This window comes from Excalfactoria chinensis, chromosome 3, assembly GCF_039878825.1.
Source record: "Excalfactoria chinensis isolate bCotChi1 chromosome 3, bCotChi1.hap2, whole genome shotgun sequence".
Taxonomy (NCBI): Eukaryota; Metazoa; Chordata; class Aves; order Galliformes; family Phasianidae; genus Excalfactoria; species Excalfactoria chinensis.
Window position 1 is genome coordinate 23,912,829 of NC_092827.1, and position 71,641 is coordinate 23,984,469.

The 71,641-nt window shown below is 38.2% G+C and overlaps 3 protein-coding genes across 14 annotated transcripts in view; all 3 read left to right on the forward strand.

Annotated features, from left to right (window-relative positions):
* The first annotated feature begins 14,412 nt into the window (after positions 1-14,412).
* Positions 14,413-22,526, forward strand: LOC140249555 (uncharacterized). The gene is made up of 2 exons (XM_072331406.1): positions 14,413-14,451; positions 22,431-22,526. Exons 1-2 carry the CDS (start codon positions 14,413-14,415, stop codon positions 22,524-22,526), a joined length of 135 nt encoding a protein of 44 aa, XP_072187507.1.
* A 316-nt stretch (positions 22,527-22,842) lies between these two features.
* PTP4A1 (protein tyrosine phosphatase 4A1) lies at positions 22,843-29,013 on the forward strand. Of its 2 annotated transcripts, none has more exons than XM_072331404.1 (5): positions 22,843-22,982; positions 24,457-24,549; positions 24,861-24,991; positions 26,270-26,344; positions 27,371-29,013. In XM_072331404.1, exons 1-5 carry the CDS (start codon positions 22,878-22,880, stop codon positions 27,486-27,488), a joined length of 522 nt encoding a protein of 173 aa, XP_072187505.1. In that variant the 5' UTR covers positions 22,843-22,877; the 3' UTR covers positions 27,489-29,013. The 2 variants fall into 2 exon arrangements, with proteins under 2 accessions (XP_072187505.1, XP_072187506.1); XM_072331405.1 differs by having other exon boundaries at positions 26,270-26,343; positions 27,374-29,013.
* An 8,499-nt stretch (positions 29,014-37,512) lies between these two features.
* The window catches only part of PHF3 (PHD finger protein 3), a 46,528-nt gene continuing 12,399 nt past the window's right edge, over positions 37,513-71,641 (forward strand). Inside the window, exons 1-11 of one of the 11 annotated variants that reach the window (XM_072333508.1) lie at positions 37,514-37,761; positions 45,553-45,821; positions 51,678-51,815; positions 53,301-53,456; positions 54,051-54,212; positions 55,061-56,849; positions 66,098-66,425; positions 67,611-67,788; positions 69,385-69,535; positions 69,659-69,815; positions 70,807-70,923. In XM_072333508.1, the coding sequence (XP_072189609.1) occupies positions 54,071-54,212; positions 55,061-56,849; positions 66,098-66,425; positions 67,611-67,788; positions 69,385-69,535; positions 69,659-69,815; positions 70,807-70,923 (2,862 nt within the window). In that variant the 5' untranslated portion in view covers positions 37,514-37,761; positions 45,553-45,821; positions 51,678-51,815; positions 53,301-53,456; positions 54,051-54,070. Of the gene's footprint in view, positions 37,762-45,552; positions 45,822-51,677; positions 51,816-53,300; positions 53,457-54,050; positions 54,213-55,060; positions 56,850-62,508; positions 65,961-66,097; positions 66,426-67,610; positions 67,789-69,384; positions 69,536-69,658; positions 69,816-70,806; positions 70,924-71,641 lie in introns of those variants that run through there. The other 10 variants (XM_072333507.1, XM_072333506.1, XM_072333510.1 and 7 more) reach the window with 10 other exon arrangements.

Sequence of the window (71,641 nt, forward strand, 5' to 3'; positions counted from 1 at the left end):
TAACTTATATATATATATATATAAAAGACTTGTTTGGAGCATAAATTTATTCAAGGTTTACTAACAGTACAACGGAAACATGACTAGATGAAATTTCTCACTCTCTTTTTCAAATTACGGTGAATGAACACTATCTTATTCTTGAAACAAAATAAAATAAAAAGGAATATATCTTCCTGTTTTCCTGGGATTCATACACGGAAGGCTTGCAAATAACATGAAATAGCTTTTGTACTCAAACAAACATGGACAGAACCTTGTCTGCATTCTGTTTGGGGCAGCTAAATTCAAAAAAGTAGTTAGAGAATTATAAGAGGCAAATTATATGCTCTGGAGCAAAAGACTCAAGGATACAGTTTGACTTAATTTCAGAAGAAATCTAAACCCAAATGATCCCAGAAATGATTTAGGCAGAAAATCCATTAGTTGCTTTAGAAAATGACCAAAGCCACTTCTGAAATTCTGGGAAGTATGAGGTTTCTTTCATTGCCATCCTTTCTAATGAGAAAGTTCAAATTAAAAATATTTTCTTTTATGGGGGGCAGGACATTCATATCTACAATTGTAATGAAATTATTGATATGATATTTCTTCTTTTGTTTCCTATTTACAGTGTCTGGCTTAGTTCCATTAATAATCTCATCATTTGCAGCGTAAAGTCAGCAGAAAATGTACAAAAGGACACAAGGCTGAAACAGTTTTAGCCCATATAAGTTAGAGGACTGTTTACCAGACAGAAGACCAAGGCTCCCATCCTATGCAGCACTTCTCTCTTTAACCAAGCAGATGACTAAGTGCTAGCAACAAGAAGGAGGACGATAATAACTTCTTTCTTATGCTGTTTAGTGCAGCAGAATGAATTTGACAAAGAGCCATGAAAAATATTAAACTTGTTTCTCATGATTATATTTCTAATTTCAGCAAAATCAGAAGACACCATGCATGTTGTTATGAACAGAAAACCTATTTTAAGTAATCCAAATTGGAGGGAGATACCAGGAGTTAATTATCCATATAAACATTAATAAATCCAGAAAAGAGTGATTCCAAAGGTCTCTTTTTTTTCATGTTAGAAGGCATTAACCCTTTGTTCTTAATCATAGCTGAAATCTTCTACTTCAGCATTGAGTATGGTCAAAACCAGTTTGGGGGGTCCTTTATTGTTGTTATTGTTGTTGCTGTTGTTTTATTGAATGTTTAGAGATTAATACATGTGCCTTTTAAATAAGCAGCAGAAGACAAGGATTCAACTTGGCTGGATGTCTGCCAAGGAAGTAATCGGAATCCAAATTCCTGTTTTTATGTCACACTAAATTTATGCCCATATTTCAGATCAAGTATATTCACAGTACACCACAGAGGTTCATCAACCCTGCAGTCTAGAATCTGTCCTTTCTAAATTGACATTAATCTAATTTCCAACCTTTTAGTGTTCAGTCTTACATTATGCTGACATTTGAAATATGTTTGAAATATACATTAACTCTTTATTCTTTTAAATGTGGCAATAAGAAATAAATTACTAGTAGCTCATGTATTATACTGAAATGCTAGAGAGTTCTGTTTAAATCATTATCCCAAATCAAACAGACCTGATTTGAAACTGAGTTTTCTGTTTCTCTAATCACTAGTCAATTCTGGACCATTCTGGACCAATGATAATATTGTTCCACTGTGGATAAAATGGATAAACTTTCAGGAAGTTAGAAACCAAAAGCATAAGAAGGCAGACACTTAACTAATAGGCATGGAACACATTCCAGCAAATGTTTTTTCATATTGCTAGGGTGGAAGTAACTCTAGTCAGTCACTATATACTAGAGAAGCAGCACAGTTCGAGGATTAAGCCAGTCTCCTGGGAGATTCGGATTCAAATCTCAGAAAACAGAACAAAGGATTAAATTTAAAGTCTTGATTTCTTAATAAGTGGCTTGATCCTACAGTGGAAAATCTACACCACCACATAATTGTGCTTGGAAGCCATGTGAAGCCCTTCATTTATTTTGCTTTTCTTAAAAGTACACATTTTTAGGTCAAATGTATATTTTTCTGTTGCAGAGGTGAAATGATGATTGTTTTTGTAACTTATGGTTTCTGTACCTTAAATGCTTTCCCAAGAAGTCTAATAAGGAGCTAATATAGATGTCTGAAAGACTGTAGTACTCCAAACATTGGAGTATATTCATGACAGATTAGAAAAGCATCTGCCAGCAATGACATTCACTGATCCATAACTCCTCGGGACAGGAAAATGGATTGGGTAACTTCCTGAGGTTCTTTGCTAGCCTTTATTTTTTTCTTCTAATTTTCTGCCCTTCAGGAAGGAGCAGTCTGGTTTTTGCACTAGCAAAAGCAGAAAATCCTCCCACAATCTCAAAGATCACAGGTCCCATTTGAATACAAGAAATTAGATTCAACTGCGTAGGTCTGAGATACAGACATATGTTCTTAGGGCTTGCAAGTACACTACTTGTCCTTTTAATCTGATACTCTGAACTATACTATTGGCATTCAACATCAGGATGATGAGCTAAGAGAATGTATCTATATCCTGCTGAATAAAGGTAGAAAATCACATCCTGTGGTATAATAAAAGTATTGTATCAACAGGTTGATTATACTTATCGATAGTCACATTTGATTATACTGCAATCCTACTTGTTTTCACAAGTGGATACATTACTAACAAAGCTCTGGAGCACTGTAGTGATTTCACATTGATGGGCAGCTAAGCTCCACCATGCTGCTTTCTCCTCCCATTCTTCAAGAGACTGGGGGAAGAAAATGAGGGCTCAAGGGCTGAGGTAAAGACAGGGCAATTGCACACCAATTACTGCAACAGGCAAGACAGACTCAGCACGGGGAGATTAATGTAATTTATTGACTATAACCAAGACTACCAGTGAGAAGCTAAAAGCAAACTACAAACACCTCTCCTCTATTCACTCTCTCCCACCTCTTGCCCTAACCAGTGCAAAATGGGAAACAGGCTGTGGTCAGTCCATAATGCTTTATATCTGCCACTCTTACATGATCACTCTGACCTACTCCATATGAGCCCCCCCCCCCATGGCATGCCATCTGCATGGTAACTGTTGAGTCACAGCCTGAACCACTGATTGAGCACCTGGGAAAAGGACCCAATCAGTCCTAGGAGCACAGCTGAAAGCAATTCATCTGTGTGACTGGAATGGGTGGAGCCTGGCTGCAACTCATTTAGGGACAGACTGCCACAGAGGAAGGCTCCTTTTCTGGAGTTCCTTTCTTTGTGAAGTTTTTTCCCTGTGAGCCTAGATCTGCAGAGGTGGGTGAATAGTTCATTTTTCTTCTCTTATAGTACCATTCTATTGTGTTTGTCTCTTTGTTATTGTACCTCTTGTACCACATTTCCATCATGCTGATCTTTCTGACCATTACACTATTCCTCCTCAACTGATATTAGGTGGGCTTCCTACTGGCTGTAGCTCTTTTGGCGCTGCTGCAACACTGGCCTTTGTGGCCACCTGGGCACACTGCTGATCATGTCTGACCAGCTGTTGACCACTCCTCAGGTCTTCCTCTGTAGGACACCTCACTAGCCACTGCACAGAGTTGTTATGATCCCAGTGCAGAACCTAACACTTCAACCTTGTTGAACATCATGCAGTTGGACTCAGCAATACAGCCTATCCAGATCACTCTGCAAAGCCTTCCGATGTTCAAACAGATGAACTGTCTGGCCTAACTTGGTATTGTTGGTAAACTTCCTGGGACTGCACTCAATTCCCTCATCCACATCACTGATAAAAAATATTAAGCAAAAACAGTTTCAGTACTGTGCCCAGGGATACACATCAGTGACTGGGTGCCACCAGCACTGAATTCTATTTAGCCCAGTCAGTTCTTTACTTAGGGAGCTGTCCAGGCCATGAACAGCCATCTTCTGAAGAAAATGAGAAACAGTGTCAAATGCTTTTCTAAAATCCAAGTAAACAAAATCCACAATACATTAACATTATATCTTGTACAATGCAACACTATCCTATGGTAAGGGCAGTAACTTTGAAGAAAGTAACATTTATACCAATTTGGCCATGTAATAACACAGAAGATGATATACTGTAAAGAACCACAAAATAATGGCATTCTAAGAGTTGGAAGGGGCCTCTGTAGATATCTAGTCGAATACCCCTGCTAAAGTACATTCCCTACAGGTTTCATTGCATGTTGCACAGGGAAGTGTACAGGTAGAACTCTTGAATATCTTCAGAGAAGGCTTCACAACCTCTCTAGACAGCCTGTTCCAGTGCTCTGTCACCCTTTAAGTAAAGAAGTTCTTTCTCATGTTTGTATGGAATTTCCTGCACTTCAGTTTGTGCCTGTTATCTTTGTCCTGTCACTGAGAACAAGGAAAAGCCACACAGAGACAGAAATGGGCAGTTCTGATCAAGGGACAGTGGTAGAGACTGCATAGGAGAAATACTGAGCCTAAAGAAGAGGAAAATCAGCTAAGATTAAATATAAAATGGAATTCCTGACCACATGGAAGGGGAAAATGAAGTAATAAAATTTCACCTCTGACTCTGAGGTTGGAAACAGCTACCCTTGAAGAATATTTTAAAGAAGGTTTGTTTGGCCTGGTGCACAAGGTTAAGGATTCAGATCACTGGAATAAAGAAAAAATTATGTATAATCTTGTGGCAAATGAGACTAAGAAAACAATGTTGTTAGTATTGATTGGTTCCTGTGATATCTGCAGAGAAAGAAAGAAAGAAAAAAAAAAAAGTGGAAGGAAGGGATAGGCACATGAAGATCCTTGAAAACAAGGAAAATGTAGTACAAGAAGACAAAACAGCATGCAAAAAGAGATAAGATGTTAGCATAGCCATAATAGTAAATAAGGTATGAGACTTTAGGTTCTGGTAGACAATTATTTGCATGTGCTACTGTGGGAATTAGAAAACTGTAGGTGGGAAGTTTCCCCCTACTGTAGCTCATGGCTATAATGGGTAAAGACAGAAAAGAGAACAGTAATTTGTTTCAAGCAGTATTATCCTTGTGGTACTACACTGCACAGGCCAAAGAGTATTTGTGAGCTGACAGGAGTTATTTGCTTTCATCCACCTGCAGGTTGTATATATAATTCTATTTTTCTTAGCTAATCAGTGACTTTTAGTAATATTTCTCAGTGGTATCAGTTTCATGGTTATGTTCAAGAACTTTTAAACCAACATCTGCTTTATTTCTTTTAAAATCTTTATTTGTTTCAATTGCAGTATGAATAAAAAACATTTGCATCCTCCAAGAGTTGAATGAGAGTTATTAAAGTTTTATTTCTCAACTCTGCATTTTTTGTCTGGTATCTCCTTCCTAGCTGGACTGGCTCATACTGATTTTATTGTTAGTTTCTTAATTTTCCTCACCTTTTCAACAGGATTCCATAAAGTCCAATTAAGGGTGTGAATTCCCTTACACTGGAATCATCCAGAGCTGAGCATCTCGAAGTTACAGTTGCCCTGGAAAATATAACTTACACTGAGATCATTTAGATGCTTCTGGAAAGTAATCTTTTAAGATAAAGGACAACTTCTAAAGTTAGAATATTTACCTTATCCTCAGTTCTAAAACAGAAATGAAGTCCCTTTTATTTTTCCAAAATTAATGGTGTATGTGAGAATGTGCCCAAATAAAGCAGAGTAGAATCTGAGTTAAGGCTTCAGGCTTTTTTTCTGAAATAAGACTAGAAAAAAAGGGGAGTCTGATGTTGTTTCCTACACATGGCTAGAGAAAGTACATCAAAATAGGAAACAGCATAGCTAAATAAACAAACAAATAAATAAAATCACAAGATGAGTAATGGAATAGTCTTTATGGTCAGCTGTATATACAAAGGCTCCTTCAACCAACTTGTGATTCCTGCATTACCTTTCACTGCACTTTAGTTAGTTTAGAACAAGTTTTGCACCTTTAACCCTGTACAAATAATCTGTGGTTCTGAAAGCTTCTGTTCAAGTCTGGACTTACTGAGTCACTAGCAGTTTGAAAGGCTTCAGGAAATGTATGATTCACAGAGCTCAGTCATGAGCCCAGCAATACAGACAGTAGAGGTTTCCAGCCACTGAGCATCATAACACACCCAATTTCAGAGTTTTTTGTGAGAGTCTGTAGCATTAATTCTTAGCAAAAGTGTACGTGGAGTTCTGGTATAGCACTGCACAGACTTTTGAAAATGTCTCCAGACTTTTTCCTATTGCTTGCGAATAGCTAAATAAAATTAAATCTTGAAATGTATCCTGATGCTTAGATATTACAAGTCTGGGAATGTTCTAATGTCTTTTGCAATGGAGTTTAGTAAAAAACTAAACATTCTGGTGGCAAGTAAGATGTAACATTTAGAGTGTGATTTCATCAAAAGTGCACATTGTGTAGTGAAAATTTAAGGGTCAGTTTCTATGCTGTATTGGTTATTGTTTTTGCATTTATTGGTTTTATATCCATCTTGCCTGTATCCTAAGAATTTTCTTCTACTGCTAACTAGGAGGATTTTGCACAGAGTTTCTTTTAGGGGTACTGAAAACTTTCAAAACTGTCTGAGAGGGACTGTTCAGGCTTTACTGATCTCTTAAAGAGCAACTTCATCTTTTTCTATTCTTGTAAATATACATTTTTTTTTATTTTATTTTTTTTCTGAATTACTTGTCATAAACTATTTAGTAAGGTTTAGCACTTAGCTCTCTACCTTTCCGCTCCTTCTCCCCTTGTTTCTGAGGTCCATCTTCAAGGACATGAGTTTCACTACGAATGATTATCAACATCTACAAGCTAGAATATTCTCACATCTATTCAGGCTATCTTAAGCCACATAAAGGACCTCTGGTCTGAAATTCCATAAGCAACATATATCATAGCCCTACAGTGGCTATAAAGATATATCTCAGATTGCTTAGTCTCTTTTGGAATGGTGTATCTCCAGGAACAAAGCCAGAGGATTATTTCTCCTTTATATTTCTTAGCAATCTTACTTCGTACTGCTGAAATTAAAAGATATGCCCCACTTCTAAGTGCTTAGGTTTTGGTGGATGCATTTATGTGATACTTGATGCCTTTTGCACAATACTGGATGGAGAGAAGAAAAATGAAAGTAACAAAAACACTATTGTAATGTTTTCATGACCAACTGGTTGGCCATGAAATCTGCTGCAACCATGGCTCTGTCTCAAAGTATATGTTAGTGTTTCAGGCAGGAATTGTACAATTCTACAGTGAGAACACTTAAATACAGATGGCATGTTTGATGTGGCTGCAGAATTTTGCACGTGGGGACATAGGAGCAAATATGTCCCACTGCTCTTGGTGTGGAGATATTAACTTATTAAAAATAGTTGCCTGCGTGACATCAGAAACTTGTTGAAGTAATAGCTTGTTTCAGAGAATAGGGTTAGGGCTGAGATGCATATGCCTACAGTCTGCTTTGCTGAAAACACATATGAACATGTCAGCTACAACAGATACACTCTCCAGTTTTGACCTTGAAGGCAAGTTCAAAAATACAAGTTTGAAATTTATTTTAAAGGCATGTCTCATTAGGGGTAATAAAGGAGGTCTTTCAGCATAAGTAAACTACTTGCATAGAAAACCATGATGTATTGTTCCTTATATTCTCAACAGGGTAGGGATCCCCACTAATAGTTTGGTATGTATTAATTTGGCCAACAGTGTTAATATAACTGCTGGCCAAAGCAATGTTCTATTCAAGTCCTGGGAAAAGACAATTTAATTACACACACAGCATCTGTGAGGGCTTGTTCAGAGTTCATCTGGCAGACTGAAAGCAAAATAGCATAAGGCCTACAAAACCACTTGAACATCAGTGTTGCAAAAACTTCATGCTTAATGATAGCCTGATACAGTACCCTCTAGCTGCAAGACCAAAGAACATAACATAAGAAGGACTTAGCATATTTCTGTTTTTGTGAATCGGTTTACTCATGCAAAAGGCAAAAGAAACAAGGGATAATAATTCTTGGCAACTGGCCATGTAATATGATAGTTCTCAGGTGCTTTCTTGTTACAAGATAAGATAGAAAATCTGCTTTTTTTATCTTAGGAAGTACAGAAAACTGCTAAGCCTACCCTTGTACTAAGTGATGGCTTCCAACATCATTTTGAAATGAACTTTGTTTTCTCCTATTATTAGTTAGTCTTAATGTGTTTGTGAATTTTGATTCATAGGATCCCATGTATTTTGTTATTCTATCATGTTCTAAATAATTTTAATTGCCATTTAATGGCACAGGCTTGTGTTTGAGCATAGAACTGAACTGCAGCAGATCTTTTATCAGCTGTTGCTTCTGTCTTTCAGTTTTTAATTTAAACATCAGAATTAAAATTACAGGCAAGAATTCATATTAATAGTTTGAAATTCCAGCAGTAAATGAAAAGGCAGACTTAGTGTATAGTGATGATACAGCTCATCAGTTGCTGGAAGCGTATAATGAGTAGTATGAATGGACCTGTAATGTTCTCCTGTCTCAGTCACTGCTGAACAGGCAATGAGTGACTGATAGCTGCAGTAAAGAATATGGAACAAGTTCAAGTCTGGGAACTTTTCTGTGGATGTTTTCATGACATCTTTTAATCCATACAGACTTTAAATACTAGAAGCTAATGGTAAGTTTAAAAAAAGACCAACTGTTCTTCTGCCTGAACAGGCTGAGACATTACTGTTTAATGGTGGCTGCAGCACTAACATAACAAGGCAATAGAACCTGTGGTTAATATTTTAGACCAGAAGCATAAATGACTTTTCATTCTTCCAGAATAATGTTTCAAAAAGGAAGTTACGAGGCTGTGTAATTGCTGTGTACTCTTGTAATTGCCATGAAAATGTCAAAGATACTATTATTAATGTACTAGCATAGCAGCCTTCATGGGTGGCATTGGTGCAAGACAGTAACAGAAAGATCAGACTTAGATTTCTAACAGTAGCTGTATAGGATCTTTACTCCACAATTTCCTATGCTGTCACAGGAAATATGGAGAACACCAAAGGCTCTGTTTGTCATCCTCATGGCTAGGCTCTGATTCAGTCCTAATGTCCTCAGAATATATTCCCAGGCTGTCAGCTTGAACAGCTTGTGGAGATAAACACTGTGATATATCCAAAATGTCAGACCATTGGATTGTTTCTAAAAGAGTGTAGAGAAAAATCTAACATAAATGAAATCAAGGAGCATAGGCTTAGACAGCTTAAATAGGGAGAAATACGCAGGCACACTGTAAAAATGGATAAGAACAGAACACTTATTTTGAGCAGTATCTTTCAAAAGAAAATTGAGACTGTTTTTCCTTCAAATCACTCCTGTAACACTGCTTAAATCACCATCTACCTGGATTATCTGTTGCCTAAGTGCCAATTATAAATGTTAAACCTGTAAAGTGACAGCTTCTCTACAGCACACACATAGCTTTTAAAGATCAGGCTGTGGTTTAGTTTACTTCTTCAGTCACGAATTATCTTTCATTTGCTGAACTCCAATGTTTTAACACATATTGGTCATGAAGTCCACAACAGAGACAATATCTTACTGAATAAACAGAAGCAACATGAGAAATATACTGAATTTTCTGGATAAACAACTGAGAAATGACTGCACAATGTGTCCTTGTACTTAAGAGGTATCAATTTACTTCAGTTCCTCTAATCTTTTCATGGCTGATATTGCTGAGTTCCAGAAAGAAACAGATATTACCTTCTCTGCCAAAACCAGAACCAGTTTTAGAAGTTGAAAGTGGAAAACTTTTACTGCCATTAAAGCACATAGACAAGTTGCAGCCAAAGATCATGATGCCATATTGAAATCTTCAGCATACCACACCTTGTATATGAAAGGCTTAATAGGTGAAAAAGTCTCTTCCAAATCCTGATAATGAATTCAGAATTTAATAAATACATAAGGAAAAATAACCTAAACAATTATGGAATCTAGGAAGTATAAGGTCTTTCATACTTAATAACATCCTAGAGCTGTGGAAATGAAGATTACAGTTTAAAACGACAAAGGCAAGAAACTGAAATTCAGAAGAATTTCATGTACACAAAGAAAAGATCATCAGCCAAAAGTATAAGGCAGCAGTTAGATGTTAAATGTTAATTAACTTCAGAAACATTAAAAGCAGAATTTTCATATAAGACAATATTTAAGAAATCATCCCTATTGTGATATAAATATCGTGAGGGGTTGGAAATAAAATAAATAAATACTAAATAAATACTAAAAAAGAATTCACTACTAAAACCCTTTTCCTATTAGACTTTCTCAAGATGTATAAGACTCTTATTTTGTAGTTTATGACCTCCTTTGTATCTCATTCTGCAAAATTTCACCAGTTATCCCTGTATGGAACTCAGTAACCTCTATTTTTTTTCAGAGCATGTGAATTTGTCTGACCTCTTGTCATTCATTTCACCTTTCTTTTCAAATTAAGAAACTTTCAGGAGCCTGTATTTTCTCCCTGTGAGGTATCTCTGAATGTTTTTTTTTTTTTTTTTTTTTTTTTTTTTAGTCAAACAGGAAGAGTTCTTCATGTCTCAGTAACTTTTTCCAGTCTTCAAATATCTTCTCAACCTGCAGTCTCATCAATACATCAATGTCTCTTCTAAAACAAGTCTCTGGATCAATCACAATTCAAGCACAAGGATTACACGAACTATTGACTTGTGCCTCATGCTGTCCTGCAGCCTCTCCTGCTCCATTGCCCTTTTCACCAGAAAGACAGAAGATCATGGAATCTGAGAGAGACCACAGCACAAAACCTAACCTGAGGAGGGAGGAGAAAAGGGGCTAAGAAAGGGGTAAGTGTAAAGGAAAGTACAAGTCATAGGGCATTTGGCTACTAGCCAAATGTCATGCAAAGGCTTCAGTTTTTTTGTTTGTTTGTTTTAATGAGAAGACAAGGTAATTTGAGAAATTGAGGGCCAAAAGAACTTTATACATTATTTCAATAGTCAGTTTTAGAGCTATATAAAAATATCTCTAACTCTGCTCATAATTTCCTGTTACTTATAAACAGATCACATAAGGATCACTTTTACTGCTACCACACCACTTGACTCATATTGACTTACGTGTCCATTGTGAGTCCCAGACTCTCCTCAAAGTAACAGCAGCATTCTTAAAAACTCAGAAAATTTGCTTATATTCCACATTCTAGATGTATGAGCTTGATTGCAGCTATACCTAAACACACTTTTGAGTGAACACAGTTACTAGACAACCTCTGCATAATTACTTCAACATTATTTCTACTTGCTATTTATCAGTCTTTGCATCAGCTTTTTTTTTTTTTTTTTCCAGTGATAATTGGCTATAGTCCTTTGATAAAATTGTTTGAAAACATGAATATTTAGTGTTCCAGACATGCTGTTTCTTTCATGCCAATCATGTAATCTTATCAAAGCATTAAGCCAGCTTTCTTTGACAATAGCTGTTTTCCCTAGAACTATATTAATTTGCACTAATTATATTCTTATCCTTTAATTCTTCTTCTTTTGTTCTAATCAGTTTAGTCATGGAAAAGTTCTCTATTAGATGACAGTCTAACCAGTTCATGGTCAACCCAATCTACCTTTCTAAACATTGGCATAACATGGACACGAACACAGCCTTCTGATATTTCACCCACAAAAACCTATAGTTACACCAGCAAATCAAAGATCTAACTAGAAAACTCTTCCATGTGTACATCAGCTCCATACAGAAAGTCTAGTATCAGGCGTGGCTTTAGTATCAATATGAAATGCCCCTAATTTCATTCAAAGTTAAATAAGGGTTAGTACACTGAAAAACCAATTTCAGTGAGACTACAGCAAAACTACATGCAATTAATACTGAAACAAAAACTGATTTTGATTTTTCTTTGAAGTATATCACTTTTATAAATCCCACAGAAGCAGGTACTAGCAAAACAAATAAACAGACAAAATTAAAAAAATATTTCATACAATCATAGGTGGGTCTCATCCGGAAGGGATCTTAAAGATCGTTTAGTTTCAATCCCCCTGATGTGGGCAGTGACATCTTCCACTATAAAAAGTTGCTCAAAGCCTCATCCAACCTGCCCTTGAACACTTTCAGAAACAGGGAATCCACAGCTTCTCTGGGAGACCTCTTCCAATGCCTCACCATTCTTATAGGAAAGTATTTTCTTCCAAATGCATAATTTAAGTCTACCTTATTTCAGTTTAAAACTCCTTGCCTTATCAGTACACTCCCTGGTAAATAGCCCTTGCTTTCCAGTAGGCCCCTGTTAGGTACTTAAAGGCCACAATGAGGTATCCCCACAGCCATCTCTTCTTCAGGCTGAAGAAACCCAGCTCTCATATGAGAGGTGCTCCAGCCCTCCAGTCATCCCCATGGTCCCACTCTGGACCTGCTCCAACAACTCCATGTCTTTCTTGCGCTGGGGACCCCAGAGCTGAATGCATATTGTTGGTGAGTTCTCATAAGGGTGGAGGGGCAAGTTCACCTCCCTTACTTTGCTGGCCACTCAGGTCTTTTGATGCAGCCCAAGATATGACTTGCTTTCTGTGCTGTGCAAGCACACACTGCTGTCTCATGACCAGTTTTTCATCCACCAATATCCCCAAGTCCTTCTCTGTCTGGCTGCTCTCCATTCATTCATCCCCAGCGTGCACTGATATAGGATTGCCCTGACCCAGTTGCAGCACCTTGTACTTGGCACTGCTTAACAACAAGAAGGTTGACCGGAGTGTTCAGTTTTTTCCTATTGTAGCCTTTTATCATGAAAGATGTATCCATTTTCATAATGATAACTGTCTCTTTTCTGAATTCTCCCACAGGTTTATCGTTACAAGTATTTCTATTTAAAATCCTTCAGGAGTCTTGTCACTTTCCTTGTTACTTCCTACCTCTTCAAACCACTTCACTTCATCAGTACACTGGTTTGGATCTGTAACTATTCTTGTCCATCTCTCCAGTAAATACCCTCGTATGAAATACTAGGCTACTTTATTGGCTCTCTTACGATACTCCAGGTACCTCTTGACATCTTACATCAAAAAGCATACAGAGTGTGTCTTACAGGGTGATTAGTATGACGTACATGACCACATCTGAGGGGTCTGGATAGGGACTATGGTAATGCAAAGTGATATATTTAAATGACACAGACACTGTTTCCAGAAATAATTATAAGAAGAAGAAAAGGTTTTAGACCAAAAGCTTTCTGAGCTAAATCTTAGGGAATACAGTTTCAAAAACAGTGCCAGTGATCTTCAGTGACCCTTATTTCCCATGTAAATTACTGCCGTAGTGTAGCAAAAGGTTGTTGCGGCAAGAAAGAAATTTGATCCCAAAATGCGATCAGTTAAACGCGCAATGAAACAGTAAACAAAAGCTTACATTGTCGGAGGAAAAAGCAGCACGAATTAAAAGAAGGCAGAGAGCTGCCCAACCTGTCTCACAGCTCTGCCCAAAGCAAATTCCTCAGGCTTCACTGACAAGAGTCTGAGTTTCCTCTTTTTCCCTGAGAACCTTCCTAGCTCTGTATAGCCACCCTCAAACTGCATCCCAAGCAGCCATTAACCTCGGGATCGTCATTTTTACAGTGTTCTGAGCACATTCTCAAGTTTTATCCTGAGAAGTGTAAGCGGCTACGAGTTCACCAGACACACCTCGACTCAGTAAACGCAAAACGCGAGTGCAAATAAACACAGGCTCGGAGGTATTTATAGCGCGGAAAGGCTGATTTTATTTCCTTGGCTCCCAGACAGAAATTAGCTTGTGTCCGTGTCGCCTCAACATGGGTGGTGCGAAAGGTAACGCGGTTCTGAGTAACACCGCTCTCACATGACAGTCATCACAAAAACTGCCTCTGTTTGAAGCCCAGGAGAGCGCTATGAGCTCTACTCTTCGCATTTCCCAGCAAAGCAGCCAGTAACGCCCGGCCTCTGCAGGCGAATCGCGAGCGCCCCGCGCTACCCGCATCCGCCCCGGCGCCAGCACCGCCCGCTTCATTTCAGCAACCGGTTCGCGCCGGCCGCCTCCGCCTCTCGGCGCCCGCCCGCCCTCGCACGGCCCTGCGGAGCCACGCCCCCAGGCGATCCAACTCCCGCCCCACCCCCGCGGAACGCGCCTCTGATTGGTCGAGCCCGCTGCTCGTCAAGGCCCTGCGCCAGCGAGAGGCGGGCTCCGCGGCTCTAGTGCAGGAGGCGGCGCCCAGGCTCCCCCCCCTCGTGTCGCCGCGTCCGCGCCGCGCCAGCCGCAGAGCCGCTCGCTGCCGCCGTCGCAGCTGTATGCTCCAGCCTCGCTCCGCCGCTGAACCCCCTCCGGCAGCTCCGCGGCCTTCAGCACCTCCACCTCCTGGTTCCGCTCCTCCTGCCCCCGGCGGTGGCGCCCGCACCCCGGCTGTATGATCAGGCTACAGTCTTCAATGAGTAACCATATTCCTGTGAGTGTCGCCGCCCGCGCCCTCGCCCCGGCCCCTCGCCCCGCTGCCCTTGTGCGCCGGCTGCGCGCCTCTCCCCAACCCAGCTCCCTCCTCCATGTTGGCTCTTTGTTCTGCTACCCGGGCGGGCAGCAGGGAGCGGCCCAGCCTTCCCTCGTTGCGCCTCGTTCTCCCTTCCGCTCCGTTGCCGTGTCTGTCCGCCGCCGAGCGGCCTGCGCCGGCCGCGAAGCCGCTTCTTGAGCGTTCCCGGCGGTTCCGCCCGCGGCCCGACCTGCCCCGAGCTCGTGGCGAAAGGCAGCGCCCGGTGGTGTCGGTCCCGCGGGGCCTCGAGTTCCCTTTTGGGGGAAGGCCGGGTCGGGCGGCGGCCGCAGGGTACAAGATGGCTCCGCGTCGGGAGCCTGGCGGGAGCGTGATTCGAACCCGTGACCGCCGCGGCGGAGGCGCCGGTCCGGCTGCCCGCGGCGTGGCGAGGCGGTCCGGGAGTACCGCAGCGAACGCTGCCTGGCCACGGCCCTTGGGGCTTGTGAGGCCGGGACAAGCCTCGGCTTGTCCGCGGGAGCCTGGCGGTCAGGTGGCGCGGCGGGACGGCCAGGAGCCAAGCTTGGGCGGGGGGAAGGAGGGAGGGAACGGGCGGGGAAGGCGGGCGGTAGCCATGACGGCTCGTCCCGTCCTGCGCTGCCCCCGGACCGGCGGCCACGTGCGCGGCGGCCATCTGCGGGCTCTTTGTCCGGTCTGCGCCCAGGTACGTGAGGCCCTTCCGCTGTGAGCCTCTCCGGACATGGTCGAAGATGTGTGGCTGGACTCACTGCTGCCTGCCTCTTAGGGGTCGGCGCAGGAGGAGGTATTTATGTGCACGTCGAAGTGGATTTTTCTGTACGGTTGCCAATTTATAGTTAAAAGCTCACAGATGCAATAAAATATTCTGATGGAACCTGTTTTTGAGACCTTTCTTTCCCAATTGTAGTAATCTATGGCGTCTCACCTCTGACCGCAGTGCACACGCAGTGTGCGTTACAGAACAACCATGGTGACGCTTACTCACAGCAGGATGCCGTCCAAAAGGCAGAACGTGATCAGACCAGAGTTTTTATCAGCTAGAGACAGCGTGGTCAAGGTCAGGTGGCTGTCAGGTGCAGGCACAGTGAATTCTCAGAACTGATGAACACACAGCCCTTACAGTGTTCTGTGATTCTGGTGTTTCTTACTGTTGCTGGAGACAGCTTCCAACATGTCTACCTGTGTCTGCGGAGCTGCTGAAGCAGTGACTCAGAAGTATGAACCCTGTCTGCTTGTAACTTCATTAAACTGTCAGATCAGAAAGCCTGGAGATGATACGTAAATGTCAGCTCTTGTTATTCCACTGTTGGAACGGCAAAGGGCTTTGAAAATTTCTTGCAAGATCTGAATTGTTTTGGGGGAGAAATGTGGAAGAGCACAGATATGGGAGGAAATGTGAGAATGAGGAAGAGAACTGAGTGACAGCTGCAGCAGAGGCCAAGCCATATCGCTCTTAGTGAGGCTGAATGTCAGGCAGTAAATAAATAGAACTTATCCTGATCCAGTAACTCTTCTTCTGTGAAAATGTTTTTGTGGTGATGAAGATATGCTGCATAATAATGCTGAGTCTGCCTTAGTGTGTAGGCAGGCAGTAAGAGAGCATTTTTCATTTAAGGTAACTGGAATTCCCAAATAAGGATAATAGTGAGTTCTTAAACAAGGAGATCATCACAGTTTTTTAGGAACAATAAAAGTCAGTCTGTAGGATCAATGAGGAGGCAAAAGTAGATCTATAACTCTTTACAGCTTCTCTCACAGATTAAAAACCTACTGTTTGGCACTGATAGGAAATGGTGAAATACAGCAACTTTTTAAGTGCACATGTTTAAAGCATAATGGAGTAGGTTTTGAGTAGAGTGACAAGAGTTATATAGTTTGTGGTGTAATTGATGGAATTGTTATGTCACTTTGAGACTATTCTTGGCTTCAGAAACTCAGGAGGTGCCTTAGACAAGGGAGTGGAATGTTTTCTGGAATGTCTTATTTTCCCCAATGTCTGTTGCTTTTTCACACATTCATTCGTGGTGCAAGTTAGGACAACTGAAAACAGTTGTGTCCTCTGTTTCATTTGTGGAAGTTGCGTTGGTTTGTTGTACAGGAAGTTTTGAGACAATCTTTTCTTCCCCTTAACTGCATGGTTTAACCACAAGAAACATCCTTCTTTTGCAGAGCATGTTGTAGCACATTTGTGATAAATCTCCAGCATCTTCTGTTTATGATGTGAGAGTGTATTTTCTTAGGTTAAGAGTTGCTTTTTCTGGTCTGAAGTGGATAGTTCTGTTGGTTTGGGTATCATAACAGAGATGTGTTCCCTATAGGTAGGAGGTGAATCTTAACAACAATCTCTAATAGAGGTATGCCTCTATGTTGTGGGGTGGATTTGCTTTGTACTCCTACTCCTTGGTGTCTATCTTGGTTATCACCTAAGCTTTGAGTGGTACATGAGGATCAGGGTACTTGCCCTCCTGTTTTTCAAAGGTTGGCATTTTCAAATTGTAACAATGTATCTTTTAGTTCCCTTCTCTAGCTGTGATTGTGTGGGTTCAATAGTGAAGTATCTGACTTGAGGAATATGATCCTACATAGTTGATTCTGGAGATAAGTGTTCAAGGAGCAGGTGGATTGAGCAACTGTGAACAATCTTAGACCTTTTGAAAGTGAAATACCATGCAACTGTGTACACAAGTACTTCTGTTTTCATGCTTATAAAGATGCTACCAGCCTGTGAATAAGAATATCAGCAGCATGGGATAGTCTTGCATCTCTTTTCTATTTACATGTTGGTACCAGTCTGGTAGAGTTTTCATAAGCAGTCTTTTTGAGACACAAGTGACTGTTTCAAGTGAAGAATGGATGTGTGAATCTGTTTGTCAACAGATATGTATATTTCAGCTTCCTGTCCCAAAGAAGGGCATGAAATAAAGCTTTTTCTTTTTTCTTCCAAGATGTCTTCTTGCTTGAATAAGTTATTCTGATTTCTTCCAGAATATGTGATAGATAAAGCAATCTTAATTAACATGACTGTCCCGTATTGAACAGGATAACTTCTCTTAGTAGGTGTATTGACCTTTATGTTTCCAAGTTTTTGCTGTGTCTGAGAGTCTAAAGGTAGCTTGGCTTTTTGTCACTAATAGAAACTGCTGCCTGTATGTAGGTTGCCCTCGGTGTAATGCCTTCTATTTATTTCTGTGGAAACTGCAGCAGCTACAAGGAGCACAATAAAACTGTTTGGTAGAACACATTCTTGGCTACAAAACACAATTTTTTCAGCAGTCATTGCCATTAGCTGTGCATTTTCACCAGCAATGAACAAGAGCCTGCATGCAGTGCTTGTAAAAGTCTGCACAAGCAGAGGTGACCCATTGTTTCACAGCTGCTGTGGTGGTGCCATTGCTAGGAGCATGTTGCCCTCATAGTTTATCATTTATTAGCCCAAACATCATGAGGTTGGAAGGCACCAAATCTGGACTGTATTGTAGGGTGATCCAGCTGAGTCGGGCAATATGGAGTTTGACATTATCATATTACAGGAGAAAGGTTGTCTTATTCTCTGGCCTGTCTCTAGAAGTTTGAGTTCTCAGTTTAGTCAGTGTGGTGATGTAGTGGTCAGAGTTCATGTTTTGTTCAGCTTCCAGGAAATCCAGCAGGGTCACCACTTTCCTATCGCAAAAGACCACGAATATCTCCCACTGAGGGCTGTTTTGAACTTCTCATGTTGCCACTGTACAGACTGACTCATAATAGTGATGTTGGTCTTTCCGTTAGTAATGATGAGATTGGGGAAACTGTCACCACGTGGCTTGTATCAGTTTAGTAAGTCCTGACAAACTTCCATACAGTGTTCTAGTTTATGGGACCTACCTGGTGTAAACTTTGCACTCTTCCAATGTGTCCACCATTATTTCTAAGGCACTGGAACCTGTATTCAGCTTGGTTCACAGTTCTCTGGTTGTAATCCGCTGTTTAGTAGAAATGAGCTGATTGAGATATTCTTGATTTGATGATATGACAACAGTGCATGATCCCCTGGAATGTGGCTTTCCTTTCACATTTCTGTTCCCACTGCTGAAAAACGCTATCCTCCGCCTCAGTGTGCTCACATCCACTGTTTGGTCTTTATCAGCATTCAACAAGTGTCAATATCAGTGAGTGCCATTTTTCCCCGTGGAGTAAAGGCAGTTGCACGCCTTTGCTTTGTACGCATTTCCATGTCTGATGCTATTCTGTCAAACTGCCTCTTTACTGCCATCTGTCATACAGCAACAAAATCTTAACAGAATATTGGTGTGAAGGTTCAACCTGTCCTCCTGTACCACCAGCATCTGCCTCTGACGTCAAGAACCAAGATAATGAAATAAGAGGTGTTACCTCTGGAGCAGCCTTCATATCTCCAGAATCTTTCAGTGTTCATTTTCCTCAAAGAATACTTACTTGGAAATGGAAAACAGCAACGGAGTACCCAGATTAATTGTATAAACTGCTGTTTAGTATTATTCTGTGTTAAACTTTTGTGTGAATAGCATGGGTTTTGTTTTCATTTGCATGGCTTTATGCTTTCATACACTAACTTTTTTTTTGTTGTTTGTTTGTAGCTTACCTACAAAGTAACTGTCTGAAAATTGTACTTCCAAGCCTCTTGCAAGTTGCTTAAGTCATTTGAGTTCTACCTAAATACGAAGTGGTCTTAATTACTACAGCAGTACTTTTTATAGCTCAATTTTTTGTCTTGGAGATCTCGTTGCTGATGGTGGCTTTAGCCTTGTATTTGAGCTTAATGATCTAATGCAAGAAGCATGCCCATGTACTTTTCTTTAATTTTCGTTTGACTAGAACAGACCTAAACTAGGCTGGCAAAATCTCTCTTAGTGTAGTACAGCCTTTTACTACATAAAGGATTTGGTCTATGTATGGAGTTCTGTAGCTACCAATGAGGAGAGAGAGCATACTCATCAAAGGAAAATGTGAGCTTTGTCTCTTTGTAATGCAGCAGCAGCTGTTGCCAAGGTAAACACTGAGAATGAAATGCATGCTTAGTTAGGTCCTTAGTTCTTTGAGTTGGTAAGGTGCTGGTGTGACTAATTGCTGCTTGCTAAGCCAGTATTAAAGAAATTAATTAATTTGTGGGGGTTAATTGCATGTAGAACTCAAACTTAACATTGTGTAATGTACTTCAACTTTGGATTGTGGCTGCACTTTCAGGATGTGATTAACAATCTGCTTTAAAATGTAGGTGTTACGACATCTGCTCTACTGCCCGCCTTCGGCTTAACCATTGTGATGTGTTTGCCTGGTGTTACATTGCGTATTCCTAGTTGCATACTAAGGGCAGCCAACATACAGGATTGAGTAAAACCAATTACTTCTTAGCTACCCCAGTATGGGGTTGTGATGGCTTCTTTCCTATTATTCATTGTTTAACTCTCAAAATTCTTCATCTTGCATGTTGCGTCTTGAAAAACCTTTTCTGTACCCTAGTGACCCAGTTCTAGTTCATTTCCTCAAGCTCACTTTTGTATTCTTTTTGTTTGTCAGCCTTCTGTCCCTCATCCTCTGTTGGAGAAAATGGCCAGCTTGCCTTAGAAGTCTTAAAAAAAGAGATAATCGTAAGATCTGCCAGCGCATGAGAAAAGCAGCATAAGACCTTGTGCAGCTGTATCTACTTAAAGCTGCCCTGTGCCTTTCTGCTGTTCAGCTTCTTAAACTAATTGAAAGTGATTTTAAATAAACCCTCTTCAGTTCTTTCTCTTGGTTGCTATTTTAGTTGTTGCTAGTATCTGAACCTAGGTCTCCTTTGTGCATCACCTTGCCTTCTCCTGGTATGGGATGGTTGGTATGTCAATGATGATTCCTGAAATTCTTTGCATTCTGCTGGTTACTGTTCTCTGCTGACAGATGGATCTTTCTTGCTCCTTTTTTTTTTTTTTTTTTTTTTCCCATACTTATTTCTGTTTGAGATTTTGCTGCCTCTCAAGTTGCATCACAAATAATTCTGAGAAGTAAATGGCAGGTTTAACCCTTTAGTTCTCACAAGGATGGCGATGGTAGTACCTCTAGAGCAGCAGTGAAGTGTGCAACTGCTGTACTAAATCTGTAATGGTTTGTATCTTCCCTGTTACTCTTACTAGAACTTGCTCTTCTGCAAAGGAAGGAAAGGAGCAGTCTGCAACATTGTTACCATTCTTTAAAATAGAGATGACTGTAATAATTCTTGTACTGCTATGGTGTCCATGGGGGAAAAAAAAAATCAACTGTGATTAGATTATTCAATCTGTTGTGGTTTCTGCTCAATGCTAAGTATTGTTATTAACATAGGGCCACTGTTGTCTTTGTGGCTTAGTGTGTGCAGCAGGGCCTTGATCTGTCTTCAAATCCTAGATGGCAATTAGCAGCTATGACTTTATTGCATGTAGCTTTTCTCTACCTGCCATTTTTGATAGCATTTTAAGACGTTAGCTGCTGTCAGGCTACACTGCACAAATTTCTTTAGGATTTCATACTTTGGATTAACCTTTTTATGTTTGGGCAGCTGTTCAGTTCAGTGTATTTGAACATATTGCTGCAGCATAGTTACTGTTTGATTGCTAGAAACTAGATTTATGAAGGGGAAGAACTGATACTGCTATCTCTCAGGTTGGAAAAACAAAACAAAACACACACCTCATTAGAAATAGTAAGTCTGACAGTAGTTTTCTTTTTTAACATTGCATGCTTAGCTAGCTTATTCCTGAGGTATCTTGGGTGATGTTTTGATGGGACTTAATGCAGGAATTCTTCTGGCGTTTAGACTTGACTGACCAACATAAGTCAGTTTTTCTGCTAAGAAGCAGTAGGATTAATTATGCTTCTCTCTAGTACCTACATATATTTCGGGATCATCTGTTCCAGCTTTTATGTATTTTCTGGGAAACAAAACTTACTTGCTGTTCTAATTCTTGGGGAGGAAGGACTTTCTGGGTGTGTGAACAGCAGTACTAATACTGTTAACTGGGCACAGATCTAGCTCCTGTGGCATAAGGTTTCAGAGTGCATAAAAAAAACCCAACAATGTGTATTTCTGGGTCATATACACAACAACATCTGCAAATGAATACATAACTCAAGGCAGTTTAACAGCTGTGATGAAGAACTTCCTGGCTTTGCATCTTTCAGTAATGTTAGATGCAAATTCAACCACAGGAAAGTAGCTGGGAATTACTGGGAAAAAATAACTTATTTTCAATAAGCTTGCCCTTGCATTTTTTTTTTTAATTTTTTTAGCTGGAATCTAATCTTGATGTATTAATAAAGCAATGATACAGAAAGGCAGTTAAGACTAGATGAAAACTTCTGTGTCTTCAGCCTTAAGTATGTGAAATGTTCTAGAAATCTGTGTGCCTTGGCACTCTCTAAACATGTGTAAAAGCTTTGGTAGGCCACAAAGACTTTTACATTTAATTTCCAGACCTCTCACATGTGAATATTTTTTCCTAGTTATTCTGTACATAAGTTGATGATTTTTGCTTTCTATAGGCTGGTAGTTCTACATGAATCTTTTAAGTTCTCTGATGGTCAGCTTGAATATTCAAGGGATCTCATCCTTTATGTAACCACTTAATGTTGTGTAACTGTAGGTGTTGTAATGTGTCTTAATTCACAATGAGAAACATAGGTTGTGATTTGTAAACCTTAATACATTGTATTTGAAAATATTTAATTCATTACCATTAAGTCTTCCTTATCCGGCACTTTTGTGTTAAACAGTGTAAATATGTTTTTCTTGTTTGAAAGGTGACAGGGTTTTCATGCAAATCTGATTTCTCAATTTTAAAATTAAACCTTCTGAAAACACTGATCATCTCTGCTTTCATTTTCATTTTGTAACGTTGTCTTCAAAATAAGGTTATTTCACTTATGCTCATTGTGTTTTCTTTTTTGTCTTTTTACAGCAGTTCTGTGGTGTTCTTGGTCACACATTTATGGAGTTTCTGAAGGGCAGTGGAGACTACTGCCAGGCACAGCACGACCTGTATGCAGACAAGTGAACTGTAGAAATTCATTACTACTCCACCAAGAAGCCCCCTTAAGAGTGGTTGACCAGGATAAAGAAGTATTGAATTGAATTTGGCAGAGCATTTAACAAAAGAATTCAGACCTGGATGGGGTAAACCTCAGTGCACTGCCTTTCTTTTGCCTCAGTATTACTGGATTGAAGAATTGCTGCTTCTTGTTAGGAGGTTCATTTCATTTCCCATTGCTCCCGACTTCATACTTCCAAGCACTGAGAATTTCACGTGGAGTATAGTGAAGTAGACTTCGGTTTCTCTACATCACTTCTATATTAGTTATTTTTTTTTATCCTTTCATAACCTTGTTGCATGTTTAACTAAATTAATATGGCCCGAATGAACCGCCCAGCTCCTGTGGAAATCACCTACAAGAACATGAGATTTCTAATCACACACAATCCAACCAATGCAACCTTAAACAAATTTATAGAGGTAAGATCAGACTAGAATTCTTGTTGATGTATTCTTATGCCTCAACAGTACGCTCTATTTAACTTAGTTTTTTTTAACAAATGAAAGGTGTACAAAGAAATACTGAGTGAGACAATGCAGTGCTTCACAAATCCACTGATAAATGTACTCAAGACTTTGGCCTTCACTGAGAATGTGAAGCACATAAATAATTGTGTTATCTGGTATATGGTATGTTCAGTATACTGTTTAAGTGTAAAACAGGAAAGGTCTGGCACCACTGAGATGTGGCAACAGGAGATCTTGCATAGATTCATGTAAAGCTGTATAACATCTCCTTGCTCCTATTGTAGTAGTGATTGAAAATGATTCAGTGTACATTGTACACCAAAAAGTTAAGGACAAATAATAGAAATGCAGTATTCTTTCACTGCCTGTTTCCCTTCAATGTTAACAAATGCTGGATTTACTGTAGCTTAAGAGAATTCTATGCGAGTAGGTGTTTACTTGGATTAAATTTGTGGTGGTATACTAACAGTGCAGTGTGACTTGAGTTTCTGAAATTGTTTTGTTTTCTGATGCAGCACTTTCCCAGCTAAATCCATGTGTCTTGAGTACACTGCTGTTACATATTGAAACCTTGTAACTTGAATGTTGGAAGCATAAAATGTACAGTTGAGTGCATGCATATGATAAAAACACCATTTTCCAGGGTTACTTCTGTGTGAGGTTTGAGCTTGTAATGCAGTCCCTCCTTAGTAAGATATAAGTTATTTCCATCGTGTCTCTATTTTATATGCCCATTCAGTATGGGCTAATAATGTATGAGAAGTATGGTGAATTAATCTTTGTTTGCATTTATTCCTTCAAAGCTAGATAGTATGGTTAAGCTACACATCAATCATGCCCTTGGCATTGGTAGTCTAAATGACAGGAGAATATGGGGAGAATGAAAAATCAGTATACTGTTTTTCCATTTATGAGGCTTAATAGCAGAGTGGAAAGAAAGCTTTTCTTTTATCTTCTAGGCATAAAAACTCATGAACTGGAATGATTTACTGCCCTATGCTCACCATTCTTATTAGTAAGATGTTTTAAAAGCTTCTAGTTTTAGTAGAGTGTGAAAGGAGGAAGATGTAAACTTCATTCAGGATGTTTTCAGTGAAGCATCTAGCTTTGCAACCTGGGAATCTGGCTATTATTTTTATAGGAATAATCTTTCAGAAATGGATTATTTCATTAGTGTTTATCTGGATCTGACTTACAAAAAAAATCCCACCATCTTGACCTTCAGTTACTTTTTATGCTCTTTTGCAGATGTATCTGCTATTCGCAAGGTATTTTTGTTATTTCATCTTTATGTTCTTTACAGGCTGGCAAGCATTTATGTTAATTTATTTACTGAAACTTTTGGAATAAGTTAGCTTACTAACCTATTGAGAAAGTAAATAAATGAAGTCAGTTTACCACTAAAGCAGTTCTTTTCACCCCCTAGGAACTTAAGAAATATGGCGTTACCACAGTGGTTAGAGTGTGTGAAGCTACTTATGATACTGCTCCGGTGGAAAAAGAAGGCATTCAGGTTTTGGTAAGTAATGAAGAAGCAGTGGTTTGGGGGTTGTTTTTTTGTTCTTTTTTGAACACAACTTTTTATCTGTTATGTAGTCACCACCTTGATTCAATTCTGTAAGCATATTCCAGCAGCTCATGTAAGCAAAAGCTATACAGATCTCTTAGGGGTAAAAATCTTGGGGTAAACTCTTTCACTGAATGAAAACAGGCTGAAAGGAATATATTCCTTGTAGTGTTTATTTTCTTTTTTTTAGAAAATTATAAATTCTAATGCACATAGTAGTAAAAGTTCTATCTCTTTATATATATTTATGTGCTGTCTTATAGGATTGGCCCTTTGATGACGGTGCACCACCATCCAACCAGATTGTTGATGATTGGCTAAACCTCCTCAAAGTTAAATTTCGTGAAGAACCTGGTTGTTGTATTGCTGTACACTGTGTTGCTGGTCTTGGACGGTGGGTGAAGTTCTAAAGATCTGTTGAATTGCCATTCATGGTCAGGCTTCTTAAGATTCAGTACAGAAGTGTAGTTGGGGCAAATTTAAAAGTAGTCACAGATCTAGAATTGGAAAGAGTTCACACTTAAAAGTAGATTAGATGACTGCAAATTATTGCATGTAAAACATTAGATAACCGTGCTTTTTAGTCAAAAGGTTCCCACAGCTATCGAACTGCTAAGTGAAGTAAACAAATACTGTACAAAGTGTATTGATAATTGTCACATCAACGCTTTCTGTCTTGAAGTCTTCCTTATGGCTTTATTGACTCTCATCTGTAAATTTCATGTTGTATCCTTATTTCAAACGTTTTGCCAGTGACCTAATAATAAGGATATTGTAGCCATTAACCCAACCCAAGCAATATGTTTTAGTACATAAAGGAACAGCTTTCACCCATCAAGCGAAACAAGTGGTAGATCTGCTTCTCTCTTCCCCAGATTTGTTGAGAAAAAGCACCTATCATGTAAGGTTTCTTAAATCATGTTAAAAAATTAACAAATTAAATAATAAATATAATAATTAAATAGAAATAAATAATAAATTAATTTGATTTAATTTAATTTTAATTAATAAATTAAAAAATTCAGCGAGCTTGTTACCAGGCACACATATTTTCTACTACAGTGCAGCATGTTCTCATCTGTGGTGGTGGTTGTTTTTTTTAATGAAAAAGAAAAAGCCGTGTAAATTGTCATTAGAGCTACCATCCAGATTTTATAACTAAAAACAGTGTTCTGTCAGATGAGAGGTGCTGTGGCAAGTAAGGAGGTCTCCCCCTCACAGTGGGATGGCCTGAAGATTGCATCTGTGATTTTTCATTGGATCTGGTTTGACTTCTTTTATTTTGGGTTTCCCATTGCTTTTATGGAGGGGTTGTTTGTGGGAGTAGAAACACATGTGCAACTCTTGCCCAGAATTAATTGCCTTTGAAAGTACTTGCAAATTGTTCCTGCTGTTTTTCCATATACTTGAAGTCAGGTGAACAAAACAGTGGTTAACTAGAGCTGATTCCTCCCTGTTTTTTAACAGAGGCAAATGGCTTGTAAACGTCTGATATATTTGTCCAGTTAATTTAGGAAAGCCTTCCATCCTTATTTAATATTTCATCCCTGGGGAAGCAAAAGGCAGAAGGAGAAAGAAGTGGGGGAATTACACATTTGTGTTGTGCTTTGTTTTTTTTCATTGAGTGTGTACTGACAAATCCTAAACTGAATACATTATTATTTTTTACTAGAGCTCCGGTCTTAGTTGCTCTTGCACTGATAGAATGTGGAATGAAGTATGAAGATGCAGTGCAGTTCATAAGACAGTAAGTATGAAGCTACAATCTGTTTCCAAGATTTAACTTGCCAACATATCTTTGATCTCTACAAGGAATTCTGAATGCTGTTCTTGTTTATTGCTCTTAATAAGACAAAATCTGAACCTTCTAACAAACTTTTTGAACACAGTGTTGTGTGATTTGTCCTGTGAAATGGGTATTTCTTCATGAGAGACAGAACACCTTAGCAACTAAGTTCTGTCTAGTAGCTAGCACTCATTTACATTTGTGAATCATCTCTTCTTTTAATGGATTGAAGTGTCCTAAACAATTCCCCTGCTTGTCTTTTCTGGCAGTCTACCTAAGAAAAATATTTTCTTATATTTTTTTGTAAATCTGTGCAAGTTAGATGAGAAAACAAGTAGTGCAAATGCCCTAACTTTGTAGGTATCATAGGTATCAACTGTATCTTAAAAACACTACATTGCAAACAAAAAATAGTGAAACACTGTGTAATTGCCAGGCCTGTAAGTCCTCAGTTTGAGTTCAGCTTGTGGACCTTAACAGGATGGCATTAACAGAAGGAGAAATATGAGGCCTTGGTTTCTCTTGGTTTGAACATATCCAAGAAAGCTCTACTTCTATATAGATGTTTTATAAAGATAACTTATTCTCTGTATTGTAGTGTTAATTATTTTAAGAGATTAGACAGCTTTAACTTGTGTAAGGAGGAGGCTGTCTAAAATCTCTGTAGCTTCCTTTTGAAGTTTTTGCTAAAGATCTTATGCAAGATCTTTGGTTTGTGTATACTAGGGGCTGAAACGCCATCTAAAATACTATGTACTCCTTTGATCATGTGGTCCAAAGAGGTGTTTTTGAAAGGAAGCTACCACCCTCTTTCCTGGCACTTAGCTTTTAATTAGCCTTATTTTGGTTACAGTCCTGGTTTAATCTTGTGGGGTTTTTTTTTGTGTTTTTTTTTTTCAAGTGACCTAAAAATATTTTTCTCTAATATATGATGTTATTTCACTGGGCAGTAGATTAATATTTTAAGATATTTCTTCTTCCATTTAGGAAACGTCGTGGAGCTTTTAATAGCAAACAACTTCTGTACTTGGAGAAATACCGCCCCAAGATGCGCCTGCGTTTTAAAGACTCCAATGGTCACAGAAATAACTGTTGCATTCAGTAAAACCCAGCAGCCTATGTTACTACTTTGGGAATAAAGGATGGAAACTAGAATTGAGCAGACTGCATGCCAAAGGCATGGATCTGATATTTTTAAGTAGTAAAGGAAGCTTCCATAGGAGTATTTAATAGGCTAAAAAGTTAGTAGTAATGCAACTGTGTGTTTAGATAAATGCCCATCTGTTTGGAGACCCGATAAATGTTTTTGCTGTACCCTATTTCTGAGCTGTCTCCTTGTTTATTGATTACCAGTTGAAATATCCTTTAATCATGCCATTGAGTCTTACCCACCTAGTTTCAACTACTAAAAATTGGGATACTAAAGTAAATCAGTTTGTAGAGAAATTAGGTGCCAAAATACTTAGCATATCAGCTTAAGTGTTTTTCCTTACAGATGGGTGTAGTTCTGATAACATAAGAACTGTCAGCTTATCTGGACCTTACTATTTTTTTCTAGTCGTTTCAATATTGAAGAATATGGCCTCTAAGATAGTCTTGCCTGCTCACTGTATGTTTTGTCTCCCACAATCGCACTAGAATTATCAGGATTTGCACAGTGTTTTCTTTTTTTTTTTTTTTTTTTTTTTAACTATGACTTACAGCAACTTTTTCTTCCAGTGTCTACATTTCTGTTATCTGACCTCTCCATTTTACAACTCATTACTCTCTGGTTACTCATGTAGAAAACCTTTTAAATTGTACAGAAGCACACAAGTCTTTAATGTCTCCAGACAAAAAGCCTTACAGTAAAATTAATGTTGGCACTTGATGTGCAACTTAACAGAGGGCCTAAAAATGTTGGGAGGGGCTATTTAATATTTCTAGTAAAATGTTGCCTTTGTCTTGTGCAGGAAGTATAGAATATGCCCTTTACTTTAGTAAATATTTTTTTAAAACTTAGAAATGCTTTGTTATCGTAGCTAAAAATTCTTAATCAGAAAATTTCTGAAAAATCTTGTAGTTTCTTTTACTGTACCTATTGAGAGTTGTTTACCAACTATTGCTTTGTTGAAAGTGTGATTTTTCTTTCTTTTTCTTTTGTTTGTTTTGTTTTTCCTCCTTGAGTTTCTGCTATGACTTGGGCAGACCTCTGTAATATTTTGTATGCCTTTCAAGCTGCGTAACTTAATATTTGGATACTTGATAATTTGTTTTATTATGTAATTGATAAAATGGTGATGTGTATTAATGTTAGTTCAACCATATATTTATACTGTCTTGGGAATGTGTGGTTATAGTTCTGTGGGAGAAATAATTTTGCCAGTGTTCACCAGCTTGTAAAATCTAGTGCGAGAGCTTAAACATCTAAATAAATACTGAAAAGCACTTACAAAGTTTGCTGAAACACTCTTGATTTTCAGTTCTTGTGTACTTTATCAGCAGTCTTACGGTGCCTAAATTCTAAATCTATCCAGGCATCTTTTTTTTCTTTTTTTTCTTCAAATCTGGGCCGGAGTGTCCCCCCTTTGCTGTAATGTTTGCTGTTTGTTTTACTCATAAATAAATGTGGACAAAAATTAATAGAAGAAGGTATGGTATTTCTTAATGGAGCTTACTTTTGATTTCCTTTCAGTACTAAGATAGTTTTTGAAATTCCTTGCAATAAATCATAGAATCACAAGGTTGGAGAGGACCTACAAGATATCTAGATATCCATCCTCCCATTACCATTGCTACCACAAGCCACTAAACCGTATTTTGTAGCTCCTCATCCAGACAACTCTTGAACACTGCCGGGGGGGCGCAGCTCCACCACCTCACTGTGCAGCCATTCCAGTGCCTGACCACTCTGAGAGAAATAGCTTTTTCTTTTGTTTAATCTAAACCTCCTCTGGCACAACTTGTGGCTATTTCCTCAGGTCCTGTTTGTTGCCTCTGAAAAGAGTCCAAACCCCTCATCATAACCTTCTTTCAGGAAGCTGTAGAATAGTAATATAGAGGAGTAAAATGCTGCTGATATAATTGTTCTTCTGGCTATATAGATTTATATCATCATATATATGATATATATATCATATATGATATATGATATATATATATATGGGGCCAGGTCCATAGTGCTTCATTATTGAGGTAGAAGCTTTAATGAGGCTTCTGAAAAATCATTTCTGGAAAGGTATGGTCTCATTATAAAGGGCACTTTAAAATGTCAGTGTGTCTTGAAAGGGCCTGAAACTCAAAATATTTTACCTTAGTCGTGATTCAACGCAGTAGTGAAATGACTTTTAAGAGGAAATCAAACTTCATTTAAGAACTAGCTTGTGTTTTGAATGTACTGCTTAAAAATTAGCAGTCTTGAAATGTCATATCTGCAATCTTTCTGCTTCCACTTACCTACTTCCCTTCATCTATTCAATTGCTGTAATCAAGTCTTTTAATTTAAGGGCACTTTTATACTGCCATCGTAATTCAGACTTTAATGACAGTCAAATCTGAAGTGTTCAGGTAATTTAATTTAAAGTTAGGGGAAGTGAGGAAGTATGGAGAAGGGCAGGTACTCTGAAACTGGGGGTCAGAATCTTGAAGGGGAGCAAGTTCTTCAGGGTGACAGGGCACCAGTGCATATCTTTGGATTCTGTAGCAATGCTCGTCCTGTTCTTTGTTACTGTGACTTGTCAGACTTCTGGCAAACAAACCAACCAACAAGAAAACAAAAATTCTGCGGCAGAACTGGGAAAAAAGCATTGAACTCATTGAATGAATAAAGGAATGATTTTATTTATGTATTTTAGCATCATGGTAGCATCCACCACTTGAAGTGATTTCCCCAGTTTATTGGGGAAATAATTAATTGGGGTAAATATAACTCTTCTGCATGCAATGCCATACTTCTGTTAAATAACCGGTCCTTAAATTGTTTTAGTATGATTAGTTGCATGCAGGCTAGCTTGCACCTTGTGCAAATGAAAACTGGCAGAGTGCGGTTCTCTGTCCAGGTCGGTTGGCTTATTACTCCTTTCTATACATGAGGGTATATATATGGTCATTGGGAGGATTGAGACCTTCTTTGAAGTGAAGAGCAGTCATTGATATCTCAGTTGTCGGGGAAGAATTGCAAACATCCTACAAAATCTCTGAAACTCAGCAGTTAGTAGGCTCATATAAATGTGTTTGTTCAGTGTAGAATAAGGTCCAAACCAAGGTAAAAATGATCTGTTCATATATTTCAGATTCCTCACATTTCCCTAAATCCTAGTAAAACATTTGATATTTTTTGCAATTCCTGTATCTTAAGTGTAGGAGGGCTGAATTTAGGTTAAGAGCTTGGTCCTATGAACTTCTTAACAGTGGACTTGGCCTCATGCACTTGCGTGAGCAGATGCTAATAAAGAGGAAAAGCTTTGCATAACATTTTTATCAGTTTAAAGCAAAAATTAGATCAACATCTGAACTGTGTATTTAAATATGAATCTGTAGGGAATGAAAAAAATTTCTTTTGTCTAATGAGACCTTTTAATGAAAAAAATAATGATGGCTCTTATCTGAACTGTGAGTATAAGAGATGAAAATAAAGCGAGTTAAGGTTCTGTATAATTTATGAGTCTATAAATAAAAGGGAAGAAACTCAAATGGAATTACTGTATCTCCTCTTAATGCTAAAGCCTCACATTAAAGAGGTTCTACTGATGCATCTAATTTTAGATAATTTAGAATTACTATTCATCTATTGTTCTTTCAAGTGCCTGTACGTTGTTGGCACTTCTTACAGCACATTACTCTTCTTTTACTAGGCTTTCATCTTGTGGAGTGAAGGGGTTGGATAAGCATGGTTTGTAAATGGAAATATTCCTTAGCATGTTACGACAGAAGTTAAATATCTCTGGTGTTTGGAGATGATGAGTAGGATCTTGCAGTTGTTGCAGCAAAAATAAAAAGGGATAGATTGTAATGTTTTGCCAGTACTTGAGAAAGGCAGTTAAGCAAGATACTCTGTAACCAGGCATCAAAATAAAGTAAGAAAGCTTTTCTCTTGAATCTGACTACCTGAAGTGTTTGAGTATTCAATTTCAAATGAAGTCTAGAAATAATTTGATATTATGTAATGTTACATATCTCTGATGGGTCCTAAAGCATTTCTTATGTAGCACCACTGAAAAGCAGGTAATGCTTGTTAACCAACCAGGTCCTCAATTCTCCATTAATTCCAGTCTTTGCATAAGAAGTGAGTTATCAGACCCATCCAAAATGTTGTAGAAGAACCACACAGGAAAATGTGTAATGCACAGATTTTATGTTAAAGCTGAGATCTTAACCCATAAGAGAAACAGCAAAGCATTGCCAATTCATATGAACATTGCTCATTTTTGTAAATGCAAGGGTGGAGGGAAAAAGATGCAGAATTAGGTATTTGTATTTGAAGGGCAAACTAAGGTTTCATAGATGCCCATACCTGCACCATATTTAAGCTTTTGCATGTTTGACTGCAGCATAAATAAGACTTAATTTAATTTTTCTTTTTCCAAGGTGGCTTTTAAGCATATGTGATGTAATATGTGATGTAGTTTAAATAATTGAGGTAGCATTCAAAACTGTTGTTCTTAAAGTTGATGCAATTTTGCTGTATCAGGAAGGAAGTATTTCCTGTAACCGTGGAGGAGGCAGTAAACTGGGAAACCACAATAATCTATTTGGAACAGTGCTCTCTTTTTGTACGTATTTGCGTCATCTGCTGAAGTTATTATCACTAATAAAAAGATAATTACAATTTGACAGTTTAATTCAAATCTTAATAGCACACAGAAGTTTCTTTAATTGCTGGGACTCCTGAACAAAGAGGGATGTTTGCCTGTTGTGAGTAATGGCTTACACTCCGTTAAAGGAATTCTGAACTTATGTCAGGCAACTAATCATGCTAACAGAGATGCCTAAAGCAGACTGCATTACATTAAGGTGAGAGCACATTCTGTGAAGGGAGCATGAGACAGCAAATTCAGTTTGTAGCATTGATATCTACAGGTAGATAACAAAAAAGTCTCACCAAACTTGTCTACATGTAATATACATTTTAAAATAAGGTTAAAAGTCACTTATTTCAATTTGTAATAAACACCAATGATTACAACCTAATTTCATTTTTTCCTGATATGAATTTATGCTACAGCAGAAAGCAGGCCCAGCATTGTTTTCCTTTTGTGATTGCTCTGTATGAATTCTGTTAATTTTGATGTTATTAAAAAGCGTTCTGTTCTAGGTGCATTGATAATTAATCATCTCAATAACAACACAAGTTGTTTATCATGGGAAAACATCTCTGTGAAGGAATAGTGGCTAAATGATGGTCTGACAAGGAGAGATAGGGATGGTGCCAGAAGATCAAGTTGTCTGCTTCCATTTCTCATTCAAATGAGAACTCTTTCAAAGTGCAGCCGAAGAAAACCAGATACCAGTGTTCAGAAACGTGGGAATGCCAAACATAGAAATGTTTATACAGTAAAGTACTTCAGTGGTCAGCACTGCATGTAGCCTGCATCAATGTAACAAAATCTGAGCATGGGGAAAGTTATTTTGTGGTGGGTTGGAATCTTAGTTTCGCCCTAGGAGTAATAGCTGTAGCTGTAGTACATTCTTATTCCTTGTAAACCTGCACATAAATATACTTAGCAAGTTTCACAGATAGCTTTTTCTGAAGTTGAATTGCATTCAGGCTTTGTGGGAGAAACAGCTGAAGACGATATAATCTTCCCAGTGCACAGGACCACAGTTATGATACCGATCTGAATGCAACCGTATCTCCTCAGCATTGTCACATAATGAATTTTTCATTGGCTGGTACTAATGGAGGCTGTTTGTTGCTTAGTCTCCCTTCTTCAATTTCGGAGTAAATCTGTATTCCAAGGTAGGAAATAGAAACCCTCAACTTACCTTTAATGTCTCAGTTTAACTCTGCAACTCAATTCACTCCAATAGAAACAGGTAAAGGAAGCACAGCAGAAATGCAAACTGAAATGATTCCCTTATATTGTGAGTGTAACCATCCCTTTGAGCTTGACGTGCATGATGTTTTATATTAACACACAGCCCCTCTCCCAGGGATGGGCTGCCTTACTCTCCCATCTGCTCTTTAGGATGGAATGTCAGGCTTTTCACCACTCCCTTGATCCTAGTAGAGTTCCTTGAAAAGTACAAAACTTCGTGGGCTCTAGTTTGAGAGGTTGGAGAATGTCAACCTATAAATTCTGAAAGAGCTGACTCATCACATTTCAAGTTCAGAGGCAAGATACCTATTTTCCTACCACAGGAAAGTCAGAGGCAACCACCCAGGAGAACATCCTTCTGCTTCTGTAAGAGCAAGAGCTGGGACTGAACCATGCAGTTGTACCTGTCTCCCTACACAGTTGATGTCTCCCAGAGGAGCATGAGGAGCAGAGGCACATCTCAGCAGGAAACCAGAGTTAGGAGTGGACTTATTGCAAAGCTGAATGTTGCACAGACAGTATTCCCAGGAGCATCATAAAATGTTCATGATAATGTTGCTGTATAGATTCCCACTCAGACAGACAATACACTATTGACTAATTACATTTGGATGAAGCCTAGAATATGAGCAAGAATTCTATTGATGGAAAAAGGCCTGGATCCCATGCACAGTCATTGTCAAATTTGTCCAAGAAAGATTAATTCAGACCACATCACATGTGTTCAATGAGATTTCTTCTACAGCAGATGAGAGAACATTAGCAATATCAAACTAGTTTCGAATCTTTGTTCTTTCATCTGATTTTTATTTTCAGAGTGATAAATCATATGTTCTCCATTCCTAAACTAATTTGTTTATTTATTTATTTATTTTCCCCAGCAAGTTATTTACCTTACAGTCTCTTGGTTCCGCGCTTTAGCACTCAGCAGAACAGCCCTACAGCCCAACAACCCTAGCAAAAAGGCATGCTGACAGCCTCTATTTCTAGCACCATGCTCATGCTCCAACTACTTGACGTGGTATCACGTTTGTTGGCAGGAAACACTTAGAACAACCCTGCTATAGAACAAGGATAGAGTGTGGAGATGACTGCTGAACATGCATGTGGAGGAAATACAATGCCAAGTCTTAGTGGAAAAGTAGAGAGGAAATACCACACACCAGAAAACAGCCTCAAAGAAAACTTGTATGAATTTCTAATGAAGATATATCATGTACACGGTACAACTTACCTGAATAAAGTACAGTAAGTATATATGTGTATACATATGTATATGAGGTTACTTACTGGAATAAAGATTTATGCTCTTTCTAATATTTCCTTATGAATACCTGTGGGATAAATCATAAAATGAATACTTAGTCAAAGCATATTGCTTTTTTACCATTATTTAGTACAAAATGATTGTCTCCACAGTACATAAAAATAAAGTTAAACAGGCACTGGAGTGAAATATTAGGTATTCAGAATATTAGTAGCTCTAGCAGCAGTTTCATAGACAACTGCCCAAGCTAGTGTACGAAGTAAGTCAGAAAAGCCAGTTTTATGTGAGCTACTGTAATTTGTTTCCCTCCAGCAATCTAAAACTTCATTCAAGGATGTATTTTTCCTGTTTTACACAAACCTCTGCATATAATCATAACTCTATCTTGTCTTCCAGTATAAAATATCCATTCCATTTGATAAAATATGTAGCTTGTATTATCTGTGTGTTTCATATTTCTACTAAAAAATATCTTGTCATATAATCAATGGCTTGTATTCAGAACCACACCTTTGTTCACTAAGTTGTTCTATTTTTTAAACCAGCAGCTTATTTTACTTCTTTTCCCACAGAACCGCATGATTTCCTGTTGCTGACATGAAACTGCTGCTTTTTCTAATGATCAGCAACTGCTGATGAGTCTTAAAGGGGGGAAAGAGAACGATGTTGTCTTAAACCTAATGGAAAGAAGTGGATATAGTGGTATATATTGGTATTTGCTCTCCACAACTACATGAAAGGAGGTTATGGCATAGTGGGGGCTGGCCTCTTCTCCCGTGTATTAGCAGGAAGAGGTTACATAGTTTACAGAATTATTGCAGCACTTGGGTTTTAATATCATTTAAATCAAATGCCTTTAGAAAATTCAATAAACCTGCACAACCAAAAAAGAGATGTTCTTGTGAGAGTTTCCCTGAATAGTTATTGGATTACTGCTATAGCATATGACAGTGAAAAATACTATCCTGGGGCATGGGAGAAACTTGATAGTTTGCAACATATCCCATAACTTCATCCTTGCTATAATGTGGGTGTGCAGCAATCCAGCTTCTTTACATATTTTGACAGTATTTAATACTCAAAAGCAAACCATGTTCAGTAAGAAACTTGGCTATGTGTAACATATTTTCAAGAGTAGTATTTGGAGTTAAAACAACATGGAAAGCAGAAGAAGGGTATAAAGAAAACAATTCAGCAACCTTTTGGAATGAACTGTAAAGAAACTTGGAACTACTAGCAAAGAGATTGCCTTCTGCTGCTGATTTATCTTGTGTTTTAGGGCAGTAGCACAGTGTTTTTGGAAAATAAACAGGTTGCTTTCCAATGGAAACAACTTGCAAGATCTGGAATATTACCAAGTATCTAACGTAATGGGATGACATAAAAGCATTGCTGGGAAAGACAGCAGATGGTGTAGTTGTAGTTGTATGTAGCTGATATGCCATTGTATACAAAGTTGTCTGTAATACCTATTCAATTGTCCTTTGTGGACAATTAATGCATTTATGTTACATAAAACCACAATGTAAGTACCACAGATGGAAAGCTCACTATATTTGACAGGCAGTCATGGCTAAAGGAGTATATGAGCTCTTTTACAGTGACAGAGGTCACAGGAGTTGGGCAAGTTTGCAAAGTGTAAGAAAAGAACAGCAATGAACAGTGGTCAGATTGCTAGTAATGCTTTGATGGTGCTTGCATCTAAAGTAATGTGAACAAAAGGAAAATCTGTGCGATGCAGATGTGCTAAAGGGAGTTTCACTTCAGGCAGTAATTTCATATCTTAGAATACTCTTAATAATACATTCAAATATTAGCACCTTGCTGAAAACCTGTGGAGAAGTGAGTGCCATGAACTCAGTAGCTCAGTGCTATGCCATTGTAAGGCAGCAGTATTTTTTGGAGAGAGTAATTCTGAAACTGGAAAAGCACAGATGGATAATTTGAAAAAGCAACATGTGGTGATTTACATAAAGATGATCTGAGAAGGGCAGAGAGAGACGTCTGGGTTAAAAACCATGCTTTGCAACTAGAGGTGTTTGTCTCATTGCAGCTAATCTGTACGGTGACTGAAAACGTGCATCATGTGAAGATGCCTTCGGCAATGGTGGCTAGAGAAAAACGCAGTGTATTTCAGCCTTTATGGAGCCAGAGCAGGCTGTGAACAACATGGATGTCAGAGGCTCAAAGCAGAACTGAGAAAAAGGGCAAACCAATCTATGTTAACTTCCTCACTGATTTGTTATTCCTTCTGTTCTGATACCGCGTCATTTTCACATCATTAGAAGACGAGGAATATGCAGACAATGTAAATACGCTGTCATTCGGAAGATACTTCTGAATATGTTCATTTTATTTTATTCTTTTTTGAGTGAGAGAGCTATTTTATTTAGAGTGTGGTACGTGCAGTAAAACCTTAGTACCTCATTCAGCATTTACTAGTCATCAGGCTGGAAGAAAAAAACGAAGTATGTTGCATTTAAGTCGTTATAATGAAAACTAATAGAAAAAAAGAAAAAGAAAAAGAAAAAAGATTTATTTAGCCAACGTTACATGGCGCCTAAATCTCCCCAGGTTCTTCTGACCAGCATTACCATACAAACCCCTTTGGTGGCGGTGTGTGCGGAGGCTTCCCCTGGCAGGATGTACACGCACAAATCTAACAGCAGGAGAGGCAGAGCGCGCCCCTAACAGTCCCTCCACCAGCCCAGGCCCGACGCGGCCCTTCTCCCCCGCCGGTAGCGCCGTGCCCTGAGGGCCGCCATTATCTCGCTGCAGAGCACACGCACCGTTCCGACCCGGTCGGGCCTGACCCGGCCCGGCGCCTGCGCAGCGCGGCACCGCCTCCCCGTAAACAGCACCGTCACGTGAGCGGCCGGGCCCGGCACGGAGCCGCTCGCCTGACGGCGCGGGGGCGCGCTTACGGGTAAGCGGGCACGCGGCCGGCACCGCCAGCCCAGCCCAGTCAGCCAGCAGCACCAGGCCGAGACGGGACCACCCGCGGCAGGGGGAGCCACGCTCCCGCAGGCCACTGTCTCCCTTCACCGCGGCAGCCGCGTCCTTCCTGCCGGGGCAGCGCCGAGCGGCGGATTAGGGTAAGTGGCCTCCGCTGGGCCGCGGAAGGGTGAGGGGAGCACCGCGCAGCCTCGCCCCGCTGTCCCGGGGCATGGGGGGCGGACGAGGCCTGGTGTGGCAAGGCCGCGGCCTAGCCCGTTGGCGGGGCCCATCGTCACGACTGGGGCCGGGCGGGCCGAGGCCTGCTTCCGTCGTACGGACGGACCGCGAGGCGGGTGCGGAGGCGGCGCCGGCGGTGGCCTTTCTCTACCCCGCGGAGACGGCCTGCGGGCCTGGTGGGAGGTCCCGGCCCCACTCGGCCGGCGATGACCTTGTGGAGGCCGCAGGCCCTTGGCCGGCCGGGGCCGGGTTCCGCGGTACGATACGGCCCGGCCCTGTCTGCCCGCGCATGCGGCGGTCTGCATGCCTGCCCTGGGGCCCGGCCCGTGCCCCCTGTTGCGCCGCTGGCGCTCCTGCCCGCCATGCGCTGCCCCACGTGGGCGAAACCTTCACCCTTCACTGCTCTTGTCTGTCTTCACCTCTGCTGCCTTCTTGCCCCACGCAAACCCGAGAAACAAATGCCACTTTAGAACCAGCTGTGCCTCTGCTATTGGTCTGACCTGCTGCGGGCTCCTCCTCCCATTCCTCATACTTAGCATCATCAACAATTTCCGTGTTTAACTCTTATGTACAGTACTTGCTGTAGGAAGTGTGGCACAAAGTGTGGTTATCCAGGGTGCCCAGGGGAGGCTGTGGCTTGGTGGCATTTCCAGATCCTGCTTTTGAATGGTATGGCCTCCCAGGGGCGGTGTGTTCATGCTTCCTTTGCACTACTGGAGTGTAGTTACCTAATATGTATCATATATTAGGAGAGCTGTCACTCATGTGTTAACACGCATTCCTTCAATATAGTCTGTGTGGTGGAGACATAGCCATGCAGTGAACAACTGTATTCAGAACCCTCTTGGACCCTCTCCTGTGTGACCTTTTGTGGGGAACCTGCCTTAGTGGGACTAGGTCCATTTTAACCCCTATGGTTCTGTGACTGGGAGAGGAGCGCTGCTTATTGTAGGGTGAGTTATTAGAAATCGTGTGCAGAATGGAGCATTAAAATGGTTAAGGGAATGCAGGAGCATGGAATAACAACAATGTGTAAATGCTCTTGGCAGCATTGTCTTTCAGGTGGCTGTTAATCCATTAAGTGGTCTATACATTTACATTTGGGACTAACATCACGAAACTGAGGAAATAATGTGATAATTGTGAAGATGGCTTTTTTTTAACAGTACTAATTCACATTAATTGTGCTTAATAAATTAATCTGTTAAAGTTTGGGAAACTTTGGGAAAGTGAGGGAGATCTCAAAATACTGTGTTTTGTATTTCATGAGATAGTTTTGCTTGAATGGTCTTGATGGCTAGTTTGTAGCTTGCAACAGAACTGTGGTCAGCTCTCTTCTTGCTTCCCTACAAAGATTTTTCATCTAATTTCGGTTCTGCTTTAAAGATTATACTTAGAAATGTAGAGTTCAAAACACTTAGCTATTTTTTATGTATTGTCTATTATTCAACCATTTGAGTTTTGCAAGTATGTTACATTTGTTAACCCTCGTGAATTTTAAGGATTCTACAGTGTAGAATTCATTCTTAAGTTGCCTAAAAGCACTAGAGCTCAAAGAGGTCTGCTGTACTTCTGTAACCTCTCTGGAGTGTTTGAGTTTACTCTTTCATGGAGTAAATGCTACTCGTGTGAAGGGCTGAGCATATGTATGGAATTATGTTAGCTGTTAACTTTACTGAAAGTGTTCAGGTTTTTTAAATGTAAATTTCCCTGGATGATGTAAGTATTATTGAATCCAGGTTATAAAAATGTTAAGAAAGAAATTATTTCTAGGAAATAATAACCTTTAATTGTCTTGCCTGTCACGCCAGATACCTTTTATGACTAAGGGAATACTTTTAAAAGGTGGTATTTGGAAGTAGAAATGACAGAATGTGGTGAAGAGGATATGAGTGTTCATTACATAACAGCAAAATGAGAAATATGGGCAGCTTGTGACATGCATCTGAATGGTATTAGTGTGACCTCATTGGGGGCTGCTATATTGCCGTAGAAAATCTCACAAGGTTTTACCACTGGGCAGGTGGTCAAGGTAATCCCATATATGTTTATAAACTGGGAGAAGCACTCCTTGAGAGTAGCGCAGCGGAGAAGGACTTAGGAGTGTCGTGGTTGTTCACAACTGAACTTGAGCCAGCAGCATGTGCTTGCAGCCCGGAAGGCCAGAGATATCTCGGGCTCCATCAGAAGAGGGCTGGCCAGGAGGGCAAAGACTGTCAGCCTCTACTCTGCCCATGTGAGGCCCCATCTGAAGTATTGGGTCTATGTCCCCAATGCAGGAAAGATGTGGAATTTTTGGGGGAGGGTCTGGAGAAGGGCCAGGAAGATGATCAAAAAGCTGTAGCACCTCTCCTGTGAAGACAGACTAAAGGAACTGGGCTTGTTTGCCTTAGAAAAGAGAAGGCTATGAGAAGACCTCATTGCTATCATCCAGTATTTAAAGGGAGTTCATAAGCAAGAGGGAAGTCAACTTCTTACACAGGTAAATAGTGACAGGATAAGGGGAATAGTCTTAAACTAAAAGAGGGGAGATTTAGATCAGGTGTAGTGGTGAGGTGCCAGAACAGGTTGCTCAGAGACTGTGGACGCCCTGTCCCTGGCGGTGTTTTAAGGATAGGTTGGATGGGGCCCTGGGCAACTCAATCTAGTACTTGATCTAGTAGCTGACAACTTTGCCTGGGGTAGGAGAGTTGGAACTTGATGATCCTTGAGGTCACTACCAACACAAACCATTCTTTGATTCTATGGTAAAGCAATTGTCGAGGAAATTAAGGGTGGAAAAAAAAAACGTGGGAGAATATAGCAGTAGTTATGGAAAAGGAGACCTCTGGAGGTCCCTTCCAACCCCTACAATTCTGTGATTCTTTGAAAAGTAATCTGTCTTTGGCTTTTTTTTTTTTTTTTTTTTAAATTTATTTTTTATTTTATTTTATTTTATTTTATTTTTATTTTCAGGGGAATATTTCTTCTTAGTGAGCTTATGAATTCTACTGGTCTATGGAAACATGTATAATGTGTCTGTGAGCGATATAAAGTATAATCTTTGTTAACTTTGTGAGATTCAACAGTATTCACAGGGGGAGAGTCCAGCAAAGGGAAGAGGTTAGCTTTGTGACATGCATTTGAAGGATTTCCCAGCATTAAGTTGGTTTTGTGACAGAACACAACTTCTAGTGCAGTACTTAGTTCCTCTGTTAACAGCTGGAGTTATCAGCTGTTATCAGTTAACAGCGGTTATCTTGTTGGCAGGAGATCTATTAATTTTATTTTGTGTGATATAATTTGATCTTGTATTAGGAAAATATTTTTTTCTGCATTTTTGTCTTCTAACTTTAAACCGTTGTTTGAAAATTATTTTACTTCCTGGTCACTGAAAGGGAACAGGAGGCACATAGATACTTACGGGATGTTGTTTTTGGCATACAGCTTTATCACTGTACGGCTATACAGCAATCCTGATGTTTCAAATACACCTTTTGACTGCGTGTTGATGTTAGACATATCTTAGATGATGTTCTGCTTGATGAGAGGTTGGCAAATTAGAAAGAGATCAAATCTGGTTATTCTCAAAGGCCAAAGCTTAGCAAGCCATATTCTGAAGTTTGTTTGATTTATCAATTTTCTTGTTTGTTTTGTTTTTGATAAAGAACAATGACATTTTCTGTAGTAAGTCTTGAACTCCGATGTTCATAAATCAAAACTTTGTGTCCTATGAAAAACATTTTGTCATTTCTTTTGAAGTCTGCCCTCTATGATGGGGTTTGAGACAGTATGAACCAGAGGAAAAGTAGATTGCTGTGGGAACTGTAAAGATTCAATTTAGTTGCTGGCTGTGCCACTGACATATTGTCTAATATTGCTTTCCTTCTTTATCCCATGATCTGTTTAGGTTGCGAGCTCTGTTGGGTAGAACATGTTTTACTATGGAGGCATTTGGTGCTGTGTTATCCATCAGCACTGTAAGACTCAATACAGCTTCTAATGCTGAAAACATTGGTGCATGGTAGCTTTGCATTAATTTTCATCTAGGCAATGGTAACCTTTAACATTAAAGTTTTGTATTCATGGTAGTAGAAGAGTAAGACTTGCCTGTGCTCAGCAGGTGATGTTGGTTGATGGGTGAGTTACAAGTATTAGGATATGAGGGGCACTTGAGGTGGTTTGTCACCTCTGTGGAGTAAACAGTGCGCTGTATGCTCTTTTTAGGTACAGTGTTTACAAAAGCACTCAGAAGAGGATTCCCTAAACCACATACACAGCTAATTCCATGTCAGTTGAGGTGCAGTTTCTTTCTAATTTGTTGGAAAGCTGCACTTATCATTTACTGCTATCTGTGAAGATGCAGTGTCAGCTTTTTGTGTGTTTTGATCTGTTTGTCCAAATAGGTCTGTTCCATTTACACGCTTTCCTGACCAGCACTTTTAATACTACTGCTTGAAGTACTTTGAAGTACTTCAAAAAGAAAGGGAAGGAATTATAATGTTACTATGCTGTCTTCAGCAGCTTTAGACTTATGAGTCTAGTAGACCAGTTAAGTAGGTGGGATCTCCAGCATCTAGAATGCAGAGTATCCTGACTAGGCAGAGAGCACTTTTTTCCCTTTCTTTGGTTAGTTTTTCCGAGATATATATATTTTTCCTGTCTGTTCTAAATCTCAGGCAATTATTACTATATTTTTTTAATACAGTATTCTCATATCTTAATTCTCAGGACTTCATAAGCCAGACTTCATTTTAAAGAGACAATTATTAAAGATACAGGAACTTTGTGTGCTTCAATATAAAATGCAATATGTGCAGAAGAGGGAAGAAATTTTAAAAAATGTTTTCAATACTCTTGTCTAGCAAGAAGTGTGTGTATCTTTTATTGCTGGTCTCTGCAGGTTCTGTACCTCGTGATGATTGATCTAGTAATCATAGAAATAGTCAAAACTTGATATGGTGCAGATTATGCAAAGAGTCAAGCATTAGCTTCTTGAACAAAGAAACAAAATTTTGATTCCATGTGCTTTGCTGGGATGCTTCTCTAACTCTTAGCAATTGTAGAACATCAGTTTTTAAATCTTATTGGATTGGGTTGTAATGGGACTTCTGTCTGAAACCACTTTGTTAGTAAACTTATGGTGATGATTTAATGCAACACTTGCATAGAACTTTTACTTGACCATAGAGCCATACTCTAGAAACAGACTTTTTGTTAAAATTTCTCTTAAATTCTCTCTGTAATTAGTTAGGTGTCACTGAAGATTACTGTGGCCGTTATATTGTTGATGTTTGGACAATTATTTTGCAGCACATTTAGCATTCTGAGTGGTTGCAGGGTGGTCTTGCAATACTGTAGGCATTATCCCCCCTGTCTCTTACCAAATAGTTGAAGAGAGGGATTTGTTTGTCAGCAGCCATTTTTCGTAGCAGGAGCTACAGTTCTACCAGAGCTTTTGTTACATAGAACTGCTATTAATGAAGTGGACAGCACTGCCTTGGTAACAGAAGTTTTTGGATGAGTATTACATAGACGTTCTACTCCTGTAGAAGGGAAAACAGGCAAGCATAATTGTATGTGTATTCAAAGCCACTGTCTCCTTTATATTTAATCTTGGGCAGAAAAGATTTCTTACAGTAATTTGTGAGTCTTGTTGGCGCTTGTTGGTGGCTGTTTGCCATCATTTTATCCTGTGTTTCTTACTCACATGCTTGTGTGATGTAAGCGTTGAAAAAAGCCACCTCCAACAAAACATCCACCTGTCATTATAAGAGGGTGTTTTAAAGTTCCTATTGTGGCAGTTATAATTATTTTCCTACTTGGAGCAGCTTCAGCTCTTAAGCTCGCTCTATGTATTATCAAATTGTTGTAGCTACATTGCATAATAGAATAGATTATACAGTACAGCACAGTACCTCCTCAGTTGCAGTTAGCTTTACTTGTTGCCAAACTTGGAAATCATTTTATGAACTGTGTAAGAGCATATGGATTGGTGTAGACACTTGTTGACATGCTGTAAGCATAGATGCACTGCTTGATAAGGTGTGTTTTTTGGTGTAGGGTATTTTCTAATTACAGCGTTCCTGTTGTAAAAATGCTACTTTATTATGTAAATACGCCTGATTTGTCATGCATTTTTCTTTTGGCTGCCTAATTGGCCTGTATGATGTTGTGCATTAGACAGTTTTTGTCATGCTCGGTGTATGAATAGTGAAAAGGCACCATGCTCTGCAATAGCATCATGCTATACCTAACAGTTGTTTTCTACCTTATGGGAGAATGAAGAAAGTCTGGCACGTTTTTAATAATAATAAAAAAAGGCATTTTTCATGCTCACGTGCAGTTTTTGTCAACTTGTGAAATTAAATACGTTTTTTAAATAGTTTTGAAATGTTAGCAAGACCACTTCAAGTACGTCTATGTCTTGGATTACCCCCTTGATCACTGAAATGGAAATAACTCAGTTAATATGTATGTAAAAGAAAGCATACTTAATGCTGTAGAAAGCATAAGTAGATGGTTGTATTTTGTGGCAAGTTCCTGGAACGGGAATTTATAAACTAATTCAAGCACCATGAACTGTAAATCTCACTTCTCTCCTTTTACCTTAATTAATGCATTCATTCAAAAAATCATATCCTGTCTGCTGTGTGGGAGGAGGCAGCTGATAAAGGAAAGTGTGGGAGAGAATGTGCCCTTTTCCTGTTTCCAGAAGCCTGGACAGCTTTGTGTGTGCTGAAATTGGTCTCCCAGGCTTTCCAGATATTGCCAGACACTACTCCTTCCATCTCCCTTACGTCCTGAAATTTCCATATTTACAATAGTGATCTCAAAGTACATGGTTATGCTAAACTTCCAAAGAAGCATTTTGCTGACTTCTTTCTGTCAAGTAGTTGTCCATTTTTATCAGTTGAATCTCTGCTGGAACAGTGACGTTTTTGCTACTTCGCCAAGAACCGATAAAGGAAATTGAGAACTGCTTCTTGTAAATCATAGGTGCAACCTTTGATTGAAGTGACTTAGGTCTTACCTAGACTTCTTCGAAACAAAAGTTTGTAAAACAGTCCTGGCCTTTCCAAGACCTTCAGACAGAATGCTCATGTACTTGATTTGGGTTAAATTTTCATGTAAAACCTCTGTAACATTATTGAATATAATGATAAGTGAAAAAATAGTAGGGTGAAGACTCTGCTGCTTAAAAATAGTTACTTGCTTTGAAGTGCTTGCTAGTTCTTGTGTGAGTGGGAATGTAATCTATCTTTCTCAGTGTCTGGCCCAGGTCTGTGCTGCTTTCTCAGCTTTGCTGGTGTTGGCAGAAGCTGACCACAACTTTGTATTTACAGAAGAACAAAGATGTGCACTCACAGGCTACTAACCAGGTTCCACACCACTCCCTATACCTCAGTTCTTTAAGGTTTAGACAACTTCTAGAAAGATGTTTTGCTTACACTTTAAGCATGCTGTGGAAGTGGCAGCATTCTGATGTTGATAGAGAAGCAATTAGCAACTTAGCATGCAGTTTCTTTTTGAGATAGCTAGAAAGATAAATGATTTTAGGTATGCAGTGAGCCATAATAAGCCATAAGCAGTTTTATTTTTTATTTTTATTTTTTTAATAATTCTAGAATACCTTAAGAGTTCTGAAAACAGCAGAAAGAATTTATTAGTTTCTTAGGTGTTTTACAATTTGTAGCTTATTTTCTTATGGTATTTTTCTTGTCTTTCTATAGGGCTGAAAGACACACAGGACTCTTCATGGATATAGTTGATACATTTAACCATTTAATTCCTACTGAACACTTAGATGATGCCCTATTTCTAGGATCCAACCTGGAGAATGAAGTCTGTGAGGACTTTAGTACAAGTCAGAATGTCTTAGAGGATTCGCTGAAGATCATGCTCAGCGATAAGGATCCTATGCTAGGATCTGCAAGTGCCCAGTTCTGTTTGCCTGTTTTGGATAGCAATGATCCCAATTTCCAGATGCCTTGTTCAACAGGTAAATCTTATAATTTCTTAAGATTACAGTTTAAAATACAGTAATACTTCAGTGTCGATCCTTTTTCCATAATATAGGAATAATAACTTGGGATTTCTGTCTCTTCCCTACCCCTTTAATTGTGCTGTTTACATGCTTGGCATGTACAACATGGGGGGTTCTTTTAATCTGGTCTGGGTCAAAAGTAATTAAGGCTTTGACTTGAGTATGTGTAAATAATTCCCAACTAAAATTGTGATTTGTTTAGCATAACAACTGTACCTGATTAGTGGAGTTATTCGGTGTTTTCAAGAATTTGGCAGTTTGGGATGAGCAATAGGAGTATTTGAGGTGAACTAGGTTGCTTCTCTGATGTCAGGGTTACTGTGTCAGTACTGGAAGTTCTACTTCTGAGTTGATATGGAGTGTTATACTTTGGTTGTCTCGAAGCAAAATGTAGGAACAATAATACTATTCTCTGTTTCTGCTAGGAGACTAAATTATCATCTTCATTAGCTTGAGTGCTGTTATGGCTTAGAGATTACTTTCTCTAAATTAAAGTTGCTACTGATTGAAGCAATAACCCAGTGGTCTACAGAACCAAAAGAAGACTTTTGGTCTTTTACTACCTTAGTTCAATGTGATTTGAGGCCATCTTTAATATTTTTGTTTACTCTTGTAACAGTCCCTATCCTTACACTCTTTTGTCTTTGAACTACCAAAATATGTTGTATCAGTTTTAATGTGCAGCTGAACCAATTCTACTCTCTCATGTTTTTTCCTGGTTTCATGTTGGCATATCTCTGCCATCATTTTGTAAACTTGACTGTCTTTTAAATGTTTTTCATTCAGTCAGAATACAGCTGGATGTTTTGGAAGTTATGGGGAAATATTTGGGGGCTTGTGGTACACTAGTGAAATATTTCTCTTAAAAGTGATCAGCAGTGGAATAATTAATACTGATGTTTAAATAATCACATCTGACTTTTTAAAGTTAATTTTTAAACTTGCAATCCATTTTAATAAGTGAGCTAACTCAATTATGGCTACTATTTCAGTCTGTAGGGAATCAAAAGTGAAAACACCACTGGAAGTAATGGAGTCCTTTTCTCTGGAGGTTAAGAGACGTGGACATGGCATTAAGGGACATTGTTCATTATTATGTTATGCTTATTATTTGTTTATTTTATTGTTTATTGATGGACTTGGTAAATCAGGTTGATGGTTGGACATGGTAATCTTAAAGGTAGTTTCCAATCTAAATGATTCTATGATTTTGTATCTTTAAAGCTGAAGTTGAGTACATTTCTGTGAAAGGAGCTTTTAGAAGGACTGGTGTCAGGCCTGTGTAACAACTTAATAAATTTGTAGCAACCTTTTTTTCTGCTAGTATCAGTTATGGGTCTTTGTTCTGCCCTTTTGCTTGCTGCTGGGTTGGCATCAGTTCTTGATAAGCATTATTTACAGGCCTAATATAAAGTGATTACTTTCCAACATTGCACCAGTCTTGCTCAGCTTTTGTGTTTGTATTGCATACCACTCACCATTCATGCTTAACCAATCTTGTGGCCTTCTATGATGGAGTGATGACATTGGTTGAAGAAGGGAAGGTGACCAGTGTCATTTACTTGGACTTGAGTAAGGCCTTTGACATGGTCCCCCACCACATCCTTGTCTCCAAATTAGAGGGATGTGGATTTGATGGGATAGGAAATTTCTTGAAAGGCCGCAGACAAAGGGTGGTGGTCAATGGCTCTATGTCCAGGTGGAGGCCAGTAACGAGTGGTGTTCCCCAGGGATCTGTCTTTAACGTCTTTATCAATTACATTGATGATGGAATCAAGTGCACCCTCAGCAAGTTTGCTGATGACACTAAGCTGAGTGGTGTGGTTGACACGGAGGAAGGAAGGGATGCCATTCAGAGGGACCTTGATAGACTTGAAAGGTGGGCCCCAGTGAACCTAATGAGGTTCAACACAGCAAAGTGCAAGGTTTTGCACTTGGGCTGGAAGAACCCCAGGCATCTGTACAGACTGGGAGGAGTGATCATTGAGAGCAGCTCAGCAGAGAAGGACCTGGGGGTCCTGGTGGATGAGAAACTTAACATGAGCCAGCAGTGTGCTCTTGTAGCTCAGAAAGCAAATGCTATCCTGGGCTCCAGCAGGAGAGGGGTGGTAAGCAGGGACAGGGAGGTGATTGTCCCTCTCTACTCTGCTCTTGTGAGGCCCCATCTGGAGTACTGTGTCTAGATATGGAGTCCTTAGTACAAGAAAGACAAAGAGCTGTTGGAGGGGGTCCAGAGGTGGGCCACAAAGATGATCAGGAGGCTGGAGCACCTCCCCTGTGAAGACAGGCTGAGGGAGCTGGGCTTGTTCAGCCTGGAGAAGAGAAGGCTGCGGGGTGACCTCATTACAGCCTTTCAGTATCTGAAGGAAACCTGTAATCAGGAGGGGAGTAAACTCTTTGAAAGGGCTGATAATAGCAGGACAATGGGAAATGGTTTCAAGTTGAAAGAGGGAAGATTTAGGTTGGATGTTAGGGGGAAGTGCTTTACTAGGAGAGTGGTGGGGTTCTGGAACAGGCTAGGTAGGAAGGCTGTGGATGCTCTGTCCCTGGAGGTGTTCAAGGCCAGTTTGAATGGGACCCTGGGCAATCTGATCTAGTAAACATGGAAGCTTGGTGGCCCTGCTAGGCGGGGGATTGGAGCTTCATGATCCTTGAGGTCCCTTCCAACCCAGGTCATTCTTTGATTCTGTGAATGAGCTGTCACTGCTCAGCTTTTTTCAAGGTGATGATCTTACAGTATGTAATAGATGCAAATAACATTTTGGCTGTCCCCTAAACAATTTAAGTACTTGTCTATAAAATAGAGCTACTTTGATGTTTAAGTTTAATTTCCAGTTGCTGCTTGTTAGAGGCATTTCCACAGAAAATGCTCAAACTGTTCTGTAGATTGGATTGTAGTTCTTATGGAAGAGTATTAGCATTATATTCAGCAGTACTGGTGTCTGACAGATACCAAGGGGGATGTGAATAGGTATGTGTTGACTGTACTGATAGGAGGATTTTTGTTAGTGGCCTGTCCTGAATCCGGTTTGTGCTGTATCTAATTTTCTTTTTGTTGTTCATTTAGATGACATTATTGATCTTAATCTACTCTGAGCTTGCTCTGTAGTTGCCGCAGAGTAATGGGATGGGGTTGTTTTGTTCAGCATTGATTGAACAGTTGGTGTTTGGAGAAGAAAAGATCATTTCCAGGTCTGCTAATGACATTGAGTAGAGATGGAAGTAATTTTTCATTACTTGTTATAAGATGGAAAGGGCATGGGTCAAATTAGCTTTTTGTTATGCTGAAGTCCTCATAGGATGTGTCTGAAAAGTGAGTGCTAAACAGTGAAGATGTAGTTGGGTTGCTGGTTTGTGGGATTAAACGAAGCAGTTTTCTGCTTCTGTAGCACACTTGTGAAATTTTTTATTTCAGTAATCAATTTACTGATTAATCAATCAGTAATCAATTGGCAAGTCTTAGGCCTCACTGAAGTTCTTGGGAGTAGTAGTAATAATGGAAATTGCTTACTCTGACCAACTGAAATAGGTTTTGCCAGTATGACCTTGTGTCACTAGTAGAAGTTGACAAGCTGCTGTCTTTGCAAGTTAAAAGACAGAATTTGATGAAGTGAGGCTTTCAGGACTGAAATGAAACTCAAAACATGCTATAGGGTACTTCTGGATATGTTTCTGGTTCTGATCTTTTCGTATGATAAGAATGTGTTAGTTCTCCCAAAAATGAAATAATCAGTGTAGGCAGATAATATGGAATATCTCCCAACAATATTTCATTGTTGAGTAATATGTGTGCATGTGTGATGCTTTTTTATTTTTGTATTTTCTTTCTTACCATTTTTCTTTAGTCAGAAGTGGAAAATGTGAAGCTTAGGATATGACATCTCTCTTTAGAGCAACACATTTTTTTTTCAGTCTTGATGACTGTGTAGTGATAGGTTTTGTTCTGCTATTAATTGCTGTAAGATGTATGAAAATTTATCCACTAATTTTATGAGCTTGTGAGCTTAGTGAATCAGACTGTGGAACCCCTTGTAGCAGTGATTGTATGGTTTCATTCATTGCAAATAATGCAGTGATTTGCCACTGAGCTACAAAGATGTTGACTTGCAGTCAACAGCCACAGAATGCAGTCATCTTGCATTGTTGAATTGAGTATGATTGTGCGTGCATACGTATAGATGCATAATGAAACTAAATAAGCAGTGTTCATACCAGATGTATGTTTTTAGCTCCCATAATACAGTTGTTTTTCAGGATGGTCCCTCGCAGGATTGGTTTGATGTATTATGCAATACACGTGTATTAGGGTGAATGGGATTTGAATTGCCTAACATACAGAAATGTTTAGTATGTTTACCACAGAAGTATTTCTAATAAATTATTTGGAGGACTGGCCCCCATACAGTAGTGTGCGGAGGCTGTGGGCAACTATTGCACTTTTTTCCTGTCCCTCTGGATTGCTACTTGGAAAAGGTTTGCTCCAGGTGCAGTCTGTTCTTTTTAGCTTTAGCCTGTGTATTCATGAGTACTGTTGAAAGCAGCATTACCTCTGCTAAAATTGTGATCATGTACTAAATATTTGGAGCCAAAATGATTGTTCCGACTACACATACTTTTTAGTAATAGGCTGGATGTTTTAGATACTGTTTCCCTAAAACGAAGCATCTATTTTTTGCTTCCTTGCATATTAAGTAATTTTAAATGTAACTTCTAAATTGCAACCCAAAATGAGCTACAGTTTCAGTATTTTTACCTTTTTAGCTTCCTTCCTCCAAGCTGCACAGTGTCTTGCAACCAAGGTAGTAACCTTTCTGTATAAAATTCAGTTTGCTGTCTTGGTGTCAGAGTGAGAATTTGGAAGATGTATTTTTTTTTTTTGTTTTGTTTTTTTGTTTGTTTGTTTGTTTTTTTAAAATATATATATATAGGTAATGAACTGTCAGTTTCCCCACTGTTGGTCCTTCTGAAGAGTTACTTATTTCTTTGGAACTGGGAGAGAGGTTGAATCTTCAGCAACAGTACAAGGCAGGAATAGAGGAACACTATTCCATGTGATTAGCTAAGCAAAAGAAAGTCAGACAGTTTATCATCAAAATAAGAACTCTAGTTCTGCGCTTGAAACTTAACCTTGTCAAAAATGTGTCAAATTTGAATGTTTCTGTCTAATTTTGGCTGAGGATAATAATTATAAAGATGCTGCTGATATTTTAAGTATTTTTTTTCTTCTTTCCTTGTCTTCCCCCATCAAGTAAGTCCTGTTTTCCTCAATTGTATGTTGGTGAAGAATTTATCACAGTTTTGTTTTAACACATGAAAAAATTACTTAAATTTGGAAATCATTTTAATATGCTATTCTGTTATTGTTTAACATGCATAAAAAGTAAGATGGCATGGCAGAATAGTTTGGAAATTTAAACACTTTGCAAGTAATAGAGATTAAAAATATTAAGGTAATAGTGGTGCTTCTTCCTTTGTATATATATGGATATTGACTATGACTCTTCTTTTTTTTCCTTCTTTGCAGCTTGTTGTATGCTAGTGCACACCTTTTCTATTCTGTATGTTTTTTTTTTTCTTGTTTTTCTTTCTTCTTACTTGATTTCTTTCATTTATGCCTCTTTCTTATTTTCTATAGGTACTTATTACTGCAATCATTTCTAGGTATTTATTATTAAGATCATCTCTTTCTGTCTGTATATGCTTTGATTGGTTTCCTCTTTCCAAATCTGTATCTCTGCCTTCCCTTTCATAATTCAATTTTCTCGTCTCCCTGTGTCTATTACTATTTTTTGTCACTTTTTCCTTTCCCAGCAGGGTTCTGTGTTGAGTACTCCTCATCCTGCTGCACATGGCTGTAGTTACTGAGTTGTAGCTCAGGTGGTTTGAAATAGACAAGATTCTGTGCTTCAAATTCACTCCATAAAAATTAAAGCTACTGCACAGAGTCTTGTAAGTATGAAAATATTTCCATTCTAATATTTCAAACTGTCGGTAGTAATCTGAATTTATCCATTGTGTTAATGAAAAAGGGTGTTTAATTAGATTAAGTTGTATAAGAACATGTAAAATCTGACGCTTTAATGAGCTGTGAAATCTGTTCTAGAACTGTTTCAGAAGTTGTCTGAATAGTCCTTATTTGTCATGTTATCTTCAATAGTTAGTGTAGTTCTGCGTTAAAGGGTCAGGAGGAGGTGTCGGTGGTCTTTTCCCTGTGCTCATGCCCTGTCCCTGGAGACTTTTGAGGCAAGGCTGGATCAGTGTCTGGGCAACCTGATCTAGCTGTGGGTGCCCCTGTTCATTGCAGGGAAGTTGAACTAGATGACCTTTAAAGGACCTTTCTAAGGCTAATGATTGTGTAGTTTTGTAGGAATATTTTTTTAATAAGACAGCAGACACTAAACTGTGGTACTGTTGAAAGAATGTAATCTTTCAGAACAAAAGAATGGCTGGCCTGAGTTAGGATCCATCTTGTTCAGTTTCCCTAATGCTGGCTGTTGTCCAACACAGATATTAAGGCGAAAATAAAGTCTTAAAGGGCAGGCAGTGTCATATTTTCCCCAGTGTGTAGCTTATAGTAAGTAAGTAATTAAGGAGCATTTGGATGAGTAGAGCAACATTAGCTTTATCAGTCCTGTGCAGCTTGTGTATGATAGCTATGTGTAAGTATTAAGATAGCTGTGTGACTTGAAAAGAGCTGCTGGTAATTTTCAGAAATATGCCTTTCCTCTAATCAGAGGAAATACAATTCAGTAATTAAATAAGGTGGTTAAAATTAAATGAGCGACAGTAATTTGTCATCTGAAGGAACTCCTAGCTTTCAGCTCCTGACAGCTTTCTAATTACAGAGGTCCAAAATGCAGTTCAGCAGGTGCCAAGCTCAGCCTTACTTTAAAAGGCTATTTAAAATCTTTCTCATTTTTGAACTTGGAAAAAAAAAATCTCTCTTTGTTAGTTCTTCCTGTCATGTAAATGTGGATTGAATGACAGTCTCCACCGGTCTGATTATTCATCACTGCTTGGCTTTAGTAATGTTTTACAACCTCTTTTTTTTTTTTTTCTTTTTTTTTTTGTAATTTTATACTCATTATTGCAGCGGCTTCTCAAGAGAGCTTTTAAAGCAGGTATTCACAGAGCTTCAGAAACAATCTGAAAATTCTAACTATTAGCTTCTTGCTTTTTTAATTTCTAGGATAAATACATTAAATCTAGGCAAGCAACAGATAACAAAAAAAAAAAAAAAAAAAAAAAAAAGAAATAGTCTATTTCTGTTATTTAAGCTTTGCCTTTAACATTATTTTGCCTAAGTGCCTGGATAGCGAGGAATAGGGTGACTTGCTTATTTGGAGTCTTGTGTTGTATATGTAAGACTCTTCTATGTGTTTTTATAAAAATTGCTTGGATTTGGCTTGATCTCACAAATTTCGCATCCTACAGGGACCAGGATTCATTAATCACACGTAGGATCTTGGGATAGGAGAGGCTACCATTGCAGAACCAGACTTAGAGAAGGTGAGGAGAATGGCTGGTACAGTGGCCTGACTGCCTCTTAGGAAACCTATTTTCAAGAGCAACCTCTGGGATCCTTCTCAGGTTAGTGGAGGATAGGAATTGGACAATGTTCTCTAACTGTGGCTGGGAGATTTGTGCATGCTGCACTCAATACCTTCGCAAAAAATAAAATAAAATAAATGGGTTGTAGATGGAGATGTGTGATGTGGGTGGGTCTTGCAGTTTTGAAATTGTATCTTATGAGAAAACTTTCTGAAGTCCATCATTCTTCTGGATCAGCTCTTTCTACTGTTCATCTTTCTTCACTTTTTCTTGAATGAGGAGGGGCAGTGAGAGACAGCTGATCCTGTTAAGACTGGGGACCTTCCTGTAGCATAAAAAACAATGAAAATGTGAGTCCATCAGAAAGTTATGAGGACTATCCACAGAAATTTTAAGCATTGGGTGGTAGCTTCTTCTACACTAAAACTGGGATTGATGAACTGTCTTCATTCCGCCCTGCCCCCCCCCTCCCTTTTTTTTTTTTTTTTTATAAATGGCTAATTTACTTATTTTTTCTTGTCTCTTTCCCTGCCTTACTCAGCTCTACAGCGGGCAATGCATTTTGTTCAGTTTAAGTTTTAGGCTCTAGCTTGTTCTTTTCTTGTTTTTGTTTTGTTTTTTTTTTTCCCCCAGTTATTGGTCTTGATGATATTATGGATGAAGAAGGAGTTAAAGAGAGTGGTAATGATGCCATTGATGAAGATGAGTTAACTGTACCCAACCGGAATTTGAGGAGCCGTTTGGAAGAAACGTCTGTCGCATCACCCAGGAAATCACCACGTTTAATGGCACAAGGTGGTCATTCAATAGCTAGCATGGCTCTTTATTTTGGATTAAAATTTTTAACTCTGTTTTTTTGGTGTATTCTTTTTGTTTTAAATTAAGTTATGATAATAGTCTTTCATATAGACATCTCAACATGCTTAATAATTACTTCAATTATATCCTTACAGTCTGTATGATTTTGCTTATGATCATGATCTGTGATTTTGCCAAATGTTTATGATTAGGGATTTTTTAAATTTATTCAGCTGGTGGAGTTATTGACAGCCCTACTTCTTCCTCCATAGATTACTCCGAGTCAAAAAGATAAAATTAATTGATAGGGAAATGGGAATTTACAGAAGAGTCTGTTACAAAGCTTGTGAATATATACTTTTTTAAAAACACAGTGGAAGTGATGATTGTTTAAAATTTGAAGAATGTCACAAAGTGAGGCAGTTACTGGCTTTCAGATTTTTATATTGTGCTCTCTTAAAAACTTTCTAAACATTACAGCTATACTTCTAATCACAGTACAACCTATTATATATATCTATATATGCATGTTTTTACAGAGTAGAATAAAATTGAGTGCTAGAAAAGTGGTGGGTTTTGATTCTTTTTTCATCAGGTTTATCAGAGGTTTGTTTTTTTTTTTCACATGCTACTTGCAATTTTAACAGCTGTTAGAGTAATGAAACTTTCAGATTCAAACCGTTGTGTTTTTTTATTTATTAAAACTTAACTGTTTCACTAAACTTGGGTTCTCTTTGTGCCTGGTATTGTAAAGAAGGATAAATCATTTCTATTCTAGATTATTCTTGTGTTTGCAAATAGCAGTATATAGTAAAGCTAAGACACTTTGTTTTTTACCTTCATAGAGTCGGTCCGGAGTTTGCGACAGAGCACGCTGGCCAAGCGTTCAAATATTGCACCTGTAGCTAGTACCAAGAAATCGTCTGTAAAAAGTGGATCTGCCTCCAAAACAGGACAGAAACAGCAAGAGAAAAATCCAGCTAGAGAGGCAGATGTTGCCACACCCCTGAAAGTGGAACAGCCTAAAGAAGCTAGGCGTAGTACAAGGCGATCGGGACAGACAGAAGGAACAGTAGCAGATTCCCAAAGTACAAAAAGTATTCCTGGTCCTGGAGAGGTAAATGAAGTGAAGTCTGAACCCCTTGAGCAGGCAAAAGTTGAGGAAACATCCCAGGAGTTAAGTTCTAATTTTGGAGGAGCTTGTACTCTTCCTGAAGAAACAAAAGAGATATCAGAGATTGCTACAAAGGCTGAGTCTGGGAATGTTGATTCAGTTTGTTCTGCAGATGCTGAAATTACTGCACTTAATGATGAAGCAAATGATGTGAATGATTCAATGGGCTCTGAAGCTTCTTCAGAAGAAAAGACTGAAAATAGAACAGTGGAATTAGAGAAGATAACAGAAGAGCAAAGTGGACTAACTGGAAAAACTAATGATCTGTCTAGTGTTGGTGTGAATCAGTGTGAAACTTATGAGACCTTTTCAAATTTGTCTGGTTCTGTAGAAGATGGGGTTGAATGTAGATTGGGTTCCTGTAGTGTTGAAATCCCTGATGAAAATACATTGTCAGTAAAAGAATGTGTAACGGAGCCTGTGGATGATGGCAAGGGACTGGAGGAAACTGTAACTTCATCAGAGAAACTACTGGACAGTACAGAATTTGATAATAAAGACTTGAGAAGTGAAGAGTTTACTTCTGTTGACCCAGGAAATAGCATTTTAGAAAGTACTGTTCTTGACCATACAAGCCAAAATGTACAGCAGCAGGTTGATAGTACTAGGGTAGAAGACTCTGACGCATTAAAATTTCAGGTTGATGATGATAAACAGTTTAACATTCCATCAAAATGTGAAAAGAACACGAAACCTCGGCATAGTAAATTTGTCGTAGAAAGTAAACAAAATGTGACTGTGAGTGCTGAACAGAAATCAAGTACAACACAACAAGATGTGAAGCATTCAAGAACAAGAGCTGATTTTGCTGTTTCAGGTCTTCACAGTTCATCTTCAGCAAGTCTCAAGCGTAATGCAGATGAACATGAAAGTCATCAGCATCCAAATAACCCTGTTAAAATTAGGAAGAAACAAACTGATCTGGCATTAAAAACAAAGAGCCGTCTTACAGCAGCCACGGTAAAAAAGCAGACTAATACAGTGCTGAAGAAAATACCCCGCGTCCAGGCTTCTGGGCTAGTGCATAAGTCATCAATTCAGAGGGCAATTGAGAAATCTTCTCAAAGCAGTTCTAAAGATGCCCACCACCCTGGGCACTTAGTACCAGGACATATTTTAAATCTTGGTCAAAAGCAAGCTCAGAAACACCAGCTTGCTTCTGTGCTGAAAACAAATAGCTCTACAAAGGAAGAGCAAGAGGCAAAAGATGCCCTTACGGTAGAACATCTGAAGGAGGATGATAAAGAAAAAAACAAATCAAAAAGAACTGATAAGAATCTTCAACCTCGCCAGAGAAGAAGTAGCAAAAGTCTTTCACTTGATGAACCCCCCTTATTCATTCCAGACAACATTTCAACTGTTAAAAGGGAAGGCTTGGAGCATACCCCTGCTAGTGAAAGCAAACATGTTTGGGTGCCCAACAAGCAGTGTGGCTTTTGCAAAAAGCCACATGGCAACAGGTGTGTGTGGCTTTGTGCCTGCAGAGTTATTTATCATTGGTCTCAGAAGACTTATTTGTTAAGAGGGGAAAAAAAAAAAAAAAAGTTTCTTACTGCTGGTACCCAAACAAATGTGTAGCCTAGTAACAGAAGCCTGTCTGTTGTACTGTGAATTGGTTTCATTTGCCCTCATACCCTTTTGTCTTTTGATTGGAATCTTAGAAAATAGTTGGCTGTACATTTTTACTTGGAAAGTTTTGTTTGCAACTCAGCCAGAATGTTGTGTATTCTGAACTAACTTTCTTTCCTCAGAAATCAGACAAAGATTTCCATGGTCCAGATTCATTTCTTTCTTCCCACGTGCTCCTTAAGTTAAAAGTTGACCATCTATTAAAGATTTGAATGGTTGTATGTGTACAATTTCTAGCTGTTAAAACTGGGATTCTGTTACATAGAGATGAAGAGAGGAATAGCAAGTTGGGTAGGGAGCAGAAAAGGCTGGGGAAAAAGTTATGAAACTTTCATATGGATATACCTGAAATTGCTTTCATATGCAACCTCATTTGCCATTTGAAGTTGATGTCCCTCTGACACTAAGTGAACTGAAAAGGGCCATTATGTTCTAATAATGAGCTGTGAATCCAGGAATAAGAGTTCCTTTATTACCACTTTTTGTTTTAATGTTTTCATCATCTAGTACCAGTTTGTTTTTTGCTCATTTAATATGCAGCTGTGCAACTAACTGTGTCATTATTATTAAAAGAATTAATACCAGATTTGCTCTGCCTGGTTGGTGAGAGTTGCTTGATAGGAGAGGTGATTAGTTTCATATGCTTTCTTTTAGAAAAACATAATTAGAACTTGTTACCATTTATACCTCAGTAATATTGTTTTATTCTATTCAGTTGGCATCTTCTCAGTCTAAGCCAGAACTAATCAGTTTGAAGTAAAAGTAATGATACAGCATATATACTACCTATATAGTGGTACAGGAATAAGTACAGCAAACCAATTTGGCATTGTCATGTTTTAGTGCTCTTAGAATGGCATATAACAGTGTAATATTTGGATGACCAACTGAGGTCATTATTGAGGGTTCTCATGAATTTTTACAGATTGAATACTAGTATCTCAACCTTTTTAATGTCAGGTTTTGTTGTGTGGGTGTTTTTTTTTGTTTGTTTGTTTGTTTGTTTGAAACAACAACAGAAATTTGTCAAAAATCTAACCAGCGGGTTTCAGCAGAAGGTTGGATTATCTATGTTTAGAAAGATACAGGGGATGTGATTGAGATATGCTACTGGAGTGAGGAAGCTTGCTTTATTGAGCCACGTACTTAATAATAGAGGAACTGGGACCAGTCCTTTGCATTTCATTGACACTTTTAAATAATTTTTTATTTAATAAACCGTTCTCTGAGTCATTTAATGTTGCTGGGATTCAAGAGGAAGCAGAACTTGTGCCTGAAGTGTCTTGGCGTTTTTATATCTGTTTAATTATTGGTATGAAGCCAAGCAAGCGTGTTCAGTATGGTACAAAAATATTAATAAACTTAATAGTTTTTATGTATTTCCAAGTCATGAAAATATCAAAATTATTGGGAAGAATATTTTCCCTCCCTCCCCGTAATTTGCTTTGTGGATTGTTTTTCAAGTAATTTTGGTGTTCTGTATGTAACGGTGTAGTCAGCCAGCCTGTTTTGTTTACTTGTGTGTTCATGGTTTAGGAAAAAGGAGGAAGAAGAGCGTGACATGAGAGACAAGTATTTTAAAATAGCCGGAGTTTGACAAACGGCAAAGACAAGGCTAAGATCTGGAACAATATTTGCAATGAAAATCCTGCTCATTGGTCTCTTTAGAGATTTTTATTAGCATTGTAGTACAGATTACTTGTAGAAAACGTTGAACTGAATTTGCAGTCTTGGGTTTGTAAATAATGTTGCAAAGAGGTTTGCCATATACCATACTAATGAAACACACTTAGAATTCAGGCTATAAAATTGTAGTCTCTTGAACCCTTTTATCTTCCTTGCAATAAATGCAAACTCACCACCTTATTAACGTAATACTAAGTTTGAAGAATTCATTCAGGTTGAAGAGAATGTAGAGATTGTTTCATCAGCCTTGTTTGTGTAGAGGAAATCCCCAAGCAGGATGCTTATTTAGGTCTTTCACAGCCCCAGGGTAATCTTCCCGTGATCATCTAATGCTGTGCTAGAAGAACAGTGCAAGATAGATGGTACTGTTGAGTGCTTTGTTTCAGAAGCAACTCTTGAAAAAGTTGTATCCAGTTTTCTATGATTGACTGCATTCAGAGTTGAAGTATACTTACAGTATATTTACCCTGTACAGCTGACAGGAGGGATTTGGTTGGGAAAGAACTCCATCCTTGTCACTTTCACGATCAAAAAACCTTTCAAGTTAAAATGTGCCTTTCCTTGTAAGAGCTGTGCCTGTTTCTTAATGTTGTTAATTATTGTTCTTACTTTGAACAATGACTATTCATATTCTGCTTTCTACTTGTCTTGATGCTTATAAGCTGGAGCCAACATAGCTGAATTGTATTTTGTATCACTCTTCCCCATAAACTGAGTGATCACCGTTTTACTTAACAATGGGTTGTCATAATCTGTTTGCTTGATGGTATTCTGTTCATTCCCATTCAGAGATTTACTTTTGCAAGATAACTAAAAAAGTAATTGTTCTTTGAAGTGGAAACTAAACTCTGTGTTTCTCGGTCAGGTCAGATAATTAATGTTATTTTGTATTCAGTAATTTTTATAACATATGGCACAGTTTTATCTGATTGGGGCAAAGTTTGAATTGCTTTTATTACTGATTGTAGTATTTCTTTCAACTTGTTTGACTTCACCATTGTGTCCCAGTACTGTCAGATGTTTTCTTGTCATCTAGCAACATACATCACACCCATAAATTTTGATTCATCCATGTATGGATGAAAAGCATTTATCTATCTGTGTATATGCATGTTTATTGCATGAAGATGTTACAAACCAAAGTTGTTACCTGAAATTTTCAGTGAGTTGAAACTATGTTGAAAATAGTAAGTTTTATCACAAATGTAAATGCTGCTTTTCCTGAAGACAGAACAATGATCTACTATTTAAAAATAGTAGAAGAAAAAAAAAAACCAAAAACAACATTTACAGTCCTGGCATAGAGCAAGATGAGGGTGCTTTGCAGATTGAGAAATCTGTTAATGCAAGATTTCTTCTTGTGTCCACATTAATAAATTTCTCCATTTTTCCATGTAAATGTTTGATACACTCAGGTTCATAAGCTGAGTTAATTTCTTTCTTAAGCAAGTAGACAAAATTTAACTAAGGTTTTGCATACCCTCTCCTTTGTCCATCAACTTATATTTAATAATTCAAAGTACATAACTTGAGATTTTCTGTTACTAACAAATTTTTTAGACAGCATTATAGAAAGCAAAAGGAAGTTTATAACTGTAATTGCTTTCTGACAATTTCCTTTTGATTTCTACAGTTCTAGTGTGTGTGAGTATCTATATAAGTAACTTGCTTGGAATTTGACAATGCAGTTTGTGTGGTCAGAATACTAGAACTTTTCAGAGCTCACAGATAAGCTGTGTAGTGCAGGACAAGAATCTTTCTTACTTAGGGTCATGCTTTTTTTCCTACATTTCATTTGTAGGAAGTGGAGGATAAGGTATTGATAGTGTAGAAGGCAATTGTAGAAGTGTAGAATTTGATTAAGAAAAAATAAAGTGTTCTAATCTCTTGGATACAGAGTGACCAGAAAGTTTCTGTACAACTAACATACAGAATTACTTCAACTCAAGTATAAAGTTTAAAAACGAACAAATACACATGCTGTTGTCACTGTAGCAAAATTAAATTACAGTATAAACAAAACAGTGTTGTAATATGTCATTAAAAAAATTCAAGGACTCCAGTGTGTTTCATACAGCCATGCCATTTTATTCCTAGGTTTTTGTTTTTTTTTTTCTTTAATACAGATTCTATTAATTTGCTGCAATACTAGTAGAATTATTAATACCAGTACCAGTAGTGAGCCAGGAAACTATAGAGTGGTTTGGGTTGGAAGGGATCTTTAAGATCATCTGGTTCCAACACCCTGCTATATGCATGGACACCTCCCTCTAGACCAGATTTCTCACAGCCCTGTCCAATCTGGCCTTAAACACCTTCAGGATGAGAGCACCCACAGTCTATCTGGGCAGCCTGTTCCAGTGTCTCTCTGTCCTCACAGTAAAGGAATCTCTTTCTAATGTCCAGTCCGAATCTACTCTTTCAGTTTAAAATCATGTTAGTTGTCTAAAATACATGGTTTTATAAAATACTTGTATATGTGCAGTTTATACAATTCTGCAAGATGCAAAACGTAGATAGATTCATTTGTTAATGGAGCTGCCTTTAATATTGCTTTTAATGGGTTTGTGGTTATTGTTAGGAAATGTAGCAAGTTTCTTTATGGTTTGTGGAAGATCAAGGATTTTGTTTTTTCAGTTGCCTGGGCCTGATTTTCTTCATTTGCCTTCTGTTTGGCAAATGAAGAATGCCCATGTCATAGTTCGCTTCCGTTTTAGAGAGGCTTTTATAACATGAAAAATGGCAAAGAATCTGCCTTTAAAAGAAATAAGATGCTTGTATTATATGAAAGAGGAGGTACTCAAATGACAACTGGGAAATTAGAGTTTTCAGTATCTTTATCCACTTATGTCAAGACATCTGATGATAGTGTTTCTTTTAAAACTGCCGGTGCTTGTTTCTTGAAGACTGAAAGCCTGAAAAAAATCATTAATCAAGTGTTTTAAACTTACATGGAAAACAAACAAACAAAAACTTGTGCTCTGGTAACAAGGTTGTGCACTTTTTTTTTTCTTTCTTTTTTTTTTTTTTTTTTTTGGTAACCTTTTGTTTCACTGAGTTTTGACTTGAGTCCATGTTACACTGATGTGAAACACAGGCTGTGTTAAAGCTGCTGTGAATATCTTCCTCAGTCTCTATGGGAATAAAGTGGATTGGTAAAGGTTAAGCTCATCACTCCTTCATTGTATTAATGTCTTTATTAGCTGAAGGGAAAACAATTGTTTCCATGGAATGTCTCAACTTCAGTGTTGGCTGACTTGTAGGACCAAGTTTTAAAATCTTATTTCACAGTGATTGGTTTCTCTAGCAACTTGTTTTTGTTATAAGTATTGAGTTTATGTAAATTAATTTTAAAACCCGACCCTGTGTATTTTGAAAATGTGGTCCAAACCTGTGGGTTTTTTTTTTATATCACAGATAAATTTATTTTGCCACAAATAACACTAAGGAAAGTGTCCCAGACTTAAAAAAGTTTATGGAATGTTTGCTTCAATTATTGTCTCTTTTCATCTATGACCCATTCCATTCTGATTTTTGAAGGTGCATCTTTTTGCACAATATGAAGACTGCCAAGAATTATTTGACAGGAATGAAACCATAAAATACTCCATGTGAAGGTTCCAGTGAACTGTAATACTTTCCACTGTCATCTGTTCTTAGATTTTTCCATGAACAAAACATTTCTATATTGAAGACATGTAAAAGCAGTTCTAATCTTATATTGAATGGAGGTTACTACAATATTTTAAAATGCTGTTTTTTTCTTTTTCAGCTTTACATCTTCCACTCCAGCCTTACAACATGGGTAAAACTCCTTCTCTGCAACTTGAAGCAATCTGCATTCAGAAACTTTGGTGTTTTAAATAGTCCAAGATATCAGAACCTCTTCAGTCACAACTGACAGCTTTGCAAGAGGACATCTCTGATCCTTCAAGCGAGGCTTCAGTGTCCCTTGATTTCCCCTTTTAATTTTTGAGCATTGCACTGTGACATTTGTTACCCAAATACAATTACTGTTACCAATCATAATTGCGTTTTGTGTACAGATGAGTGAAACAGATAAAGATGTAAATATGGGCTTATGGTACAGAGGATTTCTTGCATTACTTGTATCATATGTTCTTCTCTTAGCCTTGCAACTGAGACTTTCAGTTGACTAGTGTGAAAACAGTGACATTCTCAGGCGGGCAGTACCACTGTTTTTATTACCATTTTGTATAACAGAGTTTAAGCCAGATGATTGTAAACACTTACATTTTGTTCATAGCACAGGCTTCATGGACATTTCCAGATTCTCTTTGTAGTCTTGCTTTTTGAATCTGAAGTTGTATTATGCATATTTAAATACAGTGCAATTGGAACCTTATTGTAAAGGCTGGGATGAACCCAAATGGATACTCCATCATCTGTAGTTTCATTACAATGGCTACAATGACATCTCTCCATCTTGGTGTATATTCTTTGTAAAGAAATACTTGTTTCTGAGCAGAATTCATTCACAGTTTTTTCTTTCTTTCTTTCTTTCTTTAAAGTATTTGCAAAGAAATGAATAAAACACCAAGAAAGTGCACTTGTAAATATCTTTGAAATTGGGCTATTAGGAATCAGCTTGTTCTTGAAAGCCTGTGCCTCTGCTCTTCTGCTTAATTGCCTTAAATTACTCCTATTCAGCAAGATTAAACTACTAAAAAATGACTTAGAATCTGAAATCATCTAGTTCAGATTATGGGATAGGCTTTTGTAATACACTGTCCAACTAGGTAAAGCCTGTGTGATAGGAAGGGGGAGGGAAAAAAAAAAAGTCTCACTTCTGTTATTGCTGGGCCTGCAAATAAAGATATAAGACTGAATGCTTATTTGGTGCTTTAATGATGTCACAAACCATTTCTTTTGCCGCTTGCTATTAGTGAGCAAATCTGCGGATTACACATGCTGTCAGTTTAAAGCTGAAGTTCTGCAGCATTTTGTCTCTTATTCTCTGGAGTCATCTGTACTTTCCTGGGAATTAAAATCATTTTCTAAATATTAATCAAAATTTTAGTTTTGGTTGCTAAAGGTTGCAATGTGCCCTGCTCATTTAACAGATTAGTTTCCAGTGCTTGAGTTTACAAACTGAAAAAAGAACATGTTTTTAATAAAAATTCCAGTAGTATTTGCAGCTTCAAGATCATGCTTTTTCAGTTTCCTTCACTTTTTAACCAGAAGGTATTCATTCATCAGTACAACAAAATACTTGTCTGTTTTGATCTTACTTCAACACTGTAGAAAATGATTTTGGATTTTTATAAACTGGTCTTTGGTATCCCCAGAGTTTTAGTAACTTGCAGTGGCGTAGGATGTATCATGTATCAAGTGTCACGTAGATCCTTGGAATTGTGAAATAGGCATTCATGTTGTATTTCATACCATCACCTGTTTGGCTCTAGGTTCTCACACAGCAGTCATCTTTGTGTCAAGTTTCCATCACTTTCCTTTTTCTGTTAATTTCTGTGGTAAAGAGGGTCAGAAGCATGTAACAGTAGTGTTACCATTCTTATATCTTGATTTGCTAGAACATAGATGTGAAGTCATTGAGGTACTGGCAAAACTTGAAGGAATGTGTGCCTTCATTAACTGAAACAACTGAACAGACAGACAGATCTTTTTGATAGTTGTCAGTAGCATCAGTGAATGTACTTGTAGCTGAAGGAAAGAAAAAATGAGAGAAAATAGCTTTCTTCACAAACTGGATTATAAGAACTGTTTTTTCAAATATATTGAACAGCAGTATAGGCTGCTAAAGCTGGAAGTGACCTGTTCCTTTAAAGCTTATCAGACTCCTTTTGCATCAAAAAACTTACTGATTTACTTCAACTGAATTTAATCCTGATTTATTTTGGGTAAGTAAGGACAGAAGATAAAGGTATGATTCTTCTGTTCTTGCACTTCAAACTTATGCTGCTAGACTAGGAAGATTCTCCAGCTCTCGTAGTTTTTTGAATACAGTACTGGCCTCAAACCACCTACAGTGTTCATCTACAGTTCTGGTGAATGAGAATTCCTCTAAGCACATTTTGTAATATACGCTGAGTCTTTCAAAGTAGGTAAGTCAACAAGTAGCAGCTCCTCATCTTTGCAGGAGCTTGTACACATTAGGAGTCTTCCTTAGAAGAGTCTACAGGCTTCAGTCATCCACGGAATTTATACAGAAATTGTATGTAGTTTTTCAGTACTTTATGAAGTTACACTTTTCATAATGCAATCATATGCTGTCTTTCTGTATTTTCTTCTGCCAGGTGTTAAGATACATGACGTGTAAATGTAAGAAAAGATAAAAAAGAAGAAAAAAAACTAGGTGGATGACGAGAGAGATTTTTTATATCATTTGGAGGATGATCAGAACACTTAAATTAGATGCATTTTTAATAAATTATTTTAAAAGCTGTTACTTCTGAGTGAAACAAATATATTGATGTTTAGTCTGTTTAACTTTGGAATTCCACTCCACTCCAAAATAGTTCCTCTGTGAAATTATACCTATCAGCACAATCAGGGACCAGTGATACCTACTGAAATTCCAAAGTATTTTAGCAAAGTTGTTGGAAACTAGGGTTTTGTCTTAGACCAGGTGATCTGCATAACACTTTGAAATGAAATATCTGCATGAAGTCACGTTAGCTGAAAAATGATGAGACAGTTTAAATGGCTGTGAGATGAAAAGTGTATCTTTAAGCAGTTCTCATTTTAGTGTTATAAGTATGATTTAAGAAGCTATTAGCTTAGAGTAAGATGGCGTCACAGAAATGACATATACCTAATTTCAAACTAACTAATAACTGCAAACAGGCCAGATTTAGCTGGAAGCCAAATTCCTGGCCCCAAGTTCATCAGGAAAGAGGGAGGGAAAAAAACAGCTTTCTGGAGATAGTTGTGTGCTATTTGTATTTCTCAGAATGCTTAAACTTATTGCAGTGGAAAGCTAAGTCATATCAGTTGATACATTTCTACTGTGAGTTTGGAGGAAAACATGTGAGGTATGCTCATACAAGAACAGAGTTTTTTTTAACTTCTTTGCTCAACTTGTTGAATCTGAAAAGATTCTGTTGGTAGAGTTTGGGGTCAGGTTACAAGTACATAGTGAGGTTGTGATATTCTCTTGGACTATTGCAAAAAGGCAAATAAAACCACTCAAACCCATAAATGCAGCCATTTCTCAGATCGTACCATGTTGTAAGGCTGGAGATGGATGTAAAGCTACAAAGAGAATCGTTTATCAGGTAAGAACAAGTTGCTGAGATGCACACATCAAAGCAAGCGTGATGCATTCTGCTTGAATTGTTGCTTTTTTTTTTGTGTGTGTGTGTGTGTGTGTTTTTTTTTTAATGTGCTAATCTATTTTTTGCTTTGTTTTCAGGTTTATGGTAGGCTGTGGTAGGTGTGATGACTGGTTTCATGGCGATTGCGTTGGACTGAGTCTTTCTCAAGCACAGCAGATGGGCGAAGAAGATAAAGAGTATGTGTGTGTGAAATGCTGTGCTGAAGAAGACAAAAAGGCAGAATGTTTAGATCAAAGTGTTCTGGACACTCAACTGAAAACTGACAGCCACAAGGAAGAAAAAACAATTGAACATGAAAAACCAGGGATGTCAAAGCAAGGACCTACTTGTAATCTGAATGTAACAACTGAAAAAGGAAAACAGACAGAGGACACAGGGAAACATAAAGTCAAAATTTTCAAACGGGTGAGTCTTATTTAATGCTTAAATTCTTTTTTGTTACTGAGGGTAGAGGGTTTTCTCCTACCTCTCTTGTTTGGAAGTACTACGTTATAAACATTTTTGGGTCTCATGTAAACCTCCGTTATTATTTTCAGAGTTACTTCATTTTCAGGCAGGTTTGGCTGTTTTGAGTTATTGATACTCTCCTCTTTTAGATGGAATCACAGAATCACAGAATTGTAGGGGTTAGAAGGGACCTCTAGAGGGTTGAGCATAAGTGTATTCAGCTATGTATATTTCTATCTGTTTAAGCAACATACACTATTCAGAAGCAGCTCTTTATCCTTCTCACCAGAGAAAGAATGCATGACAAATGTAGTAGATAAGAGGTTATTATGCTGTAGATCTTCTCATGTTACATAACTTGTGTAAATTAATGCTGTAGCCTCAGATCACAGGATAGCCAGATGGTTTGAACATCTTTTTTTGAAGAAGTTAGTGAACTTTGCCTTCTGAACTTCAGTCAATTTTCTAAGGCACCTGACCTGCCAATTTGCTATATTATGTAAAGCATACATCCTCTACGTATCTATGGGACTATGTGAAAACAGCATTTTAGTTTTGACTGTTTTACTTTAGATTTGATTTAGAAGAAAATGCTTGACATTTTAATTAGTGTCTGTCTACTTCCTTTTACTTATCAAGTGCAGTGAGGTGAATTACTTTTTAAACTTCAGTCTTTTGACATATTGTATCATGTTTAGCATAACTTAATCATAATTGATCATTTTTTGTTTTATAGCTTTGCTGTGATTCTGACATGTAAGCTTTTCTGTTTAACTCTGATCAGGTTTTCTTTCAATTTTTTTTGTTTTACATGTACTTTATAATCATATGTGGCTTCCTTTGGATGCATGACTAAATCTGGTTATGAGAAGTTCATTGGTATCCCCGACAGCTAAACACAGTGTTTTTCAACATAGAGTTTAACTGTGATGTACCTTGGGCCAGTTTTTCAATAAAATTGTCAATCAGTAGCTGGTAGCAGTTTGAGATATTGTTCAGTAACTTCCGAGACAGCATTACATAGGGGTGCGTGTACATCTGGGGTGTTTACTATACTCAATACTTAAAAACTGAGAAAAATGCATGGTAATGATGGTGTGATTTGCATTCAGTAGAATCTTATTGTGTAAATGTTTGTTTCAGGAATCTGGTGATGGGAAGAACTTGTCAGAATCCAGAGACTCAGATACAAAAAAAGGCCTACATGTTCCTGCTCGTAAAGCATCGCAAACTTCTGTAATTCCTCGGCGGTTCTCTGAAGAAAAAGGTGAAAAAATGAGTAAAGAGTCACTTAATGTGGTTGAAAAGTCCTCAAAATCAGGTAATGACTCGGAAAAGTACTCCATGCTGTAATTAACATTTACAATGAAGGACAATGTCTTTCTATATAGTATCAATTTTTAAATGTTTTATTCCTGTAAGCGATTTTCATTTGAAATTTTATTTGAAAGGTAAAAGATAAATATATTCACTCAGAATAAACATACCTGCATCCCCCACCTCCCTTCCAGGAAAGAGTACTCTTTTAAGTTCATGGTGAGATGGAATTCCCGTGATCTGGCATTGAAAGCTTAGCAGCAGTGCTAGTGAGATTTTGTATGAGAACTGTCTTTAAATCCTAAACTCAAACTTTGAATTCGTGTCTAAAAAAAACCTTCTTTTCTGGTCTTTTGTCAATTCTGACATTGAGGAAACTTTTTTTTTTTTCTGGAAGAATTGAAAATGTCAAAATTAAATGTAAATCTGAATGTAAGTATTTGATACTGAATGGCTTCCTTTATGCTTCAGATACTGTAACTGTTCAAGTTCTGAGTCACAAAATAGCTGACAGCCTTTCCAACTACATATTGCATGGGTGAAATGAGTCTTCAGCATCTGTGAAATCATTGAATTATTCTAAAATATATTAACTGAATTAGGAGGTGACAAAAGGATATCTCACTGACGCGTTCAGAATAGGAATTACCATGAAGATCACTTTTAAACTGTATGGCTAGGGCAATTAGCATAAAAATGGATAAGCAGTGAGTTTTTCTTAATCTTAACTGCTGTTTAGGATGCTTATAGTGGCATTGTTTATTGCTAATCTTGCTTACCATTTCCCTGTTATGGAACTGTATTTTCAGATGGTTGAAATTTGTCTGAAATATTGCTTGCATTTGGAAACTTTCTATTTCCTCTGACACTCTCAGGCTTCATTTTATTTTTAAAAAGGTTTCAGCCTAGCTCATCATCCAATTCTGAGGAGTAGAGGAGCAAATGAATGCATTATTAGAGCTGCTTTACCTAATAAGCCTAGCATATCGGATCACAGTGTAAAAGTATGGCAACAGTTTCCAGTCTTTACTGCCTTTCTAGTGAGAAAGGAGAATTTATACGTTATAGTGGCCATGTTTGAGACTGTCTGTTACCTGAACGGGCAGCTGAGATTCTCATGATTGGAGTAGTTTTGATGGCTATCAGATGCAGGAATGCTAAGTTTAGTGAAAAAGTCCATTTTAAAATAATGTTGAATATGTTTGTATGCTTTTTTCCTCAATGTAGCAATGGAAAAATTAGGCTTAGTAGAATATCCCAAGTTGGCAAGGAACAACAAAAGTCATCAGATACAGTTCCTGGCTCCATGTAGGACTATACAAAACCCAAACCAATGTGCGAGCATTGTCCAAACACTCCTTGAGCTACATCAGTTTGGGGCTGTGCCTGCTGCCCTGGGCAGCCTGTTCCATGCCCACCTCCCTCTGGTGCAGAACCACACCCCAGAGTAAGGTTGGCCTTTGGGCTGCCGGGGCTCACTACTGACTCAGATGCAACTTGCTGTTGACCAAAATCCTCAGGTCCTGAAAGGAAACAGACAAAGAAAATGTTTATTGTAGTGGCCATGCAGCTTATGGTTTTTAACTCTGTGTTTTCATAGGTCTTCATGAGAAACAAGAAATAAAGAAAAAGAAAAATGAGAAAGGACCAATCAGTGCAACGCATTTACCAAATGTGCCAGCTTCCAAACCTTCCGCTGATCAGATAAGACATAGTGTTAAGCAATCTCTTAAGGAAATTCTGATGAAAAGGTATGAATATGTAATTAAATGAATATATTAATTTTTGTTTGCAATTATTTTCTTTCAGAAGGGGGGAAATAATATTTGGAAATGATTGGTAATGTTTGTATTTGCCTTTATGCTCTTTCGCAGGTTGACAGACTCCAGTTTAAAGATTCCTGAGGAGAGAGCAGCAAAAGTTGCCACAAAGATAGAAAGAGAACTGTTTTCTTTTTTTCGGGACACTGACTCAAAATATAAGAACAAATACAGAAGTTTAATGTTCAATCTAAAAGATCCTAAAAATAACGTATGTATTACTCGTCTGTAATGGTTTGCCAAAATCCTTTATTTACTGTGTGTTAAAGGAACAGTCTTCTATGAGAGTACGTTGTTAAACCTCTCACAATTAATCTTGTTCATTATTATTCCTCTACGTTTCTTTATCTCTTTGATGTTTTGTCCTCTTGTGCATACCCAGTCTTCTCTGTTTCTATGGTTTTGTGGTTTTATTTTCCTCTACCATTAATACTTCAAATCTTTGCTCTCAGTGTACATAATAGTCAGATTTCAAAGTGTAGTGAATGTAGCTTGCCTTGTCAAAGTAGCCTTTACTACTGATGTGTATTTTTTTTCATAATTTTCTTTTTTTTTGGTTTCTGTCATGTAGCTTGTCTCATTGCAGTTTAGGCTTCCTGTTAGCCCATAATTTGATATGACCTGTTTAGCTTCTCTCTTTTTTGTTTTTATCAGTTATTCTGATCATTTGTACTCTGTTCTGATCAGGTTACTTTGTTCAGTCTCTCACTCTATAGTAATGATAACAGACTGTAAATTGTATGAACAGGCAAAGTTCTTTAACTGGCTTGCTTTGTTTGCTCATGCTGCCAAGTAATGTGAGTCCTTCTCCCTCCCACCTTTATATCCCTTGGAATTCTCTTAAGTCAATCAAGAAGCATAGTTATCCTCTTTATTATTAGCTCCTTTCTGTTGTGTCATACAGAGAATTTACAACTTTACAGAAAAGTCTGTTAATGTTGCAGTGGGCATAAACTTAGTTTCTATTTTTGCAACAACATTTAATCATACAGCTGGATATTAAGGCTGTATGTAGATGTAGACTAAACAGGGAACTCTAGAATTAAGATTTTTATCTTCAAAAAAAAAAAAAAAAAGTCTAGTAGTGTTTCTGATAAAGGGAATATTTTAAAATAATACATTATGTGTATAGGGAGTATACTGAATGTTGTTCTTCAGAGCTGTTTTTGTCCCCACAGCAATAGCTTTCTTTTTTCTTCTAGATACTGTTCAAAAAAGTACTGAAAGGAGAGGTTACTCCAGACCATCTAATAAAAATGAGCCCAGAAGAACTGGCCTCCAAAGAACTGGCTGCTTGGAGACAAAGAGAAAACAGACACGTGAGATTTGTCAACTTAATGTTGTTTAGTTGGCTGCCTAAGTGTGTGTTAATTTCTGTTTCCAGGTTAAGTGTATTTAGAAAGAACAGAATGCATGTCACTTAAATCAACAGCAACTGGTCAGGAGGACCTCCATAATTTATTGAGTATTCAAAGCCAAAGGGAGATGTTAGTACAAAAGTGAAAGAACTCTAGTAAATTCCTGAAAGGGAGAAACGATGCAGCTTTCTTTCTACTGTTCTTTTTTTATGTCTCAAAAGGAAAGGCTTTTGTGTCTGCCCTTATTTCCAGCAAGATTTTAAAGCTCTAGTTGGAGCTTTGTAGAAAATTCTAACTAGAGTGAGAGATCTCTTAGAACAAGCCAGACAATAACCAGTGCTGTTTATAACTCACATGTCAATGGCACATCTCATCTCACCCACCAAGAAGTCTGGAGCTGAAAATGTTATCTGCCAACATGAAAACCATTTAAATAAATAAATAATAATGCACAGTATAGAAAGTTTATTAGGTTAATTTAAGCATTACTCTCATGGAAATAGAAAGTCATGATATATTTATAGCCTTATTGGTACTTTAAAAAGAGAAGAAGGAATAGTAAGAGCTGTGTTACTACTCTTATGCAAGATACCTTTTTATTGAATAGTACCCAATAACTGACAAATGTTTTCCTTTTTTCAGTGGAGCAAAGTAGCAGTCCTGATGAGAATTAGCATAT

Coding starts and splice junctions, on each gene's coding strand:
- PTP4A1 (XM_072331405.1), top strand. CDS start 22,878: ATGGCCCGAATGAACCGCCCAGCTCCTGTGGAAATCACCTACAAGAAC. Junction 22,983..24,456: donor CCTTAAACAAATTTATAGAG/GTAAGATCAGAC, acceptor TTCACCCCCTAG/GAACTTAAGAAATATGGCGT. Junction 24,550..24,860: donor AAGAAGGCATTCAGGTTTTG/GTAAGTAATGAA, acceptor GCTGTCTTATAG/GATTGGCCCTTTGATGACGG.
- LOC140249555 (XM_072331406.1), top strand. CDS start 14,413: ATGATCAGGCTACAGTCTTCAATGAGTAACCATATTCCT. Junction 14,452..22,430: donor CAATGAGTAACCATATTCCT/GTGAGTGTCGCC, acceptor GTCTTTTTACAG/CAGTTCTGTGGTGTTCTTGG.